At 41.5% G+C, this 72,089-nt stretch overlaps 1 long non-coding RNA gene and 1 other non-coding gene across 2 annotated transcripts; both read left to right on the forward strand.

Annotated features, from left to right (window-relative positions):
* Positions 1-10,382: 10,382 nt before the first annotated feature.
* Positions 10,383-45,486, forward strand: LOC120524014. The gene is made up of 3 exons (XR_005632733.1): positions 10,383-10,844; positions 38,107-38,246; positions 44,735-45,486. It is a non-coding gene; the product is annotated as an uncharacterized LOC120524014 (long non-coding RNA).
* Positions 32,166-32,237, forward strand: trnam-cau. Its single transcript has one exon. It is a non-coding gene; the product is annotated as a tRNA-Met (tRNA).
* Positions 45,487-72,089: the final 26,603 nt, after the last annotated feature.

Below are 72,089 nucleotides of genomic sequence, written 5' to 3' on the forward strand. Positions count from 1 at the left end.
GTTAGAATCCGTGTCATCCTTAGAGTACTCCCAGACAATACTTACCCACCTACAACCAATTCTTTTCTTTAGTCCAGTGCTTAAAACATGTTCTTTTAATTTTTATTTCAATTTATTTCTTTAATTTTGTTGTAATACAGAGGCTCAGGCATGTAGAATGGGGGTGTGAAACTTCAGAAGGTGCTACAAAGCAGGCCCTGGGCCTTCACTGAGGTGCCAGTGATGTGACAAGCACAACAATTGTGGTCACACTGTAATTTACATCTTTGAAATAATAAGTAGGGAAAAATAAACATAAGTTCCAAACAATAAAATCTACTGAAATTAAAGTATGCTATGCTTTCTGGTCATTTCCAAAGAGCAGCATGCACCAATGGGTTTTCTTTCCAATAGGCTTTGGAAGAAGTTTTGAAAAATACTGCTTTCCTTGGTGCAAGAATTAAATGACCTCCATTTAACAATTACTTGTGTGGTTTACTTTTCTTCAACAAGCATTACATTCATTTTATTTATTTATTTATTTATCTTGTTATGTCAGCGTAATGTAAAGTGGCACATTTAATTTTTTTATACAATGAACCAGAAGATGAGATGAGGTGGCTGGGGTGGCGACCCGGCCGGGACGCCCAGGAGGACCGGAGGAGGGCACCTTCCCCAGACCATCTGGGGGTGACCACCCTGGTTCCTTTGGGGGCCACGGGTACAGAGCTTTGAATTTCCACCCTGTAGGGGCCTGTGGTCACCACCAGGGGGCGCCCCCATGCCTTTGGAGCCCTGGACCTCGGCACTTCCGCCACATCAGGAAGTGCTGGTGGGAAGAGGAGTGTTTCCGGGGATACAGCCGGCACTTCTGCCACACTGGGGCACGTCGGCGGGAGATTGCCGGGAAACACCTGGAGCACATCCGGGTGTGAATAAAAGGGGCCGCCTCCCGTCATTCAAGGCTGGAGTCGGGTGAGGAGTGGACAAAGCAGGAGAAAGGAGAGTGGAGGTGGCCTGAAGAAGAGGCAAAGTGTGTGTGAGGCCTGGACTTGGGGGTAAAGTGGGTTGTTTGTGCACTTAAGACTTGTAAATAGTAGTGTTAAATAAACATGTGGTGGTGTTAACAACATGTCTACCTGTCTGTGTCCGAGGCTTAGTCCACAACAAGCAAAGACTATAACTAGGGAATCAAAATGAATTGTCGTCAAGCCCAAATACAAATCTCTAAATCAAAGTTTACAGTCATAAAGTAAAGTTCACTTAAAGCAAAGGTTTGCCTCCATAATCTTGGATAATATGAAAATGCTACAACCAGTCTTATACCTGCTGCCCCCCTGATGTCAAAGGCCACACCTGGATTCATTTTTGGTGGGAGATTCTAAATGGATTTCTACAGTATGTACATCATTTTAGGACTCAAGTTTTATTATTAGAAAATTTTTTTAATCTCAGTGCAGATTCAACTTCAGCATTTTTACCATTATGCAGTGACACCATCTTGGTTTTCTAAGGGCACTGTCTTTTCAGGACATTGCTCGTTATCAGGGTTATTCTCCCAGAATCCCCTGGCAAGTGCAACTCTTGTGATGTCATTGATGTTTAAAGGAATCCATGGACATTCCCAGAGTATCCAGATTTGTGGACAGACCTTGTGTTTGGACTTCTAGGAAGAATCTTTTGTTTGTGACTTCCTGCTTCTTGAATCTTTTCTGCCTCCTGATTTCTGCTTAAAATTCTCACTTTCTGAAAAGACAGGATGGACTTATGGCTCTGACCCTAGATTACTTCTTGATTACATGTATCACCCGTTTATTTTCATGTCACTCTCAAAGTCAGTATAGCACAATTTCAAAAAATTGATAACAATGTCCTAACCAATACATATTTAAATTCAACTCTTTGAAACATACCTCAGGCACAAAAATAAGAGAAGCAAGAATTTAACATATTCCAAAACTTTAAATAACTGTAGAAAATACCCAAGAAGCACAGCAGAAATTTCAGAAAAAACTAACAGCAATACCAAAACTTGACAGTTGATTTAACTCAACACACAAGTCCTCTGTGCTCGTTTAGGAGTTGATTGGTAATGCAGGCACTCGCACCTGGCCACGTAAAACCTGGACAGAGAAGCCATTCTTTATGGCTTCAACTATAAGGCCTTTGTCTCTGGCTTACTCGTTTCCTGTAGTTATTTTGGCCTTTCAGAATTTTCATAACAAGTGATGTTTTCTTTAATTAGATTTCTAGTCTCCAGTTTCATCACAGCAACCACAGTGCCTCCAGACAAATGTGCCAGCAGAGCCATACCACCTACACAGTGAATCTGAGCCCCTCTGACGATGAGACTAACATGTGCCCTAACTGATAATATTTTTTCTTTGGACCCTATGGCTGGATTTTACTCTACAGGGAGGAACAGCAAGAATCAGAAGTGACTTGAGACACAGTTGATTCATCTTTGATAGGTGAGCCATTTCAAAGATAATCCTGCCTGTATAAGCTTCAGTCTCTATGACCTTGAACTAAATTAATGAACAAGTGCGGTATTTTTCCAAGTCCAAGTTATTTCTTCACAATTGTTGTATATACGAGGGGGGACACAAAAATAACCGGAAATATTTTTAAAACGTCTTTAATTTAATTTTCTGTACAAACTACAATTAGTCTCCTTCGAAGTACTCTCCATTGGCGGAAATATACTTATCTTACCGTTTGTTCCATTGTTCGAAACATTTTTTAAATTCGTCTGAATTAATGCCCATTAATGCTCTGGTCGTTTCTTGTTTTACCTCTTCGACGTCAGCAAAACGCCTTCCTTTCAAGTCTTTTTTCATCCGAGGGAACAAAAAGAAATCACATGGAGCTAAATCCGGTGAGTAGGGTGGGTGGTTCAGGGTTGTCATACCGTTTCAATAACAATAGTTTCTGCGACACTTTTTTCAAGAAGAAAACAAAATTTCACTGCCGCGCATTGCTCACGATAATCGGCCATTGTAAAAAAATGATGCTTGCGCAAAACTACTTTTACAAAATTCACTGAACACAAGCACAACCTTCCAGACTGATGGCACTTGGCAGACTGACTTGTGAGGAGTGTAACTAGATCGCCCTAGCGGCCCAACCACAGACTACAAGTACCAACCTGACAACAACAAAAGTATGGTTATTTTTGGGTCCCCCCTCGTATTATGTATATGTTCCTGGGTGTCCAGATCTCTACCTGCCTTTTATCCTCGGTCAGCACCACCTGCATAGTCAAAATGGCTCAGCAAAAGCATTTTGTTTTCTATGGAAGCTTAAGAGCAACTTTTGTGAACTACTACAACTGCACTATTGAAAGTATCCTGACCAGATGCATCACAGTATGGTTTGGAAATCCAGAGGAATATCCGCCCAGCTTCTCAAATCATTGGTGCTGACCTTCCACTGCTTCTACTGAACCAGATGTCTGAGGAGAGCTGGATAAATCATCTATTATGACAGTCATCCAGCTCACCCCTGTTTTCACTTCTGTCTTCCTGGATGCCATACCAGAGCCTCACCACTATCTGACTCCCCTAAGCACATTGAGGCACAGCTGGGTGGAGTGCATGAGTAGGCAAAAGGATTAAGCAGGTGGGAACATGTGTTGTCACTGTACTGTTGGTGGCATGGTGGAAGCAGCCACTGAAGAAACCTTAAAGTCTACTTCACCAGCAGTTGACATAAGGTGGTTAATCCCATTTGCAACCCCCTTGGGGCAAGGCAGGCAAAACCATTAAGGCAAATTAGGCATTCGCCTAGGGTGCAAATCATGAGTGGGGAAAAACCAGCCACACGGGACAGCTACTGAACAGTCAGTGGGCGCACTAGTAAGACTGGCCTAGGGTGCAAAATAACCAAGCACTGACACTGCTCCCAGGTCACTGAAATATTCTCCTTCACTGAAGCACACGCTGTGATGGGTCGCTTTTGGTAGCCTTTTGAACCTGACACTGTTGATAATCATGACTGGGATGAGTGTGGCAGATGAGGACAAAACACACAAGCAAGGGGATGGTGAAGAGTGCAAGTACTTTCATTATAAAAAATCCACAAAACATGTGTCCTAAAGTTCAATGCTCATAAAAGATCAGTAAGTAATCCATAAAAAAAAGTGTTTATGTGGAGGTTAAAATCAATAAATAGAAAAAGCTGTTAAAAACAGGGTTAAAACAATGCAGTGCAGGAAACTCATTTTAAAAGACACCAACAAGCCCCGGTGTCTTCCTCTAACGCTGACACCTCTCCAGTTTATCCTATTTGGACCTTGCAGCCTAGAGAGACACCGACAAGCAGGTGCAGACTCCCATCTCAACCGGTCTGTGTCCCCCTCTGCCAATCCCATGCAGTCCACGAGTAACCCCTGAGCCCTGCCCTCCTCAAACCGCTGCCAATCCAGGCTCCACCTAGCATGGGTGCTCTGTACTTCCACCGCTGCCATCTCAAAGGCGAGAACACCTCCAGATCATAATAATAATACATTTTATTTATTTGTCGGCACCATTCTAAACACTCAAGGACACCAAACAATAGATAAAACACAAGATTATAAACAAAACTAAAATAAAAAAAATTGAAATCAGAAAGAGCAAATTGAAATCAAAGAGAAAAAGCAGTCTTAAACAAATGAGTTTTAAGTTTAGATCTGAAAAGTGAAAATGATTCAATATTTCTAAGCTCAGATGGTAGTGAATTCCAAAGCCAGGTAAGACAGATGAAGGGGACAGTCAAGTGGGTGGAGGAAGAGGATCTAAGGGTACGGGAGGGAATGGCAACATGGAGGAGGTCAGACAGATATGGAGGGGCAAGGTTGTGGAGAGCCTTAAGAGTTAACAGAAGAATTTTGAATTGAATGTGGAACTTAACTGGAAGCCAGTGAAGCTGCTGCAAGTTGGGAGTGATATGGTGAATAGAGGGGGTTCTAGTGATGATGCAGGCAGCTTAATTCTGGACCAGTTGAGCTTATAAAGAGATTTGCAAGAAAGACCAAAGAAAAGGGAATTGGAAAAATCCAGATGAGAAGTGATAAGGCTATGAACAAGGATAGCAGTGGTGTGGGGAGTGAGGGACGGGGGGCGAATACGATTAATGTTACGCAAGTGGAAATATGCAGACCGGGAGATGTTACTGATGTGGGACTGAAAAGATAAAGTACTGTCAAGGATGACACCCAGACTCTTCACCTGTGAGGAAGGGGAGACAGAGGAATTATCAATAACAAATGAAAAATGATCAGTTTGTGATAATATTGATTTTGTACCAATGAGGAGAACTTCAGTTTTGTCACTATTTAATTTAAGAACATTTGAAGAAAACCAGGATTTGATTTCTGCTATGCAATCAATAAGTGAGGAGGGTGGGAAGGAAGCAGTAGGTTTGCTAGTGAGGTAGAGCTGAGTGTCATCAGCATAACAGTGGAAACTAATGTTATATTTACAAAAGATATTACCAAGGGGAAGGAGGTAAATAATGAAAAGGAGTGGTCCCAGGACAGAGCCCACCTGAAGTTACAGCGAACAAACTGAGTGCGGCCTGAGAGGTAGGATCTGAACCAATCTAGTGGAAGTGTGGGTAATGCCAATCGAAGATAATCTATTGAGAAAAGTAGTGTGACAAAGATGTCAAAGACTGCACTCAGATCAAGGAGGACGAGAATAGGAATTAAACCAGAATCAGCTGCCATAAGGAGGTCATTAGTAATTTTTATAAGTGCCGTTTCTGTACTGTGGAGGGGATGAAAACCAGACTGGAACTGTTCATACAGATTATTTTGAGATAAATGAGAATGGAGTTGAATAATCACTATTTTTTCAAGGATTTTGAATAATGAAGGGTAGATTAAAAATAGGACGGACATTACTGAAATTAGTTGGATCGGCACCAGGTTTTTTCAGTATTGGGGTTATTGCCGCAGTTTTAAAAGATGAAGGAACAGTACCAGTAGTGAGAGAAGAGTAGATTATAGCAGAGATAAGGGGGACCAGAGACAGGAGGCAGGCTTTGACCAGAACTGTAGGGAGGGGGTCCAGTTGACAGGCGGATGGCTTAGACTTACAGACAAGATCTGAGATTTTTGAGAAAGTAGGAAGCTGAAAAGAGGAAAATGAGTGAGTTGGTGGGTGAAATTCAAATGAAGTACTAGAGGAATCCGTACAGAGAGACTGATGAATCTTCTGGATTTTTTCTTTAAAAAAGGACAAAAGGGAATTGCAAAAATCAGATGAGTAAAGGGGAGAAGGTAAAGAATCCGGGGTTGTGTGATATTATTAAACAGTGAAAACAATGACTTGGTGTTGCCTTCATTGGAAGAAATAATGTGAGTATAATAGTTAGATTTAGTTTGGGCAATACAGTCCTTGTAATAAAGTATATGGTTTTTGTACATCAATTTGTGAACAAAGAGTCCAGATTTTTTACACAACAGTTCAAGTTGCCGGCCTTTGGCTTTCAAAAACCAAAGTTCAGGTGTGAACCAGGGAGCAGAAAAGGAGAAAGAAACAAAGTTTTTAATAGTTTTTAATGGAGTGAGAGAGTTAAGAATACCATTAAGTCCAGTGTTATAGTATGAGACCAGTTCTTCAGGAGTGGATAAATTATGAATATCTATATGGGAATCAATACTAAAGGAAAGAGAGTCTAAGTTAATGTTTTAATATTTACGGAAAGACATGAGACGGGAAAGTTTTAGTGTTGGAAAGTGCAAATTTAACATTGAATGAAATAAAGTGATCAGTTTTGGGGAGTTCATCCGCAGTACAATCAAGTGTCTAACTCCAGAACAGCAAATCAAGTCCAAGATATGTCCTTTGAAATGTGGAGTGGGAAGATCAGTATGCTGTTGGAATCCAAAACTCTCAAGGCAAGATGTAAAGTCTCTAGTAAAAGGGACATTGATATTATCCATATGTTGCTCCTGCTGCCAAAGACACTCAACAGAAGCGACCCACGGCCTCCTCCTGAGCGATGGCTACTCCCAACTCCACCAGCTTCCATTCTTTCCACTGGCTTGTTCTCTCTCTCTCTTGTCCCTCTCCTGCCTGCTACTTCTCCCGTCCTTTAACCTCTGCTCTCATTTCTTTTCTTTCCTCCTTTTCTTAATGTGTGCTCCCCTTTTATATACTGGGGTGCTGTTGCAGGTGCAATTGCCTGATTGCTGCCCCGGGCTGATAATAAGACTGCAATGAACAGACAGCTGACCGCCTCGCACCAACCCGGAGACAGGCCATCTTCACCGCTGATCACTCGCACCTGCTCCCACTCCCCAGCGCAAGCGCATTCATTATTTATTTATTATAACAGCCAGTTTTTCGGAGCTGCAGATCCGCTATACCACGCATGCATACATTATCTTTCCAGTGGCAGCAGGGAGTATCTTTGCAAGTAATGAAATAACTTTCTGTATAGTGAAAGAATATAAGTGATCATAAGTGTGACTTTTTTACAGCAGTTCACATCTCAGTGATTAACACTCCATGTCGATAACTTTCCAAGACGAATCCACGGCCCGGCCCTGAAAGATGCCATGGAGGAAGATGAGTGGCAGAGTAAAGTACACAAACAGCTGAATGTCACAACAATGTTTTGCTTTATGCCTTTTTTCCTTCTTAAAATGACTGAATATACTGTTGCAGAAAGACTAAATGAGAGTGTTGGAGCACCTGTGGACAAACCATCTATAATTTAAATAAGCTTTGATCAAAATAAAGCATGTGACAATGCAAAAATGGAGTCTTGTCAGACTGGAGTCATATTCAGGTTGTCCAAGATGGTGTCCAGATGGGCAGACGCCGGAAGTGATATTGCTGGAGGAGAGCTGTCAGTCTTCCGGTCTGCAGAGGGAGTAAAAGAGAGAGTGTTATCGCACAGCGCCTCCTCCTGGATTGGTGGAGAATTACCATCACTTGAACCCTTAAACTGTCTCCCATGCACATAAATGCGATAGCTGTTTTGCAATATGTGTGCAATCTCTAGACATGTATCAATTCTCAGTAATATTTTTCTCATAAAAATTTGATGTAGTGGGTATTTGATGTATTAAGGCTTTTCTTAATAATAAGACACTGATATCCATAAAGCTCCATTATAAAAGGCATGCGAGGGCTAGTTATTTTTTAAAATTTGTAAAATATGCTTCATTTTAGAATGAAATTCCATGTGGAATATTGATATAAAGAAATATTTTGAATTTGAAAAAGCATGAATTTATCCTTTAAGTGGTCTGAAAATAAACAGACAGAGAAAAAGCAATCCATTAGTATAAACAAATGAAAAACATTTGCTACTACTGGCCTCAACAACATGTCCACATCTAGCCAAACTCCAGTGCTGTAACTAGCCTAACAGCATTCTAAAAATAAATGAACGAATAAATACATAAATTAAAAACTAAAGCAATATTTATCAAAAACTTAAAAGAATACTTCAGCAGAATCAAGAATGCTAGTTCCACCACGTCATTACCCAGTAGAGTGTAGGACAAAGTGGAGATTACTCATTCAGCTAGGCTTCTTAGAGGCAGACAAGGTCTGTTAATTAAGGCAGATGATTTAACAGGAGGCAGACGTCCAGCTTCACCTTTCCCAGCCTACATTCTAGAAAGTAGTTGAAACCTTCATACCATGACCAGACTTAAGTTCATCTGATAACAAAGGTGTAAACCAGAGTTGAACTGACATCTTTGCAGAGGCCCCTTTCATTCTAGAAGGTGCCAAATGGATGCTTGAGTCCATACAAAGAGTTACAATTCAACGAATGACAACTGCAATGGACCATAATAGCGCATCAATGCTGTAGCCCATCTGCTTGAAGGTTTGGTGTGTTGTGCATTCAGAGATTCTCTTCTGCATACCTCAGTCGTAACGAGTGCTTATTTGAGTTACTGTTGCCTTTCTATCAGCTCGAACCAGTCTGGCCAATCTCCTCTGACCTTTGGTATCAATAAGACATTTTTGCCCAGAGAACTGCCACTCCCCTTTTTCGACCATTCTCTTCAAATCCTAGCTTGGAATATGATGGTTGTGTGTGACACTAACAACCATACCATATTCAAAGTGACTTAAATCACCTTTTTTCCCCATTCTTATACTCAGTTTGAACTTCATCAGGTCATCTTGACAATGTCTAGAGGCCTCAATTGCTGCCATGTGATTGGCTGATTAGATATTTACATTAACAAGCAGTTGAACAGGCGTATCTAATAAAGTAGCCAGTGAGGTATCATATTTCTATAATCCTTGTGTTTATCAATAAACTGTGTTATTCTGTTTCTTCAAATGAGTGCTTCAGTTATCAAAATGGCCGAGACCCACCTCCTATAACAGAGAAAATAAGGTAAATAAAGTAGGAGTCCTACCAAATCATTAAATTAAGACAAATCTGATAATTAATTAACCAAGTTAAATTCTCTTCATCTTTTTCCTACAAGAGGATGCAGTCCTCACCCTGGGATTGTATTTTCTATGGCTACGGCCCACAGGAGCCTACAGGTTTTAGATCTAAGATTACAGCGCAGAAGTGTATGACATTATTATTAGATTATGTTGTGCTTTTTCTGGCAACAGGAGAATTGGATTATGTGAGAGAAACTGCCTTATGAAACATTATATACAGTATATATTTATTTCTGTGCTTTGTTTGTATTTGTGTTATACACTTATAAACGCCATTGTAATTTTCACTTCAAAATTGTTTCTTTTGGGAACAGGCAGCATTACAGCTAGATGCAAATGATCTTTTATTTTCCTCATCCTTCCAGCTTTCTCACTTCTTTGAAAAGACTGGCAAGCACTCACAATGTTCCGCGGAGAAAAGAATCACTTTGCAGTTTTTGTAAACCCTTTCTTATGCAGCCATTGTCCAGTGGCTTTGAGATAAGAATTCAAGTGAAGCAACTTGCGACTCTTTCCAGCTCGATTGTTTGTGCTGATTTTATGTAACCCTACTAAGCAAACAAATGTGTTGTTAAACATTGTAACTGTTCAAGTCAAGGTCGCTCATGTGTGAATTACATGTTTGCCACCATGACGTGTAGCTGAGGAGCTCTCAGGTGACAGGACTGCATTGTGTTATCTTCCATTAAGAAGATTGGTGACACACTCAGGTCCTCCACAGAAAGAAGTCTGATGTGGCAAGTGGCTTCACTTTACAAACATGTCTAGCTTCATTTGTTATTCTACATGTACTAAATAAAGTGCATTATATCTACTATATCTGGAACACGTACAGGCACTGTGCTTATTTGACCTTTCTGGGCTACCATACTTAGATAGGTCTTTACTGTTCATGAGCAAGTCGTGTGGGTTGGTTGTATACTTGATACTTTGGGTGCTGTGAGTAATAAAAGCTTGTTTATTACATAACACACTGCGGTGGTCATTTCTATATTAAGTCAGAAGTGAACATGATATCGTCTTGACTTAGGCAGAAGAAAAAAGAGAGAAAGAAAAACACACAGCAGTGTTTCACAAGCAATCACAGCATCACGGCAGAAGGCTTTCACAAACCAGACCCTGTTGTCTTTAGCGAAGACATTACAGAAAACTTGCAAATCTTCAAGGAAGAATTCAACATTTTTACTGCAGCAACACACACAGACAAACCTCTGTGAACACAAGCAATCATCCTCCTTAACTTGGCAGGACCCGAAGCCACTGAGTGAGAGCAATCATTTGTATATGCAAACGACATGCGAGAGCTGGGTGAAAGAAGACGCATTATTGTAGAAGCCGAATCACAGGAGGATCCAGACTGTTTAAAGAGAAACCTTCATGAAACATACAGTCCACAAACAAACCTAATGATGGAAAAGCACAAGTTCAACACAAGGAACCAAATGCAAGGTGAGACAATCAAATCTTCCGTGACTGATATGAGGATCAAAGCAAAATGCTGTAACGTTGGAGTTTTAACTGATAAGGGATAGACTTGTATGTGGTATAAATAATGATAAATTAAGAAAAAGTTTGCTGTGCAACATTGAACTCACCCTAGCAAAGGCTATATCTACATGCCAAAATCACGGCCTGAGAGAACAACACACCTAAACTTTAACTGCATCATAACAACCATATGCAAATGTTAACATTACACTAACATTTATTTATATAGCACATTTTCATACAGATAATGTAGCTCAAAGTGCTTTACATGATGAAGAATAGAGAAATAAAACACAAAGTACCAAAGGCCAGGGACGACAGAAAAAACAAAAAAAAAACTCCAGACGGCTGGAGAGAAAAAATGAAATCTGCAGGGGTTCCATACCACGAGACCGCCCAGTCCCCTCTGGGCATTCTACCTAACATAAATGAAACAGTCCTCTTTGTATTGATGGTTCTCTTGGAAGGACTTGATGATGATGGTCATGTAGACTTCTGGCTTTTAATCCATCAATGTAGGACATCACGGTGCTTTGATTAGGTGATGATGGCGCAGGTCGCCACCACAGAAAACCGGGAAAAGAAACAGAAGAGAGAGTAGGGGTCAGTACAGATTTTAGATCCACCATGAATAGTTATTACTAGGCTGACCCGCCTTTTAAGGCAACCGACTTTTAAGTTGACCACTTCTTAAGACAATTCAATATGTAGATCAATTTGATATTTTATACAAACTCATTAATTTGGTTATATTGCATTTGAGCGGTATTACTTTAATACTCGTAGTTTCTGTTATTTCTGTGATGAAGTTTAAACTTTTTTTCTATATTGAGGTCGCCCTTTTGAACCCCCCTGATATTTACTACGCGCTGAGGCATTTGTACTCCATCAACATTAATTATTTCCAGAGATATAATTTTGTCTATTTTTCCAGTGCATCGCACACAAAAGCAAGGGAACGATGGGAGCACCAGAACTCTGCTCACATCATGTCGCTTCGTACCGCAAGCTGCAAGTAGTAAGTCTGTGATAAGCGGAATACCGCTACGCTTTCCACTCATGGGACGGAAGGACAATCCCGACCGCTTTTATATAGTAAGAAAGAAGAAGAAGATATCGCACAGTCTGGAGTAGAAAATCATCTTTTACCTGGAAAAACAAAACTACAAATCCCATCGTGCATTGCAAAATGGACCGGCGTGTGTGAAACTCCGCGCCTGTGTAGCACTCACGGGACGGAAGGACAATCCCGACCGTTTTTATATAAAAGGATAATGAATTGAACATATATAGTATCAGGATTAAATTAAAGTTATGAGAAGGCCATGTTAAAGTAATGTGTTTTCAGCACTTTTTTTAAAGTGCTCCACCATATCAGCCTGGCGAATTCCTACTGGCAGGCTATTCCAGATTATAGGTGCATAACAGCAGAAGGCCGCCTCACCACTTCTTTTAAGTTTAGCTTTTGGAATTCTAAACAGACACTCATTTGAGGATCTAAGGTTACGATTTGGAATATAAGGTGTCAGACATTCTGATATATAAGATGGGGCGAGATTATTTAAGACTTTATAAACTACAAGCAGTATTTTAAAGTCAATTCTGAATGACACAGGTAACCAGTGTGGCGACATTAAAACTGGAGAAATGTGTTCGGATTTTCTTTTCCTAGTTAGGATTCTAGCAGCTGCATTCTGCACTCATTGCAAGCAATTTATGTCTTTTTTGGGTAGTCCTGAGAGGAGTGCTCAGCATCTTTCAATGATATAAGAGGTCTAACTTTTGCTATGTTTCTTATGTGTAAAAATGCTGTCCTAGTGGTTAATATGCAATTTACAATTCAGGTTACAGTCAATAGTTACCCCAAAGTTCTTTACCTCCATCTTGACTTTTAATCCTAATGCATCAAGTTTATTTCTAATAATCTCATTGTCTCCATTATTGCCAATCACTAAGATTTCTGTTTTCTCTTTATTTAGCTTGAGAAAATTACTATTCATCCAATTAGAAACACAAGTAAGACATTGTGTTAGTGAATTAACAGCGTCAGGGTCATCAGGTGCTATTGATAAATACAGCTGTGCATCATCAGCATAGCTGTGGTAACTCACGTTGTAACCTGAGATAATCTGACCTAACGGAAGCATGTAGATTGAGAAAAGCAGTGGACCCAGGATAGAGCCTTGTGGAACACCATATAGGATATCATGTGTCTTTGAGTTGTAATTACCACAACTAACAAAGAATTTTCTACCTGCCTGGTAGGATTCAAACCATGTTGGGACCCTGCCAGAGAGGCCCACCCATTGACTAAGGCGATTTCTAAGAATATTGCGATCAATGGTGTCAAATTCGGCACTCAGATCTAGGAGGATGAGAACAGATAAATGGCCTCTGTCTGCATTTACCCGCAAGTCATTTACTACTTTACTGAGTGCAGTTTCAGTGCTGTGATTTGTTCTGAAACCCGACTGAAACTTATCAAGAACAGCATGTTTATTGAGGTGGTTATTTAACTGCATAATGACTGCCTTCTCTAAAATTTTACTTAAGAAAAATGGGTATAAAATTTTCAAAAGCAGAGGGGTCAAGATTATTTTTCTTGAGTAGGGGTTTAACTACAGCAGTCTTAAGACAGGCTGGGAAGACCCCCGTATCTAATGACGAGTTACAATATCAAGAATATTATCAATTAGCACGCCTGATACTTCTTTGAAAAAACTCTGATAAAACATACAGTCCACAAGCAAACATAATGATGACAGTATAAAGCATAAATTCGAAGGACCACAAATAAACAAATCCAACCAGAGACTTAAATTAGACAAAAATTATTTTCAACAGATTACCAGTTGTCGTAATTGATGTAGCAACCATGCACCCAAGAGAGACAGTTGCCCTGCATTTGGACAGCAATGTTGTGGATGTAAACAATGGAACCACTTTAAAAAAATGTTGCAGATTCCTAGAACAAAACCTAAACAGAAACAAACAAAGAAAATCAGTGAATCATCTAGAACCAGATTAAACATCAAGTGACAATGAAGAATCATTTAATGCTGATTAGATGATATTGGATGAAATGATAAACTCGGTGTTGTGGGCTACAAAATCTGAAACATTTGGACTATATTTTCATTATATTTTGTTCAAGACAAAACAACAGATGAACTTAGTACTTACATGTGCAGTTAAGATGAAAGACAATCTGATTTCCTAAATCACAGTTCCATTTCCAATTCAGGAGATTCTTCAGGCTATTGATTACTTTAAAACCTGAGATTTGGGACAACAAGTTGCTAAATGGGTTTACAGCCTGGGAAAGGAATACATGGTAGTAGGTACTAAGCAACATCAAAAGGTTTCATCGTTTGGGAAACGGGCAAGTAAATTCATTCATCATATTGACAAACAGCCAGCCAATCAGAATATCTAACAATCATATCTTGTGAAACCCCCCATTAGAATTTTATAATAAATATGCCTTGGCTGAAGAACGACATCAGAAGAAGAGACGAAGATGTCAGGAGAAGGAAACAGAGCAACGTCAGAAGAAGGCGCTGGCAACGTGTGGCCATTTCCATCAAAATCTTCAGAAAAGCAACTGTTGAACAACAGTGAGTGCTAGAACACAAGCCGCCTCATGTTTAACTTTTTGTAAGCTTTTTCCAAAGACTATATATATCTAGACTTTACTGTTCGTTCTATTTTCTATTATTCTTTGTTCTACTATTATTATTATTTCTGTAATAAATACCACTGATGCTTTTAACTTTCTATGCTTTGTCTTAATGTCTAGATAGAAGGCAAATTTCTTTGAGCACCTGGTTCAGCCAGAGGTTTGCCATTACCGCTGTGCTGCGAGGTTTATTTAGGCTGTGGGTGAGAGCTCCACCCAAAAGTAGGGAACAGTACATAAAGTAAGGCATTCTTGGCTGATAGTCAAGGATGCTGAGCCTTTGTACTTTGGATGTTTGAATGCATTCTTGGAGACCAAAAGTAATATTTAGGATTGAGATATCTCTAAAACATCGTATGTTGCTTGTGCCAATAATAAGTAAGTCTCTTGAAGTGCTGAGAGAGTGACAGGCTGTGTTATTCCTAAGGCACTTGTGTGGTTTAACGTGCTAGAGGTTAACCAGCTGTGTGTGTGTCATTCATGGGGCACTGTCGTCGTTAGGGTCTGTGTGTATTGTGACAGATAGGGGGCGCTATCGCTCCCTTGAACCCCAGTCCAATACGCCAGACACCAGATAAAAGTCAAAATGTTGACTTTATTAACACAGCACAGTGCACAAAGCACCCTCTCCTCCACAATACTCATTAATATACTCAAAACAATCACAATAAACAATCCACCACTCCCAGACTCATTGCCCTCCTACCACCCAGCTCAGCTCGCCGTCTGGGAGCTGCCACAGTCCTTTTATAGTCCGTGTGTATAGTCGGAAATGCTTCTGAACCCTCAGTCCATGTGACTTCTTAGCACTTCCAGGTCAGATCAAAACTATTTTACTTCTTTACCCCGGAAGCACGTCATTCCCCTTGTCCATGTGACTCAGACGTACTTCCGGGGCGTAGGGCAAATAATATGCTTTGCTCCTCCCTGCAGCTCCATCTAGGGGCCCCTGGGGTATCTTGGGATTCACTGCTGGTCTTCAGGGCACCTCTATTCCTGCAGGGAGGGCTCCATCTGGCGGCCTGTGGGTATTGGCCGGGATGACAAGCCGGCCATAGACCACTGTATGTAAGTCTCATGAAGTCCTAGGACAGTGACAGGCTGTGTTATTCCTAAGGCACTTGTGTGGTTTAACGTGCTAGAGGTTAACCAGCTGTGTGTGTGTCATTCATGGGGCACTGTTGAGTTTCAGTGTGTATGCGTATATCTATGTGTGCATGTCATAATCTTAAGGTGCAACAGTAGACCAACCTGGTAATTAATCTGATGAGTGCACTTACCCCTAAGTAAAGGGCAAATACAATGACAAGCAAAAAAAAGAGATATTTACTACTGTTCACATAAATGGCAAGCATGTTGAAATAAAAGTCAACACTGGTGCAAAATGTAATGTCTTATCATATGATCTTTTCAAAAATGTGGAACATGGATAATGCCTGAACTACACAAGAAATGAGTACATGGGCAATCCTAGCACCAAGAAACGATGATGTCAAACAAATTAATGTCACAAATGTTGATCGGTTACATGACAAATTGATTAAATGCGTATCAATAGACGTTGCTGAAACAGTTGGTGGTGACTCTGGACATAGTAAATTCGTCACTAGATACTGGGGTCTTCCCAGACTGTCTTAAGACTGCTGTAGCTAAACCCCTACTTAAGAAACATAATCTCGACCCCTCAGCTCTTGAAAATTTTAGACCCATCTCCAACCTGCCTTTCTTAAGTAAAGTTCTGGAGAAGCCAGTCATTATGCAGTTAAATGACCACCTAAATAAACATGCTATTCTTGATAAATTTCAGTCGGGTTTCAGAACAAATCACAGCACTGAAACTGCACTCAGTAAAGTAGTAAATGACTTGCAGGTAAATGCAGACAGAGGCAATTTATCTGTTCTCATCCTCCTAGATCTGAGTGCCGAATTTGACACCATTGATCGCAATATTCTTAGAAATCGCCTTAGTCAATGAGTGGGTCTCTCTGGCACTGTCCTAAATTGGTTTGAATCCTACCTGGCAGGGAGAAAATTCTTTGTTAGTTGTGGTAATTACAACTAATGCTTCCATTAGGTCAGATTATCTCAGGGCACAACGTGAGCTACCACAGCTATGCTGATGACACACAGCTGTACTTATCAATAGCTCTTGATGACCCTGATTCTATTGATTAACTAACAGAATGTCTGACTAGTATCTCAGAATGGATGAATAGTAACTTTCTCATGTTAAATAAAGAGAAAACTGAAATCTTAGTGATTAGCAATAATGGATACAATGAGGCTATTAGAAATAAACTGGATACATTAGGATTAAAAGTCAAGACGGAGGTAAAAAGCTTAGGGGTGATTGTTGACTGTAATCTGAATTTTAAATCACATATTAATCAGATCATTAGGACAGCATTTTTTCACTTAAGAAATATAAGTAAAGTTAGACCTCTTATATCACTGAAAGATGCTGAGAAATTAGTTCACGCGTTTGTTTTCAGTCGACTAGATTACTGTAATGCACTCCTCTCTGGACTACCCAAAAAAGATATAAATCGTTTGCAACTAGTGCAGAATGCAGCTGCTAGAATCCTAACTAGGAAAAGAAAATCCGAACACATTTCTCCAGTTTTAATGTCACTACACTGGTTACCTGTGTCATTCAGAATTGACTTTAAAATTCTGCTTATGGTTTATAAAGCCTTAAATAATCTCGCCCCATCGTATATATCGGAATGTCTGACACCTTATATTCCAAATCGTAACCTCAGATCCTCAAATGAGTGTCTCCTTAGAATTCCAAGAACAAAACTTAAAAGAAGTGGTGAGGCGACCTTCTGCTGCTATGCACCTAAAATCTGGAATAGCCTGCCAATAGGAATTCGCCAGGCTGATACAGTAGAGCACTTTAAAACACTGCTGAAAACACATTACTTTAACATGGCCTTTTTATAACTTCATTTTAATCGTAATTTAACTTAATCCTAATATTCTATATGTTCAATCTCCTCAAAATAACTATTCATGGTGGCTCTAAAATCGGTACTGACCCCTACTCTCTTTTCTGTTTCTTTTTCCGGTTTCTTTGTGGTGGTGGCCTGCGCCACCTCCACCTACTCAAAGCTTCATGATGCTCCAACAACGATGGATGGATTTAAAGGCAGAAGTCTACGTGACCATCATCTTCATCAAGCCCTTCCGTGAGAACCCTAAATCCAAAGAGGACTGTTTCATTTATGTTAGGTAGAATGCCCAGAGGGGACTGGGCGGTCTCATGGTCTGGAATCCCTACAGATTTTATTTTTCTCCAGCTGTCTGGAGTTTTTTTGTTTTTTCTGTCCCCCCTGGCCATTGAACCTTACTCTTATTCGATGTTAATTAATGTTGACTTATTTTGTTTTCTAATCGTGTCTTTTATTTTTCTATTCTTTATTATGTAAAGCACTTTGAGCTACTGTTTGTATGAAAATGTGCTATATAAATAAATGTTGTTGTTGTTGTTGTTGACTGTGCGAAAGATGAAAACATCAACTTACAATATCCCGAAGAATACCTACAACCGTTAACACTGTCGTCTTCCACCGCACAAATTATTGTAGAAAGAAGGATGTATCCAAGAAAGGTAATGTAGTACATCTTCAGCGGATAACGTTAGACAACAAAGGAGATCTTGATATGCCATTCGTAATAAAACATTTACAGGTTCTGTTAGAATAGCTTTTGCTAAATAATCAAAAAAGCCATTTTATTTAATTGAGAGAAAGAAACAAAATTCAATCACGGGCAGTTACACGTTGCGTTGTCACGATAAAAGTCTAAACACAGAATCAAAATTCAATGCGATATTGTCAAAAATGTAATTTAAAAAGTTGTTTTTAATGAAGTTTTACTGTAAAAGTTTAAAAGGTTATTTGCATGTTAATTTCAAAGCCAAACAGAACGAAATTGTATTATGCAATGAATAACTCTACTTTCAAATTATTATATTTTATTCTTTTTTTAATATGGTTAATTACTTTCTGTAATGTAAAATAGTTCTATTATGCATACATAACAATTCCCATGAAAATAAAAATCTATTGAAATTGTACAACCACATCCCCATACATGAGCGACAGAACCGCAAAGAGGCCAAGTGCATAGCGCAGGCAGGGGAGTTAGTGAGCATGGGGCAAAGATCCCTAGTTTAGCCTAAAAAAAAAACTGTAACGTTTTGCAGTTTTGCAAATGCTTATTTGCTGGTAGTTTATTAAACAACAAGAAGTCGCAGGTCTAAAACCTTAGGATTATTTAGATGCCTAATTGAACGCTATTGTGCCATTCTGTCTCTTGTTCATATGGGCTAGCTAGAGAACACGTATAGGCTCTCAGGTGACAGAAAGGAGGGCAAGGAGTCTTTCTCCCCAATATAAGTGCATATTCTAAATTGTTAGTGATTAGGTCCTGCCAGGTTTTAAAAAAGTTTTGAACAGACAGTCTAAGTGAGAATTTGATTTTTTTCCAATTTCAGATAGTATACATTAACAAATAGTAACATTAGTTACTTACTGACTTAAAAGAGGTGCTAGGATTCTTCCAGTTCAATATGATAAGTCTACGTGCTAATAGTGAAGTAAAGACAATTACAGTTTGTTTGCCCTTCTTTTTTTCTGTTCAATGCATGCAGAGTGCAAAACCAGCTGGAGTACTTTGTTTGTGTGTGTATACGTTTTAAATTATTCACATGTGCATGAAGCTGATCAGGCAGCACCAGAAAGGGTGAAGTGGACTGTGCTTACTGCATGCATGTGTGGCCCTAATTGGGCAGGTAGTGTAGATCGGGTAGTGACATACACATCCAACTTGGCTGTCACAGCTCTGTGATGTCATGCTGGCCCCACAAAGAATCATGTGGCGCTAGGCAAAAGAAAAATTTGACAAACAGGGTCACTGGTGAACCCAGCACATTCAGTGCAAAAAATGGTTTGGGAAAATTTAATCAATCAACTGTCGCAGTAGGGGGCAGTAGTGCTCCCTTGAACCCTCAGGTACCACGTCAAACACCTGGTAAAAGTGCCACAGTAATTCTTTTTATTATAATAATTACGTGCACTAAGCACCCTCCACACCACACTACTCATAAATAACCAATAATACACAATAAACAATCAATAATCCAATCCTTCAGCTCCCAGACGCGTTGCCCTCCTACCACCCAGCTCAGCTCATTGTCTGGGAGTTCCCATGGTCCTTTTATACTCCCTGACCCGGAGGTGTTTCTGCCCAACAGTCCACAAGTCCTTATTCCTTCCGGGTCAGGGTAAATAGTCCTTTTTTTTAACCCGGGAGCACGTCGTTTCTTCCTGCCACGTGACCGTGACGCACTCCCGGGTCATAGGGCACATAAGAGCCTATGAGCCCCCCTACAGCGACGCCTGGTGGCCCCCAAGGTAACCAGCAGGGCTGTGTACAAACACTACATAGTCCATGATGCCCTGCTGGAACTCGGGGCATGTTCATGCTGTTGGGAGAGCTCATCCTGTCGGCCTGGGGGTGAGTAAAATGCCGGCAATCCACCACACAACACTACACTTCAATATACAAACTTATTCTAATGAAAGGTGTCTGTTTGATCCTTCCAGCTTCATTTCTTCCAGTTTAGTTTCAGAAAACTGTAAAATGTCTCCAGAACTCTATGAATGAAGAAGGCTAGAAAACTCCACAATCACTGGCCAATATGACAGGCTCATTCTGTCACATCAATGTGAATATGTATGAGATTCCAACTGACCAGCACCTCAACTAGGTTTGGGTCCAGCCTTGTCCCATTGCTGCTAGAATAGGCCCCTAGCTCCCCTTGACCTTGAGTTTGCACGTTAAAAAGTGGATTGATGGGCATCTGTGTTTAGATAGTATGAAGGATAGGGGGCATCACTGAGCCCCAAACTCTGGACACAACTGACATAGACAGAACCACAGATACAAATGTAATAATTGTATTCTATCTATTACCACTACAGGCCTTTCTAGAATCTTTCTAGAATCCATACAACACAGCATGTCCTACTCCTCCTTCACCAAACAAGTGCTGTGCTATCCGTCCCAACTCTAGCTCAACTGGGTGAGGCTAAGCGGCTTCTTTAGTCTTAGCATGAGCTGTGGTTGTCCTTATGAGAATCTTAACCCTGGGATGTTGCATCTACCGAAAAGAGGGATAAGGGATCCAAACATTATGATAGATAGATAGATAGATAGATAGATAGATAGATAGATAGATAGATAGATAGATAGATAGATAGATAGATAGATAGATAGATACATCGCGATTTGAACGTGGAAAAGTTCTTACGCAACATTTCTGAGCGTACGCACCGTTTATACATGAGGCCCCTGCTCCTGAAAACTTGAAACAGAGGATTAGACCCACAAGAGAATGGCAGAGACCAGAAGAATGATCAGAATCTTTAGTATATAAGCTGTGTACATAAATAACGAATGAATCAGTAAATTTGACTGCATTGGTAACAAGTAGGATACAGGTGTGCTGTACAAGAGCTGGGACAGAATTAGGCAGATCTTTAGGGAGAGAGTTATACAGTGGGCTCAGGACGAGTGACTGTTGTGGACTACTTTTATATAAATGTTATGAAGTCACTTTGCAAAAGGTTCAGTTTATACCTATTTTAGTTATTTTACTTCAGCAGATCTATTGGAGGGCAGCAAGTGAACTCTTCATTTACTTTCATCAGTCTAATGAGACAAAGAGATTCCTAAGCTTAGATAAACATATATAAGAAAGACAGCTAACAAGCAGTAAATCATCCAGCCGACTCTGGAGAAGAAAGTTAGAAAACTAAAGTACACAACTTATCACATGATTCAAGCTGTGTCATGAGGCTAAAAGAAATACTTCATTCTTTTAGTGCACAATCTATGAGTAATGGACTGGCGTCATGTCCAAGGATTGTTCCTGCCCTTTTGGGATAGAATCCAACTCCATCTGGCCCTGCTCAGGATTAAGTGGGCTAAGAGTATAGTATGGTATGAGTATACAGGTAGATCGATAGATAGATAGATAGATCGATAGGAAAGGCACAATATGATAGATAGATAGATAGATAGATAGATAGATAGATAGATAGATAGATAGATAGATAGATAGATAGATAGATAGATATGAAAGGCTCTATATAATAGATAGATAGATAGATAGATAGATAGATAGATAGATAGATAGATAGATAGATAGATAGATAGATAGATAGATAGATAGATAGATAGATAGATATTAGTCTGAGGGAACTGTGGTGCTTTTTGTCAGAGTGAGGCATCATGAAGGCAACTTGCCATTAGTAGAATAAAGCCCCAGAAGTTCTTCTTGGCAATCTTCTGCTTAGCAGTGTTGTCTAAAAGTCCTGATTGCCTGAGTATCAGAGAGAGGATTAGCAGCATTGTTCATAGTGGCCATCAGTTTTGTCTCTATTTATTTTACATAGGAAGGATGATATATGAATTAATTGTATTTAACCAGCTTCTCTTAACCATCCCCTTCTCTTACGTGTGTGGTGCTTGGGTGCCATCAAGGCAAAGTCTTAAGCCAAATCAGGAAAAATAAGCAATTCTGAATCCCAATATCTTCTTTAAACTGTTAAAGCCGCTTGTTCAATAAAAAGAGTGTCACTCAAAAAAACTTGTATTGCAAGTTGAAATCCAGCAGCCACACGCCTGGAATGGAGCAAAGGAAATATGTGAATTGTTATCTGACACTTTTCTGCTCATGTGGGTATTTGATCTAAATGTGCCTGAAATTGTTCAGCATGAGTGCCAATAGCAGCAGCTTGTTTCATTTAGTGTGATCTGCCGAATTAACAAGTCTGTTTTGAACTTTTTGCCTTCAAATGCACATATTAAGCAGGTATCACACATGTTTTCTTTGGAACGCTGCCTTAAGTTTATTATGTGGACATTACAACAGACAGTTTGGCCTTCGCGCACAAAGCCTCCTACATTTTTATTATGCATCTAACCATTTTGATTAAACTGATGGAGCTAACAATGACATAAAGACCTCGTCATTAAGTGAATTCATAATTAAAGGAGTGAAACTCACCATCCCTCCACCAAGAAGTGATAATAATCTTCTTATGCCTTACAGAGTAACTTCTGTAATGTTTCTGTTTAGTAATCATAAAGTCACGGGGTTGGAGTCCTGTAGGGGAAAAACCTGCCACAGATGTGCTGCGAATCTGCTGCTGTACTGTGTAATTGTAATGTAGGCAGCCCTACACGATGCTGAACATCTCTGAAGTGGGATACCATTTGGATGGGTCATTAGCCCTACATGTACAGGGAGATTTTGATGAGCAGGGCCCCAAGTTTTGATGTGTTACTCATGTAATAATGAAGGAGAGAAACAAAATAAATACAGTGCATACATTCAGCGTTGGAAATGGTCGCCTTCTTCTTGCAAACACAGATCGACACGGCACTCCATATTGGCAAAGGTATCTGCAAGCATTGTGGGGGTGTTGGCAGCAATGTTCTGTTCAATGTTTCACTGTAATTGTTCCAGTGTATGAGGCTGGTTCTTGTACAATTTTCCTTTCAGCACTCCCCAAAGGAAGAAATCGGTGGGTGACAGGTCCAGGGAACGAGGTGGCCATAGCCCCTTTGAAATGACCTGTTTTGCCAAAAAAAATTATTCAATTTGTGCCATGCTGCGAGCTGACATGTGACATCTTGCTGGAAATAAACTTCTCTGATCTCACGGTCATCCAGTTCATTCACAAATAAGTCAAAAATGTTCGGGTACACGTCACGGGTGAAAAAAACGGGGCCTATTATGTGCAACTGAGATATTGCACCCCACACACCAACCTTTTCATCATGGAGTGGCTGCTTGTGAATTGCAAATGGATTGCTGCTTCACGAATTCACTTTGCTGTTAGCAGGCCTCATCTGTGAACCACGTTCTGTCCAATATTCCCTCATTCTCCTTCACAAACTCTTGGAACCGTTGACAGTATGCCGCCGTTTTCTCCTTATTGGTTAGCTTCAGTTCCTGAACAACAGTGGAATGATATGCATGCAGTTTTGTTTTCTTTGTAGCCTTCTAAAATGTCGAATATGACCTTCCCGTCTCTTGGGCAAGACATCAAAAAGATTTCATTGGCAATCGCTGGAGATGACAGCGGACGTCATCCACAACTTGTTGTGACATTTTCGGTTGCCCTCTAGTATACACAGGCAGCACTGATCCTGTGGCTTCCAATCTCCATGCCAGGTTCTGATAAGATGTTTTAATGGTGTTTCCCTAACACTGTACTTCTACCTGAATGCTATCTGAGACTGCTTAATGGAACCGATACACCAATACGTCCTAGCAAGAAAATAATTGTTCCCTGTACTGAATTTAGAGGGAATCTGCCAATGCATTAAGTTTGTGTACACAGGTGCCAGGCCAGCAGACAGACGCCGCCATTCTTGACGTGAGTTGGAGTTTCATTCCTGATTTAATTTAGATATGTTTCATGCAGATTTGATTATTTTTATTATCAGTTAATCATATTATTAATAGGGCTGTGACATCTTTTTTCTTTTGCTGTCATTGCTTCTTCTTCAGCTTAGGTGAGGCCATGCAGTACCAGAGCTCATTGTCAAGAATTTGATTGTCATTTGTGTACCTTTAATATCACAACACATGCATCTATCCATTATCCAACCCACTATATCCTAACAACAGGGTCACAGGGGTCTGCTGGAGCCAATCCCAGCCAACACAGGGCGCAAGGCAGGAAACAAACCCCAGGCAGGGCACCAGTGCACACACACACACATACACTCACACACTAGGGACAATTTAGAATCGCCAATGCACCTTCTGCATGCCTTTGGACTGACGGAGGAAACTGGAGTACCCGGAGGAAACCCACGCAGAGATGGGGAGAACATGCAAACTCCCAACTGCGAGGCAGCAGTGCTACCCACTGCGCCACCATGCCGCCTCTATCACAACACACACATTAAAAAATTGGCAGCATTCAGGCTACCATGTGCAAGCTTTGGATTCCCATTTTTCAAAAACTGTTTTCATTAGTGTTGGTGGGAAGGCTTTAGCATTAGGACTTCTTGTCTTGTTTCCTCTATATGCTGTTTGAAGGGCATTGGTGATCACTTTTCTGAAATTTTTGACCCCCGCCTGTTTCTTAATTAAGGTTAACTCTGCACTGTTTATATATGAGGGGGAGTCAAGCTAAAGTTAGAAAATTGGAATTATCAGAGAATGGAACGAACCTGAACAAAACTGATCAGGTCATTTCTCAATGTAGTCTCCTCCCTTCTCAATGCACTTGAGCCACCTGCCTGGAAGTTTCAACAGTCTTCTCCTCACAACCACTCGTGTAATCGAGTTATTGTCGAATACTACATGCCGAGGGGTACTGCTGTCACTAGTACAAGTTATTGTGACTTGCTGGAGACCAATGTGAAGCCTGGTATTCAATCCAAGCGGTGGGGACTGCTGTCTCAAGGAGTCCTTTTGCTATAAAACAATGTCTGCCCACCCGCCCACACACTGCTAAGAACACCAAGGCTTGTCTGGAGAAACTGAAGTTTGAGGCATTGCCACATTCTCCTTATTCGGCAGATTTGGCACGGTATTATTGCCACTTTTTTGGACCTCTAAAAAACATCTGGGTGGTTGTCGAATTTTGAAAGTCCCTAAGGTCTTACTGTCTACCACACTACTTGGTAACTTATTCCAAGTGTCTATCGTTCTTTGGGTAAAGAAAAACTTCCTAATGTTTGTGAGAAATTTACCCTTAACAAGTTTCCAACTGTGTCCCCGTGTTCTTGATGAACTCATTTTAAAGTAACAGTCTTGATCCACCGTACTAATTCCCTTCATAATTTTAAACACTTCAATCATGTCACCTCTTAATCGTCTTTATCTCAAACTGTAAAGGCTCAGCTCTTTTAATTTTTCCTCATAATTCAACCCCTGTAGCCCTGGAATCAGCCTAGTCGCTCTTCTCTGGACCTTTTCTAGTGCTGCTATGTCCTTTTTGTAGTCTGGAGACCAAAACTGCACAAAGTACTCAAGATGAGGCCTCACCAGTGTGTTATAAAGTTTGAGCAGAACCTCCTGTGACTTGTACTCCACAGATTGTGCTATATAACCTAACATTCTGTTAGCCTTCTTAATGGCTTCTGAACACTGTTGGGAAGTTGATAGCTTGGAGTCCACTATGACTCCTAAATCCTTTCTCATAAGGTGTACTCTCGATTTTCAGACCTCCCATTGTGTATTCAAACCTAATATTTTTACTTCCTATGTGTAATACTTTACATTTACTGACATTAAATTTCATCTGCCACAAATCTGCCCAAGCCTGTATGCTATCCAAGTCCTTCTGTAACGATATAACGATTTCCAAATTATCTGCTAATCCATCTATCTTGGTATCATCTGTAAACTTAACCAGTTTGTTACTTATATTCCTATCTAAATCATTTATATATATTAAAAATAGCAGTGGCCCTAACACTGACCCCTGCTGGACACCACTCTTAACAGCGGCCAGTTCTGATGAGGTTCTTCACACCATCACCCTGTGCTTCCTGTGTCTGAGCCAATTCTGCACCCATCTAAAAACATCACCCTGAACTCCCACTTCTTTTAGTTTGATGCCCAACCTCTCATGTGGCACCTTATCAAATGCTTTCTGGAAGTCCAGATAAATAATATCATCAGCTCCACTTTGATCGTATCCTTTTGTTGTCTCCTCATAGAATTCCAGCATGTTAGTAAAACACGACCTCCCTCTTCTGACCCCATGCTGTCTTTTCAGTAAACTCCTGTCCTTGCTAGGTGCTGCTCAATCTTATCCTTAATAATTCCTTCCATTAATTTTCCTGTGATGTATGTTAAGCTTACTGGCCTATAGATGCTTGGATCTGCCCTGTCACCCTTTTTATATAATGGGATGATATTTGCCATTTTCCTGTCCTTCGGAGTCTCTCCAGTGCGCTTTCTAAAGAGAAAATGGTGGATGAGTGGTTGCAAGGACAAGACAAAACCTTTCATTCTGCTGGAATCCAAGCACTTCCAGGCAGGTGGCACAAGTGCATTGAGAAGGATGGAGAATACATTGAGAAGTGACATCATCGGTTTCGTTAAGGTTCATTCCATTTTCTGATAAGTCCCATTTTCTAACTTTAGCACGACTCCCCCTCGTATAAATACTGTAGTTTGCCTTGTGATCCACAATACTTTTTGTAGTCATAGCAAAGCTCAGATGAAATTCTTCTTCATATGAAATAAAAGTATTGCATGATGATATGAGATGTAGTGGATCTATACTAGAAGACAAGCACCTGGAGAAGGGAGACATAGTCGTACAAGTGAGAGTGGGCTCATAAATCATGTAAAAACTACTGCGGATGATACAGACACTTTTTATCTGACCTAGATTGTAAATGAAAGCATGGATTCTGAAGTCAATAAAAACAAGGGCTGTATTTCAAAAATAATAATACACAGTAGGGTACAAAGGCTTGAACTGCACACGGTACTCCAGATTAGGTCTCACCAGTGTGTTATAAAGTTTGAAGACTATAGTCTATAGATATTGGGACAACTTATATATTATCTAAACAGATGAGCTTATGAACTGAATGGATTCCTCTTGCTTGCTAATTTTTTTTAGAACATTAGACAAATTTAGACGAGAACAGGCCATTCAGTCCAACAAAGCTCAAGTTCTGAAATTCCCTAAAGTCCTACTGTCTGCCACACTACTTGGTAGATTATTCCAAGAGTCAGTGGATCCTTGTATAAAGAAAAACTTCCTAATGTTTGCCACCACTTTGCACTCTTCAATCTCCTTCAGATTGACTGTTCTGCATTGGATATAATCTGCTTGTCTGCATCTTCCTTCACTCTCATCCATCACGCACCCAATGTGCAGGACATATGCACTAACAACATTCATAATTACACCTTCAATTTCCATAATGATCTCTCTGTCTGACACTCCTTTCACGTCCAAAACACTCTTGACATACTGTTCCTTCAGAATAACCCCTACCCCATTTCTCCTCCCATCCATACCATGATAGAACAATATGAATCCACCTCCGATCCACCTGGCCTTACTCCCCTTCCATTTAGTCTCTTACACACACAGTATACCAACCTTCCTCCTCTCCATTACATCAACTAACTCTCTTTCCTTATCAGTCATACTGCCAACATTCAAAGTTCCTACCCTCAGGTCCACTCTCTTTACCTGCCTCCTCTTTCCACCAGCACCCCGTTGGTATTGTTAATCCGGGCCTCGACCGATCCAGTATGGAAATCTGTATTGTTATCTGCATATTGATCTGGCAAAATTTTATACAGGATGCCCTCCCTGACATAACCCTTCCCATTTATCTGGGCTTGGGACCGGCACAAAGAAACATACTGGCTTGTGCATCCCCTGTGGGTGGGATTTTACTTCCTACATGTAATAATTTACATTTACTTACATTAACTTTCATCTGCCACAAAACAATCTGGATTTTGAACCTTTGTTTTTCGACTTCCTCTCTGATTTTGTGTTTTTGGGACGTGTCTGCTTCTGGATCTCCTGATTCAGGCAACTCCTTCTCTGCCTTTTGCACTCCTTGGAGCTTCTGTCAATAAGGAAACTGCAACAAATATATATTTTTTTATTTTAAATGCTCCTTGTCGGGCATTTGGGTACTGATTTGAGGACTCTGTGTTATGATTTTCTCCAAGTTCATGACAGCTAAAGCTAATGAGTTGTGCTCAAATTTTCTTTTTCTGGTTAAGATTCTGCTGCATTCTGATCTAATGGCAACCGACTGATGTCTTTCTTAGGTAGTTCTTTCAAAGTGCGTTACATTCATCTAGTCAAATAAACACAAAAGCGTGAATTCATTTCATAGCATCTTGCTGTGTTTTAAGAGGTCTGTTTTGTAATTTTCCTTAAATGACCTATTAAATTAGAGACTGTGAATTAATGTAAAGGTCAATGAGTCCGCACGTTCATCCTTTGCACGAGTGGATTTTCCTCCCATATCTGTCCAAGACTGATTTCTGCCAGGGCTACCCAAATAATCTAAAGCCCCCTGCCAATCCTGAATTGGATAAAGTGGACTTGGATGTGCTATGTTATGTTAGCTTGTGCACAAAAATAAAATTTGTGATATATTTTTAAAAAACTGTCCTAAAAAGCATCATTTGGGGGAGTCAACATTGAAACCGAATTTTGCATTTATTACCTTTCAGATGTAAACCTGGAGATGCCTTTCCTTTATTAGCACGTAAACTCTGGTACACAGTATGAGGCTTCCATTTAGTTATAAAGTTAATGTTACTCACAACAGCTTATATTCAGAAAATGAACAAGTTCCCATAAAGATAAGGATAATTTCTCTGCTTTGAGACAAAAAGGTAAGAGGGTCACTGCTCATCAGATCTTCTCATTACAGCTTGTGGTTCAGTTGGACCATCTGGCAATGGCTTTGGAGGCATGTGGTTTGTTAGTGGAGAAGAGCAAACCATTAGTGACAGGTACGGGCTTGGATCTCCAGGACCTGGCACCAGGAGATGGCCTACCTGCCAGAAAGTGCCATCTGTTAATAGCATTACATCATTCGTGTCAGCATTAGCCACGCATGGCGGTTCTTCCTGCGGAAAAGCCCGTGGATGGTCGTGCTGAATAAGGGGCAAGGCTGGCAGGTAACCATTAAGCAATTCGCATTGGGGAAGCCATACTGGGCGTTGAGTTGAGCGAGGAAAGACATATGGCGGTGAGCGAAGAGGTCGTGGTTGGTCCTATTTTTGTCTGTCTGTGGGTAGATGGTCTTGAGTCACCGATTCTCTGATCAGGAAGCCCAGAGGGTGTCCCATCACAAACAGTGCAGATCTCACAGTCTATGGTGGTGTGAATGCAGGCCCTGTTTCTCTCTCTCTCTCTCACTGTCTTTCTCACACACACACACACTCATAGAGGGAATTTGCCGCTCATCTGCACACTGCCGGAGATTCTTTTTGTCGGTTTCGCTCCACACTATCACAGCACTGGCAACGGGAGACGGGAAAGGCTGCTGGACCATTCGCTCTCATCCCGAACAGCACTTCATTAAAAATGAGCGGCCATCCTGGCAGGTGCCGTTTATTTTTATATCTGAGATGTAAGCTGCCAGCAGAGCAAAGCAGACGTGCTTTCAGATGCTAAATATAATGAGAGTGCTCAGCGGTCCCCTGCTTTTGGACTACAAGCTCCTCTTCTTCTCTCAGTCTTCCCCCACGAGGCACGTGATCACATAGGGTTAGTGCGCGAGTCGGTCACCTCTACATGTCCCTCAAGACTTACATTAGCACATGTAATTTAATATAGACAGTCGGCTTCAATTATCCTGATAGAAGCCGCTGTCCTGTCACAAGTCTCCATGAGAAGGACTTGAAAGCATCAAAGCAGGTGTTGGTGGGCTGAGGCAAGTAGAAGAAGATCTGGAACCGTCCCTGATCAATCATTCAATGTCTACGTGTCCTTAGTTGACAGTCAGGCAGGCAAGGACTCAGGGCCATCTTAACAGCATCATAGGAACCTGGGCAAAGTAGTATGCTGGGGCCCCTGTTTTGATAGCAAAACAGAAACATACATAGGCATCAGAAACACTGTGAGCTCCTGTGGTCCTGGGGCACCATTGTGCCCATATGTTAAGACGGCCCTGGGAAGGATAGTCTGATTTGGGAAGGTTAAAAGTGCCCAAAGGATTTGAAAAACTGTCCTGGAGATCACGGCTTTGGCATCAGTTCAGTGGGAAAACATATACAGGCAATTTGTATACAAAGGTCAGGTCAGGTCAGGTTGGGGAGCATGCATTGGTACAGAGTGATGCCACACCCACCACATGATGAAACAGCTTGAGATCCTGGTTGGCAACCTCCCAGGCAAACACGCAGTCCAGTCCCACCCTGCTGAAATGACCTTCTTTTTGCGGCAGCCAGGTGTTACATGGGCAACCCCTTGGCCTGGTCCAGCCACTCGGGTCCTCAACAATGAGGATACTGCGAGCTGGATCACCCTCGGGGAAACGCGCCACATGGCAGTAATGCCGTAACTGACATTCCCTCACAATGCAGGTAATGTGCCTCATTTGGGACTTCATGAGCAATACAAAGTCAAACCAGCGATACCCAGGGATTCTCCAAAGAGACACAGTACCAAAGGAGACCAGTCTTCATCTCAGGTCACTGGATAGTGTCCATGTCTCACAACCATATAGCAAGACAGGAAGCACCAGGACTCTAAAGACGTGGACCGTCTGAATGTTAAAAGTGCCCAAAGAATTTGAAAACCTGACCTGGAAAACACGGCTTTAGCATCGGTTCAGTGGGAAAACAAGATCTCCGTAACACCCATCCCCAGCTTCTTTTTTGTCGGCCCACTTTTCTGGCTTAATATTTTAATACACAGTCCTTTATTTGCAAAAACTTTTTTCAATGCAGTGTACATATGCTGAAACTCCAGGTGAGCCCTTTGGTGAAGACACATCCTCTAACATAGATAGATATCGATTGACAATAATTAGTTATAATTTAAGTGGTTAATAGTTTACATTTTTTTTCTTCCTTTAGAAAAAAGAAAATAAATAAAACCTGCTAACAGTTTTCTGACAGGTCCCCTCTCAAGCGTGTATTTTTCTGAGAGTTTTGCTGTAAGTATTCCAACATCCCCTTTGACATTCTCAAATCTTAAACTCGCTATTTGCCCCTCCAGTCCTGACTCCATTCTCATGTCTCTAGGTTTCTATGGACAGGTCTGGCAGTGCTGCTGAGTCATTTACAGTTTCGCCCTTACAGTCGCTGCATCCTGACAATTGTGTCACTACCAGTTCGCGGAATGGGGCGTGGCGCCTGTGGATTATGGGCGGGGTTACACGCTTAACTCAGCGAGAGGTGCTTTGCTGAGTTTGTTTGTGTAGCTCCCCTGTCATATAGCAGCCTGAGTTTTGTTAAGTGTTGTCTGGGGAGTTTGTGTATTCTTCGATGTCTGTGTGGGGCTTTCTTCTGGGTACCCTTGCTTTCTTCTCGCGCCCCAAAGACATATAAATTCGGTTAAATGGTGACAGTAAACCGGCGAAGTGTATGAGTAGACAGTCACACTGTGTTGTCTCCCCGCGATATCATAGTCGGATTAAGTAAACCTTAAAATGTTATTTTAAAGCGCACGTCTTTCGATTGGAAGCGAGGCCAGTGGACTTCAAAACTCTAACGTACAGTAGCTCTGTTTTTCTTCCAGTGCTACCCTATGCTTATGCCATCGCAAACTGATTATTTTTGTCCCAATTTATAATCTCAAAATTCCCTGCTTTAGCAAACCAATTTGACAGCTAACGACGTGGTTGCGGCAGATGAATGTTTTTATCATCGCCAGACTAATTTACATTTTAATTTCATTGTACATGAAATATGCTAATTACGTTTTAGCCAATTAAAAACTGGAACATTGTCAAAACAGCACAACTGTAAAAAATACCTACTTTATATATAAATGGCTACATGCACGTGACCGCCACTCGTTTATCTAAAGCTGCTCGAACTAATTCACATGTACAGCAGAGTGGCGCAGCGGAAGCGTGCTGGGCCCATAACCCAGAGGTCGATGGATCGAAACCATCCTCTGCTAATTTTTTCTTTTTATAGGTATACTAAATTCAATTTTGTTATAATATTTTTAGATTATCTAAACAAGTTTTTATTTTATCGTATTAATAAAGATAAATTCTGTTTTGAGTTAACATTATCATAACACAGAAGCTCAAAACGCGGCGCGTTGTCTGTGACTTTTATTGCACATCTATAGCATCGGCTAATCGGAGCGGCTCACGTCCACAACTCTGCTCGTAATTCATAATTCGTTAACACTGTCAGAGCTTCGGAGTAGAAGACAGGACTGAATGTAAGATGTAAGAGGCGTGTGTCGTTGTCTTTATGGCCAAACGAGCTTTATTAGCATCGCAGGCTTTGTAATAAAAGGCACGATCGCCTATTGTAGATAGATAGTTAGATAGAAACTTTATTAATCTCGAAGGAAATTGGCTGCAGTAGAAAACAAAAAAGGCACAAATAACATATAACAAGAGCTACCATAATATTATGTTTACTAACTAAGTTATACATACATATACAGGTATACCACAAATTATTTTACCAAAGTGCAGGTATTTACTAAGTGTAAAGTGATTTATCAGTCATTGGCACCGTATATTTTACACATTGCATCACCGTCTATTAAGTTATTATGTTTGCTAGACCCGCTCAGTACTAATCAGCACACAGGGAACAAGACCTCCTCAGATGAGGGGTGACTCATTATAGAGCCAGATGGCTGAGGGTAGAAGCAACCTCACATGGCGCTCCTTGGAACAACGCAGTTGTCTCAGTCTGTTACTAAATGTGCTCCTCTGTTTACCAAAACCTCATACAGGGGGCGAGAGTCATTGGCCAGGATAGTAAGCAGCTTCCTGAGTGACCAAGACCCGGGTCACCGAGACCAGAGTGGATTCTAAATAAACAGGATTGTGAGAAATTAATTCATGCATTTATCTCTAGTAGGATTGACTACTGCAATACGGTGTTCCTGGCTGTTCAAACTGTTCTCTATACAGCCTCCAGTTAATCCAAAATGAGGCTGCAAGAATTATTACAAGAACAAGAAAATATGAACACATAACTCCAGTTCTTAAATCTTTACACTGGCTCCCGGTTAAGTTTAGGGCAGATTTCAAAATCCTCCTTTTAACATATAAAGCCTTAAATGGCCAAGGTCCGGCTTACTTGTCTGAACTTATCATGACTTACAAACCAGAGCGCACATTAAGATCTCAAGATGCCGGTCTGCTTAGGATTCCAAGGATTAATAAAATAACAGTGGGAGGTCGAGCTTTTAGTTACAGGGCCCCTAAACTGTGGAATGGTCTGCCTGCTACTATAAGAGATGCCCCTTCGGTCTCAGCTTTTAAATCCCGGCTGAAGACTCACTACTTCAGTTTAGCATATCCTGACTAGAGCTGCTGATTAACTGTATATACTGCATCTCTGTTGTTAGTCATTAGCACTATAACATAAGTAACATGATAATTATATTTGAATACTAACCCTCACCTATTCTGTTTCTGTTCTCGGTACCCAAATGTGGCAATTGGTGCCACGGCCCACCTGCCAAGTTGTTTGCCTGCCTATGGTAAAGTCATCCCTGATGGAGGATCACAGGAATCATGGGAAAGAGGGGTCCTTTCATCGGAGCAATGTTTCAGCCGTGGCATGGCCAAATGGGGAGGCAGCTAGATGGATGAGGTCTCCAGGACTCTAAAAATATCCAAATCTAATTATGTCATATCATCTACTGTTAAACCGTAATTCTAAAATTTTTATTATTATGCTGTCTTAAGGAATTGTTCTGTTGTGTGTATTGTGTTGTATTGACCCCCTACTTTTGACACCCACTGCACGCCCAACCTACCTGGAAAGGGGTCTCTCTTTGAACTGCCTTTCCCGAGGTTTCTTCCATTTTTCCCTACAAGGTTTTTATTGGGAGTTTTTCCTTGTCTTCTCAGAGAGTCAAGGCTGGGGGGCTGTCAAAAGGCAGGGCCTGTTAAAGCCCATTGTGGCACTTCCTGTGTGATTTTGGGCTATACAAAAATAAACTGTATTGTATTGTATTGTATTATTGTGATTGAGCCGATGCATGCATCTTGACAGGATGGTTCATTAAAGAGGAGAAGCCAGGTAAAGATAAAGTCCTACAGATTTCATCTTATAGCACTGTATTCCATTTCCTGGATTCTATCCTGGCAGGCCTGGGTGCCAGACAGGAGCCAACCCTAGAGAGAGGGTGCCAGTCCATCATAGTACCAATGCACATGCACACCCAACTTTCAGATCTTTGGGATGTGAGAGGAAAATCAGGGACAAAAAAATCACATAAACATGGGGAGAATGTGCAAACTTCTTTCTTAAATAAAAATGGGGTACATGTGTTTTAATCATTTTCTGCTTCTAAAACACACCCAGATCAAATTCTGAGTTAACTGACAAGTAGCTAGGGTGAAGTTGGGCACAATGAGAGGAGGCATTAAATTGATAGCTGGTAGCAAAAAAGAACTTGAGTAGCCCCTCAGAAATGAGTGGCTGACTAAGGTACTCCTGGACGACACATCCGAATGGCTTCCAGTTTTCACCTCATCCTCTGTTCTGACACTGCTGCCATTGAGTTCCACTCTGACAATGCAGAGAAAAATGTGGAAAAAAAGGAGAAAGTAGGAGACAAGAACCTAAAGTGTAATTTCTGTTCTATTTATTACCAAAAGATGTCTGTAAATAGCCCACCCCTTTTTCCCAGACAGTCAGTTGCTGCATATGAAAAATGCTGACCATGTTGTGAAAACAGTCTGCATGGCTCCTGTTAACTTCTTCACTGTGGAAATCGCAGACAGTGTAAAATTAGAACTGATACATCCCAGAATTGACGGCACGAACATAATGAAGGGTCCTGGGGCTGAGCTTCTGACAACAAAGCTGAGACTTTTCCAATATACAGAAAGGAGTGTAGCCAGAACTCAATAAACATGCAATTCCAATGGATGGCACAATTAGTAGAAGTGTTTAGAGATGGCCCATCTTCTTTGGGCAAATTTCTTTCTTTATTTTTTTAGAAAAATTGTCATGTTTTTGTCACATAATTTATGGCGGGAGAATCCAAAGAGCGTGTTGAACAATGCTTTAATACCGACTTCTTTCCAAATGCACATTGATAGCCATAATAGAGTATGTATAATAATAATAATACCAATAATCATAATGGTAATAATAGTAATAAAAGAACCATACAGGTTGCTGTGAGTCATTTTAGAAAACTCAGAATGTCTAAAAATGTCATCAGTACCGTAGAATTTGTAATCAGAGCTAAACAATCACTCTGGTCATTTTCCTGGATTTCAAAAGGAAGTTTGTTTGTGAATTATGCAAATTTTGTTCTGTTTATCTGCTATGTAGTATCTATACTTTTATCGACTATGCTCACAGAACTGATTTGTCGTTTGCTTTTTTCATTATGTTTTCTTTAATGATTTAGTTTCTTTCTACGTCTTATTTTCCTAAGTTGCTTGTGTTTTGGAGGATGAACCCTATGAGGCGGGGCCACCATGACAAGGCTTTTCTGAAGCTGGGAGGAGGATCTTCGGTGGTTCATTGTGGTTGTTTTTCGAGAAGTGCACTATTTCTGTGGGTTCCTTAAAAAACAGACTTCCAAAATATACTCAAAATGCCCACTAGAGGGGGTAGAACTGTCAAACCCTGGATAACAAGGAAAAGGGCATATGTAGAATCTTTATAAATGAAAAGATTCACAGCAAAATAATCAGTGGTACAAAATCAGCTCAGAGGAGCACAAAAGGCCAAAGGAGTTGCCTCAAACAATAAAGGTAATCCAAAGCAAACAATAAAATATAAATCCAAAGACCGGTCAAAACATGAAGCACAAAGATCGAGAAATCAACAACACAGGAGGACTCACCAGCCACCAAGCCTTTTCAATGAACCTCAAGGGCCTGTGGGTTTTTCTTCAGCCTTTGTAGGGCTGATGGCGGTCTATTGCTGTGAATGGCAGGTGGCCCCTTCAACTTGGGGAAGAACCCACAAGATAACATGGAACATAGCAATAGATACTTAGACATAAAGACACTAAATGATCAAACATATTTACATACTCAATGGACACAACAGTGATAAAACAGACAGCTGACCTCACCAGCCCTCCGGACGACTCAATTTCGTGAGTATTGTCTTTTTCTAACTTTTGAATTTTTACTACTGTCTTGAATTTACGATTATTGGATTTTTGACAATGATTTGTTTGTTTGTTGTGGTTTGCCTTTTTTTTTCTTTTGTCATATTATGATCGATTTCAAATAAATCCACTTTTTATAAAGATTCCTTGTGGGCAGGGTTCTCAAGCCAAAGGTTTTGACACCACAAAGGTGACAGCGAACACTGTAATAAACAAACAACAACATTTATTTATATAGCACATTTTCATACAAAAAATGTAGCTCAAAGTGCTTTACAAAATGAAGAATAGAAAAATAAAAGACACAGTAAAAAATAAAAATAAGTCAACATTAATTAACATAGAATAAGTAAGGTCCGATGGCCAGGGTGGACAGAAAAAACAAAAAAAACTCCAGACGGCTGGAGAAAAAAATAAAATCTGTAGGGATTCCAGAACATGAGACCGCCCAGTCCCCTCTGGGCAATCTACCTAACATAAATGAAACAGTTCTCTTTGGATTTAGTGTTCTCATGGAAGGACTTGAAGATGATGACTTGATGATGACTTTCAGTCCATCAATGTTGGAGCATCATGATGCTTTGAGTAGGTGGTGGTGGCGCAGGCCGCCACCACAAAGAAACTGGAAAAAGAAACAGAAGAGAGAGTTGGGGTCAGTACGGATTTTAGAGCCACTATGAATAACAAAGGACGAGAAGAAGAGAAATAAACCGGAAAAAGGACCAAAGACTCTTAACCAAGAAGGCAGTTAAACACTACCATTGAGCCAAAATAAGAAATTCAAAATCTTATTCAAAAATACGTAGATTAGAAGTCTTTAACCAGCAGCTCTAACTAAATAAACCCACATTATTCTTCACTTATTTTTCTGCAGATAGTCAAATAGGAAGGAACTGCTTGGGGAGAACTTCAGATCTTTGACCCCTAAAGTGAAGCCCAAACACTTCTGGGTCAGTTGCCCACCAACACCATAATGACACTCTACAAAATGGTTAGGTAACTGATATATTTCAGCCAGGGTTCCTCCCCTTGCTGAGGTTCAAATGTCATATTGTTGCTTATTTTTTATCATTGTTAATTATTTAGGTTTTATATGTCAAAGGGTATTCTGCCATGTTCTTTATATTTTGTGTGTGGTGCCTCAAGAGGCGGGGCCACCTGCCCATCAAGGCAAGTGACCTCCCACAGTCCTATTAAGGAAAGGAAACCCCACAATCCTTTGCCAATTCATTGAGAATGTGCTCACTGTGTGGTAAGCCTCTCTTCTGTTGTTTTCTGTGCTTTGGTAATTTTTTTGGATGTTTTTGAACCTGTGCTCTATTTTTCCACTACCCTTTGGATCTGAGATTGGGATTTGTTTGCCTTGAAACAATAAAGCTCCATGAAGCACAAGAGGCAAATGGAGTTGCCTGAAAAGACAAACCAAGGCAAATAATATTCTAATAACAAATCCAAAGTGTAATCGATAATAAATCACAAATAAACAAAGAGTACAGAAAACTGCAGTAGACCTCACCACACCATGAGTGCGCTCAATGAACCGAAAGGGACTGTGGGTTGCCCCCACCTCTATAATGATATTTCAACTGGGGTTCCTCCCCTGGTTGGGGTTCAGATTCTTGTTTTACATCTTTTTTTGCACACCTTTGAGTCTTTGATTTATGCTAATATTACTTTTATTTATTATTTTCTGTATTTGCTATGCCAGGGTTATGTTCCAGGTGTTTTGTGGGTGGTCCTCCAAGAGGAGCAGCCACCTTCCAATCATTGTAAGGGACTGGACTCAGCCCTATAAAGGCAGAGGAAACCCACCGTTCCTTGTGGTTCATTCAAATGCTCTTGGCAGTGGTGAGTTTCTTGATTACCATTTCTAGATTTTTTGACCTTTACTCTGTTTTTCTACTTTGTTTGAAGGAATTGCATTTGGGGCTTGTTTGTCTTTGATTGCCCTGCCTTTTCAGGCATTCCCTGATGTGTTTCTTGTATTCTTTTAACAGAACCATTTTTGAAATAAGTATTTTATTTAAAAAAGATTTGTTGCCCTCTGTGATACTTCCCAGGGTTTTTGATGGGATTCCCCCTCTAGTGGGCATTTTTGGATCTCTTTGTGACTTACCTGCTTCATACTCTATACCTTCATTGCATAAAGGTTGGGGGGCCAGTTCCTTGTGGTGATGGGAAGGTGGCCACGCTTCTTGAGAAACCACCCACAAAACACAGAGTACATAGGACAAGCTACACACATACACAGAAATTAAATGACTGGCAACTGTAACATAAACAAGGGACACAAAAATGTAACATAAACAAAGGAAGTAAAAATCAATAAAAAAATACATAAAAACACCATTTGAACCATTGCCAAGGGAATAAATCTGCCTAAAACCTAACATTATGTGACTAGCTGGAGTTTGATGGTTTCACCCCCCTCTAGTGGGCAGGTTGAGAATTTTTGAGACTCTCTCTCTTCAGTTAATTGTAACAAAATTCAAAATGGTGATGTAAATGACTTAAAACAATTAAACATATTCTAGAATAACCATAAAGAATGGTAGTAGCCACAGAATTGAATTCTGAAACTTCTAAAACTAATTTTCACTTAAATAGGAAAGCAAAAATGGGTCTCAAATGTGCACATAAAATAAAAAAATAATACCAATTATAAACCAAAGTATTTAAGTTTCTCTTTTCTCTTGAGAGACATTTTGATATATTTTGGGACAAGGATTTTGAACCTTAAAAGGCTGCTTTACAATTTTTAGGCCTGGATAGGATGAAGCCTGCTGGTAAAAAGTGTATAAACTCTTTGGAATAGCCAGGTTTTTCATAAAATGTGACCTAATCTTCACCACAAGTCTTCGCCACAAGTCACAAGTGTGCTTCTTAAACATTTTATGAAGAGGTGGAAGGCGCCACTGGCATATCAGGTATGAACGGTGGAGCAGCAGCCCACTGTGACTCACGGCACGACCCACCATGACCCATTTCATAACCCACTGCAACCCACTACCGATATAAACGACAGCAATTCACAACCAACAGGCGGGATTCCACAATGATCACTGCTGGAGGATACCGTGATTAGCTCTCCAGGCCCTAAGGCTGCAACGCAGACCCGAATCATGATGCTCCTCCACCATACTTCACCAGTAAGATGATATTTTCATGCTTGTACGTCTATCCCTTTTTACCCATTGTGATGTAAACTGGGCCATCAGCGAGCCCCAAACCCCCACCACGAACATACGAAGAGTCCAGGGGTTCAAATAAAGGTGAGTTTATTCAACGCAAGACACAATACCTCCACAAAGTAACAAAAGTCACAGGTTTCTCTCTCCACACTCCAATTCTTTTCTCAATATTCTCTTCACCACCGCACTGCCCTCCTCCAGGTGAGTGTTGCCCTATGCTCTCCCAGCTCCAACTCGCCTGGAAAAGGGAGAGCAGTCTCTTTTATTGTGGGCCAGGGAGTACTTCTGGTGCCAGGGGAATTGCCTGATGGAAGCACTTCTGGGTCATGTGAAAGTCCTTTATAACAGGGAGCTTGTCTCCCTGCAGCACTATCTGGAAGCACCCAGTGACTCCAGCAGGGCTGCTCTGCCAGACTACATCTCCCAGCATGCCGTGCTGGCCTTCCACTGGGCACTGATATCCAGGGCCACTGTCATCTAGTGTGCTGGGGGAGTAAAAATTCCCCAGCGATAATTTCTTTTCAGTGGGCTGTCCGTCCATTCCTTTTTGTCCTTCCTTCCAGGTCCCATATGGCATCTGCACCATGCATACTGCTGCATATTCCTCCTGAACAATTCAACCTGGGCAGCACAGTGGCGCAGTGGTAGCGATGCTGCCTTGTAGTAAGAAGACCTGGGTTCGCTTCCCAGGTTCTCCCTGCGTGGAGTTTGCATGTTCTCCCCGTGTCTGTTTCCTCCCACAGTCCAAAGACATGCAGGTTAGGTGCATTGACAGTCCTAAATTGTCCATAGTGTGTGCTTGGTGTGTGTGTCCTGCGGTAGGCTGGCACCCTGCCCGGGATATGTTCCTGCCTTACGCCCTGTGTTGGCTGGGATTGGCTCCAGCAGACCCCTGTGGTAGGATATAGTGGGTTGGAAAAAGACTGACTGACAATTCACCCTTAGCTTCATCAGTTCACAAAATATTTTCCCAATAACATCGTAAAGTGTCAAAGTGGTCTTTAGCAAACGTCAGGCATGGAGTGATATTCTTTTTGGAAAGCAGTGTCTTTCCTCCTTGATGTCCTTCCCTGGACAGTATACCCGTTCAGTGTTTTGTGCATGATGGACTTATGAACAAAGATATTAAGCTGTTCCAATGATTCCTTCAAGCCTTTAGTTGCTACACCTCATTGAGCATTCTGCATTGTGCCTAGTGAGTCATCCTAGCTGGCACCCACTTCTAGTGAGAGTAGCTGCGGTATTAAAACATCTCCATTTATACATCCATCCATTATCCAACCCGCTATATCCTAACTACAGGGTCTGCTGGAGCCAATCCCAGCCAACACAAGGCGCAAGGCAGGAAACAAACCACAGCCATTTATGCATAGTTTGTCTAACTGTGGACTGATGAATATCTAAATTTTTCTTTTGCTACCTTCTCCAGCTTCATGCAATTCTTCATCGTAGACCTGCTTTGATCTCTTTGTTGTGTGGCAAGCTTCACCTTCTTGCGAATAGCAAACTCAAAATGTTTGAGTCTTTTGATTGGTCAGAGTATCTCTAAACCACACCCCCAATTTCATTTCATTGGCTGGACTCCAGGTTTCCTAACTCCTGACTCCAGTTATCAGCCCAGGGGTTCTCATACTTTTTCCAGCCTACACTGTGAATGTTTGAATCATGAATTCAATATCTACAAGAACAGTACAATATTTATTGTGTTATTAGTTAAAGCAGATTGCTCATTACTGTAAAGCAGATGAAGATCAGACCATATTTTATCAGATCATATTTTAAGACACTTCATTCATACTGTAAATATGATTATTTCCAAAGCCTTGGTAAAGGATGGTATAGATTCGGGCCTTCAATCTGCCCCCATGTCTTGCTCCTTGTGTGAATGCAGCATTATTCACCTCCATATACTGAGGATTTTATTGACTTAAAGTGCATTTCTATCGCTAAGTAATAGTCAAGGAAACTAAGTTTGCTTAGTTTTTCCTTTTGTATTTCCAGGCATTACAGCCAATTCCTGGATAAGATAGAGCTGTAAAAACTAAATAAATACACATAGATAGAGCAAACTGATTTTTTTTTTTGTGAAAGTAAATGGAATTTATGAGCATCTGAAAGTGCTGGCTTTTCTCAGTATTAGTGTAAAACGTTCCTGTTGAGGAATATGGCACAGCCTAAGAAACAAGTCATTTGATGATAATGTAAGGGTCTTGGAGCCACATTTCCCACCCAAAACAAGTACTGGTAGGTGAGCTAGAAAAAGGGGGAGTCCAGCCCTCAGTATGTAGCAGTGCTCAAGAATCTCACAGAACGCTAATTTGGATGATGCCATATGTGGATTATGAAGTGGTGGTAAACCGAAGAGAACCTCACATTACAGAAAGCTACTGAGAAATTAGAAGAGCTACAGTTGAGAGCAGCTGCTAGAGTATGGCGTACACAAACAAAAGGGGCACTAAACGGTGTTTCAGGTGTGGAAAGATGATGGATGATCATCCCTTAGAGTGCTAGGCAAAAATCTGCACATACCATAGCTGTTAAAAAAAAAAGTCCATGTGGAATGAACTTGTAAAGAGAGGAAAAAGCAAAGACCGGGTAAGTGTGAAACAGGGCAAAATAAAATAGCAAGCTGGCATCACAGAAAGAAAACATTGCATGTTCTATAGGAAGAAAATTCAACTGACAATAAAAACAATTCAAGGGCTGATCAGCCTGTTAAAACACCAAATAATGAAGGAGTTTAAAATGCGTTTACCGGGGTGGGCAACGTCGGGCTTGGAGGGCTGCAGTGGCTGCCGGTTTTCATTCCAACCTAATTGGGTAATTAGTAACCAATCCTTGCCAGTCTCAGACCTTTCTTAATTGAATGGCTTGTTAGTGTGCAATGTTAGGTTCTTCTATCGTAGATTTTTTTCCTTTCCAAGGTTTTCATCCAAATAATTTGAAGCCAAACAAAGATCATTTTTAGTCTGTCACGTTTTTCTCTTAAGTGTCTTATTAAATCAAATAGCGCACGATGCATCCATGCAGGTGTAAATGGAAACAAGTTACAACAACAACAACAACATTTATTTATATAGCACATTTTCATACAAACAGAAGCTCAAAGTGCTTTACATAATAAAGAATAGAAAAATAAAAGACACTATAAGAAAACAAAATGAATCAACATTAATTAACATCGAATAAGAGTAAGGTTCAATGGCCAGGGGGCACAGAAAAAACAAAAAAAAAACTCCAGACGGCTGGAGAAAAAATAAATTCGACGGAAAGCTGCTGGCTCCTTTGTTATTTACATCGTATTGCTACCTAGCTGTCTCCCCTAGATTTACAAAAATGTAATAATTTGTACTGAGAAGAATTTATATTGATAGCTTTTGTATCCGAGGGCCTCTTGATATACAATATTTTTTGTTTTGCTATCGGAGCGAGTCTGTAGCTGTGATCTCTTTGCCAAAAATGTAAAAAGTTGGCAAGGTATCTCTGGCAAAGCGGAAGGTAGGTCTCAAATATCAAACGTTGCCACTGCATCTGATTGTGTCCAGGTCTGATGGGAGAGTGTCCCCCACATGGGGATAAGAGCATGTGGCTGTGATATCTATGCCAATGAGAGGGTACCCTCTAAAACACACATAGCTGTAACCTCTCTCTCAAAAATATCAAACATTACTCTTTAACAATCTCGAGATGATAATGTCTGCTGAACAAACAGGTATCGCTAGCTAAGCGGAGGCAAGGTACGATCCAACACGTGGCGAGAGGTAGAGCGACTCGAACGGAGGTTGGCACATGAGTGAGGATGGCCCCGCCCAGCTCCCTACTCCTGTGGTCCCACCTCCCCTTCCCCTCAGCCCGCAGCCTGTCTCTCAGATTTGCGCAAATAAATTGGTGCCACAACTGACGCATGATTCTGAGTGCAATGAGAGAAGTCACAACATCAACCAGAATGTTCAAGCAACTTATAGAAAAAAAAACGATCTAAGTCCAGCGCCGTTGTATCCATGACAGGTGTCTGCTGGAGCCAATCCCATCCAACACAGGGCGCAAGGGAGGAAACAAACCCCGGGCAGGGCGCACACACACACGCACCCTAGGGACAATTTAGGATCACCAATGCACCTAATCTGCATGTCTTTGGACTGTGGGAGGAAACCGGAGCACCCGGAGGAAACCCACGCAGACATGGGGAGAACATGCAAACTCCAAGCAGGAAGGACCCGGGAAGCATACCCGGGTCTCCTAACTGCAAGGCAGCAGCGCTACCCACTGCGCCACCTGACATTAATCGTACTTTGTGGAATAAAGAAATTCTACACTAACCTATTAAATCAATGATTTATTTAGATAGACCACTGACCACCCACATCTGTTCATTGCTCACTTATAAGCAGACTTTAGAGCTGGGCATTAGTCCTTGAGGCTCAGAAGAACGAGATAAAATCCAGGTGGTCTAAGCCACATAAACATTCAGGGGGCCTGTGCAACAACAACTTATAGTGGATAATAAAGATTTTCTACTTCCAGATGGTGGAAAGTACACCTGTGACCAAGCACCAGACCAAGCAGCAAATCTAAGGTGATCCAACACTAGCATTGTCAGAGAAACAGAGGTTAGCACTTTTTATGCAATGTTTGATGTTCAGACTTCTCTTTCCTGAGGAAAAGGAGCTATCAAGTGACAGCAGACCCCTAAGCGATTGTAATTGTAACAATGAGTGAGAAGACCCATTCTGGATGGTTTATAACCCAGACACTGAAAAAGCAGGCCCAAAGTTATTTCTCTGGCTGGGCATTGACCATAATATTGAGAAAATGACCAATTCACATTCACCCTGCCAAACCCAAAGACATATCCAAAGTCCAGCACCGTTGTATCCATGACAGTGGCCTGCAAGTCTCTAGCAGAATGTCCAGGGTAAAGCTATTGGCTGTTTTGGACCATGATGGAGAGCAGGTCTAGAGCTTTACTCATAAATGATTGTGTTTGAGAAATATTGAGTCATTGCAATGTGTAGCTGTGAGATTGTTTTTAGTGTTGTCGCTCACATGCAATTAGGAGATAACTCCAGGAATCATTTAATGGTAAATCCACCCCGAGTCAATGGTTGGGGCTTTCACCTAATGCTTCTCCTTTCATTTCTCCAGCAGACCTGACGGTTGGTGATGGGACAACAAACGACGTCGCCTTCGGCTTCTACTACCTTCTACTAGTCTGCCTCTTCTGGCTCACCTGCCTTTTCATCGGCTCTACCACCATCTTGTGTCAGTCGATGTTTAGATTCAAATTTGGAGAGATGTTGTCGGGTTCTTTTTTGTGAAAACTGCTTTATTGTTTTCAATTCAATTATGTATTTTTTTTCTTTCTTTGTTACAGTGTTATCTTAAATATTTAGTACAGTATTTATTCACTCTGTGCTTTCAGCGCGACATTTACATAATTTCATTGTTTGCTTTTTTATTTTTTTTTGCGTTGCACCCTCCCCTACGATAATCCATCGTCTATGAGGAAGGAGTGAAAGCTTTAGATTCATCACAAAATTTTGATCTATGGTTTTCGATGGATTTTTACAATTTAGGGCCCCCTGATACCGAAAACATCGATTATCTCAATGATTGGTGTGTGTCTGTCTCTTTGTGTGTGTGTGTGTGTGTCTGTGTGTCATAGTTTCTTGAGGAGGGTCTACAGCTAAAACAGCAGGATAGAAAAATACCAAACTCGAAACTTAAACCTGTTAAGCATTTAAAAGAAAGAGGCACTCTAGAGCAGGCATGTCAAACTCACTACCATTGGTGGGCCACTGCAACTGCTATACGTGCGTCAGTGGGCCGCATTGTAACAAATACTATTATACTATTATACAAAGTTACTGTAGCTTTCTTTCCAATACTGAAAACTTTAAAAAATTTAACACTTAAAGTTTAAAGTTTAAAGAAAAGCAATTTATTTCCATACAGTCTCCGTACAACAGCCTAAAATTAGTCTTAGCCTCTTAGCTAGGTCCTTATATTATTATATTACTAGCCAACCCGCGGCGTACCATACGCCGCATAATCAGGCCGATTTTTGTAATGTAATAATAATGTAATAAATCAGCAAGAAAAGCAACATTGTAACAATGCACGGAACGAACCAACACACAATCGTCCGTGACTGAAAACTGGCGGACCGCCATCGTGCCTTGTCCTGCCAGACAGAGGGATGCGAGTGCACTGCGCTCAGGCACGTGTGGAACAGCAGGAGAGGAGAAGGACGTCCACTCGGCTCCCTCCGTCATGCTAGTCTGCTGATATGTCATTCAGTATGCACTGCCCGCTCATGTGCCCACCTCCAACTCGTCACTTGAGTTGTTGTCGTCTTTACACAGTCCAGATGCACATGTGACTCACGTAGACGTTTCATTGCTCTGTGCGGTTTTGGCTGCTTTTCTATTTATAATCCGCCAAGACACCCGACCACGGTAGTATCGAGGTGGGAGGTGGGTGTGCACAAAGGGTAGGGACGCAACCAGTAGGAGCGTATGAGTCGCACTTAGTGGGAATTCCATGGTTTGCAGTCCGAATGGGGTTCAACAGCTTACCCACGCCTCTGTGTGCCGGGTAGACACACGCTCCATCTCAAGCATAATTATTTATTGAATGTTAAACACTTCTGGAAAGACACAGTTGTCTAAAACGGGTTGGTGTGAGAATACAACAGTAAGTGAATGAAAAGATGGAACTCTGGAGAGAGCAACATACAACACAATAGTGAAGCCGCGGCATAACAAACACTGCATAATTATTTTTTGATGGTTGAACACTTCTGGAAAGGCACAGTTGTCTAAAAAGGGAGGGTTTGAGGATATAACAGAAAGTGAATGAAAAGATGGAACTCTGGAGAGAGCAACATATAATTGTGAGTGAAGAAGATGCATGTTTGCCACAGATGCGAATTGCTGTATGTAGGGTGAAAAACAGTTTGCTATGGTGCACGCGGTCGTGTGTTGTAACCAAAAACTCGGTTTTTAAAGACTGCTTACTTCATTGTGTTTTAACCTCAGTTGTAAAGGATTGTTTTAAGGATCCCATTGGATACCCCTCACGAACCGTTTTACACGCTGCATATGGCGACTCACCTCCGCGAGAAACATGCCTCTATGAACAGTCAACAAGGCTCGGAGGTGCCAGGAGTTGGTGGGCGTGGCTCCTTCCTGCATGCGCCATAGGTGTCTCGGTTTTCGGCGGCTTAATGAATCCACGCCCCTTCCAGCGTGCTTTCCATGGTTGTCTTGCCTTAGTGAATTATATATATAGATATTCATTGCTTATATAGGAATCTTACAGTGTGAGATTTATTTATTTTGTCCCGACACTTGGCATCTCTTGTTATTAACCAGTTCATCAATATCAGGCTTGAAATCTTGTGCAGCTGCAACTTTTATGAGGGATGAAGGTTGCTCGACAGTAAGTCTTGAGCGATGTGGGGTTTTGGTAGCTTTCATTAACGAAAACAATTTCTCGCAAAGGTAAGTGCTTCCAAACATAGACAGTACTCTCGATGCCAATTTACGGATCTGCACATACGAGGGTGACATGTAAGTGTACAAGCCTGGCACACCAACTTCGTTGTATTTTGCCTTCAGAATAGAATCTGACTGCAGTTCAGTCAATTCCATTTGGATATTCTCAGGCACATTCTCGACATTGTAAGAGAACGGCGCAAAGTCCTGTTCGTGTGAACTGAAATCACGAAAACGCTCACTGAATTCATTGCTCAGTAATTCAAGTTGGAAACAAATCCTCTAAAAATCTAATTTTACTTTACTAAGTTTACTTCAAAGTTTATATTGTAAAATAAGCCGATATGCAAAAAGCCACCTGACCTACACTAACTTTACAAACTCAAAATTACAAAATATGTTAACAAACAACTCACCAACTTCTCACGTCCACTTCAGATCTTCAGCTGTAGTCTGCACTAACTGTTCGTTACAATACTAGCACAAAATGACATAAAACTAGAGCAAAAAAACGTGAAAATATGCAAGCTATTACTACTCGTGATGGTCAGTTCTGCCCAGTGGCCAGTCTCAGCAGCCCAGCCAGTAGTGTAGCCTGCGCAGGGTCGGCCCTGGGCAGAGAAAGAATCGGTGGCCCCTTCGCACGCCAATGTCAATATGGTATCTTATGCACGGCGGGTGTTCACGTCCATTGCGGACACTGTATAGCCGCCTCGTGCTCATGACATGCTTCTATATGCGCGTGTCTGTAACTTGAACACCAAGTGGTGGCCCATGATATTCACATTACGGCAGAATGTTATAATACTACATATAGCTTACTGCTCCGACTCGAGCGACATTAGTAAATACAGCATACTAATTAACAAGAAACACAATGTTTTTCGGCCACATTGCCGTCAGCTGTGTCGTTATTTTCTCTCTGTTTTATATTCAATATTGTAGCGACCCGTGGTTAAGTCTTAAAGTTTTCAGAGCCGTACTCAGCCATGCACTTCCCCCAAGCTGGTCGGCCAGCGGAATGCCAGCGACATGCACGCAGCTGTACCTAGCTCAATAAGCCAGCGAGCACTCGTGTCCCATACACCGCACGACTCCGACTGTCTCGGCAATCATTGCATAGATGAAATCTTAGCAATACACAGCTCTGTCCTGTTGTATCTCTTTATTAAGCAGATAGTCAGAAAACAAAGCTCAATCTCATTGCAAAGCCATTGCCAAGGTCATTAACGAAGCCACCTTTCTCATTGATGTGATGGTAACTATTTACAATTTAGTAACCCCGGATGGCAATAACCCAAATCCACCCTACCAGTTGAACACAAACACATACATTTTCAACAGGAACAATAATTCGATTGCCTTGCTAATTTAACACAACAGTAACTTTTACATAAATTACCCACAATGCATCATGCTGCCAGCACTGGCTGCCGGGTCACTACACAGCCCCAAAAAGAGGGTTAGTGTCCCCACAACCCTAATCTTCAAAAAAAAATCCCACAATTGTCCTGGCCGACGATGGACACGCTTCGACTCTCCTGACGTTATAGCACCCATTGCTATGGCTCAGTCCTGAGTCCCGTCCATCTCGGCACTGAGGGTGGATGATGAAGATCTACTGTAATTATTCGTGGAGGACCTCGGCGACGTGGGTAGCGTCTGTAGCGGTTACTGTCGGCTGTATATTTGCTTCCTTGGGCTGGGGGTTGATGTTGGTTGAACGCGACTGACCCCCACTTCCTCAAGCTGGTCCCCTTCCATCCCTCGTTCAACTGCTCTCGTCAGCTGGTGCAGGCGTGGCGATCGACCAGTCGCTGACCCGGCCTGTAGCACCTCCGCAGCCTGCTCAGCTTCCCGTAGTGCCTCACTCAGATCTCGGGGTGACAACAGATGGACATGCTGGCGGAGACGCTCCGGTGTAAGGCCCCGCAGGAAAGCATGGAGGCTGCGCTCCTCCCTCGCTGCTGCCGGGAAAGTAGGGTAGCCTGTCCGTGCATCGACCCTGATGTCAGCCACGAATGCTCCCACGCTTTCACCTTCACGCCGGCGTCGGTTAGTCAGCTCCTCTCTGCTGTGCTCTTGGACGGCACGCTCTAATTCTTCAAGACTCTGTTCCATAACGGCGTCTTCTAAACAGCCTGGGATCCCACTACTGACACCAATGTAGCGACCCATGGTTGAGTCTTAAAGTTTTCAGAGCCGTGCTCAGCCATGCACTTCCCCCAAGCTGGTCGGCCAGCGGAATGCAAGCACCATGCACGCAGCTGTACCCAGCTCAATAAGCCAGCGAGCACTCGTGTCCCATACACCGCACAACTCCGAGTGTCTCGGCAATCATTGCTTAGATGAAATCTTAGCAATACACAGCTCTGTCCTGTTGTATCTCTTTATTAAGCAGATAGTCAGAAAACAAAGCTCAATCTCATTGCAAAGCCATTGCCAAGGTCATTAACGAAGCCACCTTTCTCATTGATGGTAACTATTTACAATTTAGTAACCCCGGACGGCAATAACTCAAACCCACCCTACCAGTTGAACACAAACGCATACAACAATTTCAACAGGAACAATAATTCGATTGCCTTGCTAATTTAACACAACAGTAACTTTTACATAAATTACCCACAATGCATCATGCCGCCAGCACTGGCTGCCGGGTCACTACAATATATATTGGCATGGCGGCCCCTGGGATTTGGTGGAACCTGTGCAGGTGCACAGTTTGCACATGCCTAAGGCTAACCCTGCTGCCCGCTGCTGCAACCTAGCACTTCAGTTGTGATGTTGCGGCTCATTAACTTTGGTCATGGCTCGTGGCTATTCTAGCAGATGACGTTTCCGGTACCGTAATGGCATGGGAAAATGTGCTTTTGTCAGAAGGCAGAAGTAAGAAAAGTCAATAAGTAACGGTGAAGATGCAGAATGATTCAATCACAAACAATAGTAATCATTTTGTACAAGTTCAGTGCTAACTAGGATCTGTCATGCGGGCTGCACAGATTTCTGTTTCGGGCCGCGGGGCTGCGTGTTTGACATGCCTGCTCTAGAGGAACCCTCAAATACCCTAATTTTGCAATTAATAATGAATTCTTCTTCTCAATTGCTATCGTAATGACCTATTTTATGATCAGAAAGATCAGCATCAGAGCAGTAAACTATTACTAAAATGTTATAGAATCGTTCAGGTCACTTGGTTCCTAGGGTACAAAGTCTACTGACGCTCACATCCCAATTTGTTTTTTACTTTTATGGTTAAATTACCTCAAGCAGCAGCAATATACTTGAGCTGGGGTAGCAGAAGCTCACACACACACACACTTCCCATTCATTTAACTAATTTATATTGGAGGCCTGTTTTGCCAACCGGAGCAGCAAAGTAAATTAGGAATATATACAAAATATGCAAACTGAAGTGACCTTCGTCAAGGAGTATTTGAAACTGTAAACTAATCTGTAGTTGAAGTCACACACAATGATTCTGTTTTAAGTTAGATGACTTACTCACAATGCTTTTCAAAGGGCAATTTGTAAATTTTCAAAAATTTGTGTAGCATGCTATGATATTCATAATATCACAAAGAAAATTGAGCTTTCTGGACAAAATTCTTTGAAGTACAAGTGTGCCAAATTTCAACAAAATTGGTTGTTCCGTGCACACAGATCAACATGTCGACCACAGTAAATGCTCATCGTATTATATGTAAGCACATGTATAAAATGGACAACGAAAAATGAATCTGTAAAAAGAATAAAAACAAAAAAAATGCATCTGAGAATGTAAAAGTAAGCTTCATCATGGTATCCAATTGAATTAAAAAGCCTTTGAAATCATGGAAACAGTGCCAAAGGAGTGCAAAGGTATTAAAAATTAACATTGTCACTTCAAGACATGGCAGTGGATAAATAAAACCTATTTTGAAAGGGCGTAACTCCGTTAGTGACTCCACAGAAACCTAGTGATGCTCATCAGTCTGACCACACCAGTATTAAAATCATAGGACATATGCCAAGATAAATGTAAAAGAGAAATGAATCAAACAATAAAAAGAAATGGAAGTATAAATCAGCATCACTACTGAGCCCAATGACAATATCAGTGACCACACACTCAATGAGGAAATAATTAGGAACTCCTGTCAGCTGCTGATCTATGTGATTATCTAATTGGCCAATCAGGTGTCAGCAGCACAATGCATAAAATCACAGAGTTAAGGATCAGCAGCTGCAGTTAATGTTCACATCAAACAGCAGAATGTGATCTCAGTGATTTCGACCCTTGGCATTGTTGATTCTTGGTGCCAGATGGACTGGTTCAAGCATTGCTGGCTGCTGGTCTCCTAGGAATTTCAAACAAAACAGTCTCTAGAATTTACTCAAAATGGTGCAAAAAACGTCTAATGAATGACAGTTCTGCTGATAGAAACACCATGTTGATGAGAGAAGTCAAAGTTCTGAGCTGACTGAAAGGCTACAGTGACTGAGGTCACCACTCTGTGTATTTGTGGTGAACAGAAATTAATCTCAGAATGCACCAGCACATTGAAACTTGAGGCTAATAGTCTATAAGAGCAGAAGACCACGTCAAGTTCCACTTCTGCTGGCCAAGAATAAAAGCTGAGAATAGAAAGCTGAGGCTACAGCAGGCACTGACGCACCAAACCTGGATAGCTGAAGACCAGAGAAATGTAACCTGGATTAATGAATCTTGATTTCTTCTGAGGTACACTGAGGGTAGGGTCATAAACAGCATGAATCCATGCAGCCAACCTGCCTTGTGTCAACAGTCTAGGCTGCTGGTGGTGGCAATGGTGTAATGATGTGGAGAATGCTTTCTTGGCACACTTTGGAAACATTAATGCCAATCAGTTATGAATGCCACAGCCTATTTGAGTATTCTTGCTGACCATGTGCATCCCTTCATGGCCACAATTTGCCCATCTTCTCATGGCTACTTCCAGAATGGTAATGTACCATGTCACAAAGCAAAAGTCTTTTTAAAAATGGTTTCAGGAACATGAAAATGAATTCAGAGTTTTTCAGTGGCCTTCCTGGTCACTGGATTTGAATTTAAGAGAACACTATTGGTATGGGGTAGAACAGACGATTCACAGCATGAATGTGCAGCTGACAAATCTGCAGAAACTGTGTGATGTCATCATGTCAATATGGACCAGGATCTCAAAGGAATATGTCCAACATCTCATGGAATGCATGCCATGAAGAACTAAGGCTGTTTAGAGAACAAAACAAGGCCCTACCCAGTGTTAGTATAGTGGTCCTAAGAATTTGCCCAGTGATTGCATTTTATTAGGATCCATTTATAATAATCATTTTGGACTTTATGTTTAAATCAATTTGTATCTTTATGTGTATATATTTTATATTTAATATTTTATCTTCTCCTTCTTTCAGCTACTCCCATTACGGGTTGCCAAAGCAGATCATCTTTTTCCCTCTCTTCCTGTCCTGTACATCTTGCTCTATTACACCCATCACCTGCATGTCCTCTCTCACCACATCCATAAACCTTCTCTTAGACCTTCCTATTTTCCTCTTGCCTGGCAGCTCTATCCTTAGCATCCTTTTCCCAATATACCTCGCATCTCACTTCTGCACATGTCCAAAGGAACACAATCTCGTCTCTCTGACTTTGTCTCTAAACCGTCCAACCTGATCCAAACCTCTAATGTACTCATTTCTAATCTTGTCCATCCTGGTCTCACTCAATGCAACTCTTAGCATCCTTAACTCTTCCACCTCCAGCTCTGTCTCCTGCTTTCTGGTCAATGCCATCGTCTCAAACCCATATAACGTAGCTGGTCTCACTACCGTCCTGTAGACCTTCCCTTTCACTCTGTCACAAATCACTCCTGACGTTCTTCTCCACCCATTCCACCCTGCCTACACTCTCTTTTTCACCTCTCTTCCAAAATCCCCATTACTCTGTACTGTTGATCCCAAGTATTTAAATTTATCCATCTTCTCCAACTCTTTTCACCATTCCACTGACCTCCCTCTCATTCACACACATGTATTCTGTCTTGTTCCTACTGACCTTCATTCCTCTACTCTCTAGAGCATATCTCCACCTCACCAGGGTCTCCTCAACCTGCTCTCTACTATCCCTACAGATCACAATATCATCAGCAAACATCATAGTTCACGGGGACTGCTGTCTAATCTCATCTGACAACCTATACATCACCATTTCAAATAATAAAGGGCTCAGAGCCGACCCCTGATGTAATCCCACCTCCATGTTGAATTCATCCGTCGCTCCTACCGCAGACCTCTCCACTGTCACACTTCCCTCATACAGATCCTGTACAACTGTTACATACTTCTCTGATACTCTAGACTTCCTCATATAATGCTACAATTCCTCTCGAGGCACCCTGTCATATGCTTTCTCCAGGTCCACAAAGACGCAATGCAACTCCTTCTGGCCTTCTCTATACTTCTCCATCAACACCCTCAGAGCAAACATCGCATCTGTGGAGCTCTTTCTTGGCATAAAACCATACTGCTGCTCAATAATCATCACGTCCCTTCTTAACCCAGCTTCCAATACTCTTTTCCATAATTTCATGCTGTGGCTCAGAACTCCAGAAATCTTCTGTCACATCCATCGCACACCCAACTCTCCTCTGACCTTCTTCATTCCTCTCTCTGACACCATACCTACCCATCAGATCCTTGTCTCCACTGTTCCCTTCACCAACATGTCCACTGAAATCCACTTCAATGACCACTTTCTGTCTCTTGGGTAAACTGCCCATCACTTCATTAAACTCACTCCAGAAATCTTCTTTCTCATCCATCACACACCCAACTTGTGGTGCATATGCACTAACAACATTTATCATCACACCTCCAATTTCCAGCTTCATAATGATCTCTATGTCTGACACTCCTTTCACCTCCAAAACACTCTTAATATACTGTTCTTTAGAATAACCCCTACCCCATTTCTCCTCCCATCCACACCATGATAAAACAAGCTGAATCCACCTCTGATCCTCCTGGCCTTACTCTTCTTCCATCTGGTCTCTTTTACACAAAATATATCAACCTTCCTTCTCTGCAGCACATCAGCTAACTCTCTCCCCTTACTATTCTGACAACATTCAAAGTTCCTACCCAAAGTTCCACTCTCTTTACTCCTCCTCTCCTCCTGTCTTCTTCTTTGGCCAACAGTAGCCCAATTTCCCCCAGCACCCTGTTGGCTAACAGTGCTGGTAACGGCCGATGTTAACCCGGGCCTCGACCGGTCAGGTATGGAAATCTGTATTATTGTCCTCATCATTGATCTGGCAAAATTTTATATTGGATGCCCTTCCTGGCGTAACCTTCCCCATTTATCCACACTTGGGAGCAGCACAAAGAAACACACTGGTTTGTATAGTTAATATTTTATAAGGTTTGTAAACGAACCTGCATTCAGTAAAGAGCATTACAGAAAACAAAAGTGAATTTAATTGAACCATTGAAAGCTCGGCACGTGGCCTTGCTTCTCTTATTTTTGGATCTGGGTGGTCTGTGAGTTTCCTGATCCAAATTATGTCAATAGTAAGCTCCTGTAACACCACAGTAGATTCCCCACCCTGTTACCATGGACTGCCCTTGAATTTCTGCATTTTAAGTGAGTCACTAAGCCTTAGTGTCCAGATCTGAAGGCTGGCCAGCTCTGGCTTTGAGTTCAGCTAGACTTAATCATTGCTAAAGTCTTTTTTTTTTTTTTTTTGCTTTAATGCTTATAAAACAAGTGATCTTCATGTTTCATGTACACCAAACATGAAAAGAGAAACAGAAACTGATTCCAGGCATCTATTGTACTGTTCTGCCAGGTTATCTGCTCCCAAAGTAAAGCTACAGATGCTTGGCTCATTCTTTATTTCTGAGTTGCCTGGATACTTTTGAACTATCTTTCAATACATTAAGCAAAGGTCACGGCAAACTGTGTTTGCGCCACAGTGAAAGAGAAGATGCTTTGTGTTAATGAAAAATGGAGGTGTCCTTGACAGCTTTTCATGTGCAAAGAAGCAGACTAAAACAAAGCCTAATGGAGAAAGCTTACCTGATCAGGAATTTCTGAATAGAGTGATAAAAATTCACCCGCCAAAGTGAACTCTTATGATGGATTCATTTTCTTTTTATTAATGAATACTTTTTCGAAATGGGGATGTCTAGTGAAAATATCACTACTGTAATATTGCATGCTGTGATTCAATCAGATTCTGCAAAGAAAGGCATTAGGGGCTGGCTAGTAACAATGGGGACATCAGCTTTTGTGCAACATAATTCCTATTTCCAGCACCTTCCTAAAGTTCAGGTTTAACAGTTCACCCTGAAATGGCCATCTCTTCTTCATTTAGTGTGATGAAATGATACAGAGGAACTCTGACTTCTGTATGCTAGTGGCATGTATGCCTTGTGTTTATGTTGTTCTCCTTCTACAGTGTGAAGATGTGCAGTTACAACACGACCTTTGAACGTCTCTCCCATTGGGCCTCTGGCACACAGGGAATGATACATGATTGGATGTTTCATCCATGTCACCTCCATGGGAGCGTAAGGGGAGATATTACAATGGGGACTGAGAACCCTGAGCCTGCTCTGCTCTCTTTTTTATTGGGACCCAGAAGAGACATTAAAATGTTGGAACAATCACGACGAGAACAGGCCATTCAGCCCAACAAAGCTCACCAGTCCTATCCACTTAATTCTTCGAAAAAAACATCAAGTCGAGTTTTGAAAGTTCCTAAAGTCCTACTGTCTACCATGCTACTTGGTCACTTATTCCATGTGTCTATGGTTCTCTATGTAAAGAAAAACCTCCTGATTTTTCAAATGCCCCAGTAGGACAGCCAGGGAACCTGACCAATCCAGGCAAGCCGACTGCTCCTTCTGGTCACATGTCCCCAAATGGGCATACTGTATAAGAAACCAGAAGCAGAGGAGTGCAAGTTCAGCATCTTTTCCTGTGACATCTCCACATTAAAGGCAGGTAGTGAGCTTCCTCCTCTCCCTCAGAAGATGATACTGTTGTGCAGAAATTAAATAAGTAATAAGCTCACCTCAGTAACAATGGGCAGCAAAGATTTTGCTATATGAACACTATTGGGTATAGGTAATGGATTTTGGCTTGTTGGTCACAAATCACCTTTACATTTTGCTATTATAAATTGTTTTATTGTCATTTTCTTTTATATTTTAAGTATACATGTAGTAGGTACCACAAAGTGGTATAGTTGGGATACATGAAGGATTTATAGCTGGCCAGGAGGCCCCAATGGAAGAAGCAGGCATACGAGGCCACCGGGAATATTTCTTTCCCCCATACAACAAGTGGTAGTGCACCTCTGGGATGGATCACTTTAGGACACTTGCAGGGTGGCTTGGGAATTGGAGTATAGAGATGCAGCCCTATTGTCACCAGAGGGCGCTGTCAGGGGAGGACTGCCCTGTTTTGTGTACGACCCAAAAACGCTCCAGAGGACTGAAACGGAAAGCCAAAAGCAGTGTCCGGGTCAACCTTAAAAGAGAGCCTGCTGCTGCACTTGGATGAGCCCTAGTCGGGAGGCAGCGGGCAACACTCAACTCAGAGGATTGAAGAATTTGTTTTTTATTGTGGTTAATTCATCGATCCTTACAAGGGTGATTGTTTAAAGGTGTCTTGGGAAAAGTAAACATCTTTTATGTTATCCCAAGATTGTGTCAGGAACAGGACCGTCTTAACAGCATCATAGGCCCCCGGGCAATGTAGTGCACTGGGACCCTTGTTTTGATAGTACTATAATACAGAAACATATACAGCCATCAGAAATATTGTGGGCCCCTATGCTCCTGGGACCCCCGGCCAGTGCCCATTACTGTGTCTGTGGTTTGTAGCTCAGTGGCACCCCTGGAGGTTACCATGTATAGTACAACAACTTCAAATGAAACATCTCCAGTGATCTAAAAGTAGTGGCACTGCTACTAGAAATGCACCTAGGATGTGTGAAGTGCTGTATTGGGACAGCCATGGTAAAGAGTCTCATTACATCAAAAAGAATTGGTCACTTCAGGGCAGAAATATGCGTCACATAAACCACTTTTTGGCCCAACAGAGATATAATTGCCTCCTCTTCATAAAAATATTCATGAAAGCAATGAGCAAGGAAGGTGAAGAGTTTTAATACCTGAAACAGAAGTTTAAGGAAGGCATTCTTGTTGGTCTATAAATCAGATGCGTTACCAATGACTAGTGGGGCCGGTGGAAATCACATGGAGGGCATTCAAGGATGTTGTTAAGAGTTTTCCCGGCAGGTACAAAGCAGCAAATTGCATCCAGCTAGCTGACAACAAACCTCCAGTATGTAAAACCAAGAAGTGCAACATGTCACTAAATATTCATTTTCTATATTCACACTTGGACTCCGTCCCTGCTAATCTTGGTGCAGTCAGCGACAAACATGGTGAAAGGTTTCACAAGTACGTCACAATGATAGAAAAGTGGTGTCAGGGCAAGTGGAATCCATCAATGCTGGCCGACTATCATTGGACAAGAAAATGCTGAGTACAAAACAGAATTTATCAAAAGAACAATTAAATAATGCATTGTGTGTCAGCATCGTTAAGCAAATTAATACGCTAAATTCAATAAAAGTCCATTTCTTAGTTCTCAAAATCCCTACAGACTCGATTTGAAATGATATTTGTGTTCAGCTTGAAGCTGTCTTTCATAATCAAGGAAACATTTTCAGAAAGGAAAACGGAAAAACAATTGTTGTAAAGTGTATTTTAATTGTTTTAATGTTTATGATAAACTCAACTTTGTTCTCATAATCAAATTTTGCCAGTTTTCCATGTAAAGCTCAATACAACTTCTTGCCTAAAAACGTTTCTTTTTGGAGAATGTGCAGATTTCTTTATGCCTGGCAGTGCTAGCCAGTTTCCAGTTTGCCGGGGCTGACCCTTTGGCGCTGCAGTGTTCACTTCACACCTTTACTCAGGTGGGCTCGTGTGAAGCCTTCACTTAACAGGTCTGCTTTGGGGCATAAAGGACAGAGCCCTTTGAAGTGACCTCTTTATTGATTTTTTGTAAAGTATGTACTTGCACATCTTGGCGTTTTGGATTGGTTGTCATCGTTATCATTAATCATGTTGATTACATTTGTACAGCATGATTTAGCATTTTGACCACTGAAGAAAAATTGTGATCCTGATTTTGGTGTTGGGCAATTGATGTTGATGTTGAGATATTTTTTAGTACTGCCCTTTAGTGGTTGAACTGCTTGATAAAGTAATCTGTTGATCGATCTTTGGCTGATATATTAATTACTACTGGTGCCAGTAGCCTATCACATTCTGAAACGCAGTGTATCTCCCTCACTCCTTCACGCTAGGCATACAGGGCGTCTTCTCCTTCCTCAGCCATTTTCTAATGTTGCTGCCACCATCTTGATATTCCACACTAGTCTTTCATCTGCTGCATTCCCTGCCTGTCTCATCCCCAGCCTTTTCACTTGAGGTCCCAGGCAACACCATCTACACTCACTTTACTCAGCACCATGAGTTACTTCAAGCCAAGACTCTCTGGTGGCCACATGCCGAGAATTGAATTTATGAAGAGAAGCAGGTCTTGTAGATGCACCATTTGAAGTATTTGTTCATCTGTCTCTTTCTTTCTATCTCTCTATCTTTAACAAACACCCACACAGAGAAACACACATCTTCTGCACAGACTCCTTTTATGGCTCTTCTCAGGATGGCTTCACCCTGTGACAGTCTATGGACATCTTTGCAGTGTTTCTCTCTCTCTGCAAGGCCTGTGTGACCCTAACAGAACTTTTATGCCAAAAAATGCCACTGATCTCTCCACTGAAGAAGAAAGGACTCTCCCTGAGAAGCTGCTGTCAAAAAGAAATTAAAGATGGCTACAATTAAAACTTATTAAAACTTTATTTATACATATTATTTGTCAAGTGTATTCTAGTAGTTGCCTACAGTGGAGGAAATAATTATTTGATCCCCTGTTGAATTTGTAAGATCTTGCATGAAGGTCATTTCTGCGCCACCACCACCTACTCAAAGCATCATGATGCACCAACATTGATGAACTGAAAGCCAGAAGTCTACGTGACCATCATCATCAGGTCCTTCCATGAAAACCCTAAATACAAAGAGGACTGTTTGACTTATGTTAGGTAGATTGCCCAGAGGGGACTGGGCGGTCTCTTGGTCTGGAACACCTACAGATTTTATTTTTTTTCTCCAGCCTTTGGAGTTTTTTTTTGTTTTTTCTGTCCACCCTGGCCATCAGACCTTACTTATTCTATGTTAATTAATGTTGACTTATGTTTATTTTTTATTGTGTCTTCTATTTTTCTGTTCTTCATTTTGTAAAGCACTTTGAGCTACATTTTTTTGTATGAATATGTGCTATATAAATAAATGTTGATTGATTGATTGATTTAATATTGTCCCATCTCACTGAGCTTCTTGTTGATGGTCTTGTAGCCCATTCCAGTCTTGTCCCTGATGTCCTTTGACAGCTCTTTGGTGGTGGTGGTGGACAGGTTGGAATGGAAGAAATTGATTCTGTGGACTGGTGTGCTTTATACATATAACTAGTTGAGATCAGGAATAATTGATTGATCGATCGATCGATTGATTGATTGATTGTAATAGCCCATCTGTGGGACCTTAGAATTTTGGCTGGATTGTAGGGGATCAAATATTTGTTTCTCTCAATGACATGGTATTATTGGAAAGTGGGAGCATTTAGGAACAACAGCAACTCAGCCACGAAGTGAAAAACCACATGAAGCCACAGAGCGAGGTCAATGACTTGCTAAGGTGCATGGTGCGTAAAAGTGTCCAACGCTCTGCTGATTCCATAGCTGAAAAGTTCCAAACTTCCACTGACGTTAAAGTAAGCACTTGAAAGGAAAACCTGCATGAAAGCCTCTCATCACCAACTCCAATGCCAAGTATCAGATGCAGTGTTGTAAAGCACACTGCCACTGGACTGTGGAGCAGTGGAAACATGTTCTGTGAAGTGAAGAGTCAGATGGGCAAATCTGGGGGATGGCAAGAGAGTGTTACCTGCCTGACTGCATTGTGCCGACTGTGAAGTTTGGTGAAGGAGGAATAATGGTATGGGACTGTTTTTCAGGGTTTGGTCCAGGCCCCTTACTTCCAGTGAAGAGCAATCTTGATGCTTCAGCATACCAAGATATTTTGGACAATGCTATATTTTCAGCTTTGTGGAAACAGTTTGGGAAAGGTCCATTTCTATTCCAGCATGACTCTGCCCCAGTTCACAAAGCAAAGTCCATAAAGACATGGTTGGAAGACTTTGGTGTGGAAGAACTTGAGTGGCCCGTGCAGAGCCCTGACCTCAACCCCATCAAACACCTTTGAGATGAACTGAAACGGAGATTGCAAGCCAGGCCTTCTCATCCAACTTAAGTGCCTGACCTCATAAATGCTCTAAAGAATGAATTGGACTTCCAAGAAGAGTGGGAGATGTTATACAGTAGCTGCAAGGGGGGACCAACTCCATATTAATGTATATATATTTTAATGCAATGTTATTAAAATCCCTGTTTTTGTAATGGTCAGGAATCCCGATACTTTTGTCCATATAATGATTAGATAGATAGATAGATAGATAGATAGATAGATAGATAGATAGATAGATAGATAGATAGATAGATAGATAGATAGATAGATAGATAGATAGATAGATAGATAGATAGATAGATAGATAGATAGATAGATAGATAGATAGATAGATAGATAGATAGATAGATAATAATAAGTTAATCCTGCAACTAGACTTAAGAAAAATATCGGAAGCCTAAAATATTTGCTAATAAACTAGCAGCTATGTGGTAAAAGAAACGCTAGGCAGTGCCGAAGTATTTAATGAAAATCTTTATTTTCAAAAGACGACTAAACATGAGTACATTGGGTGCAATTCAAATAGACAAATAGATATCATCTGCGGTGGGTTGGCTAGTGCCCTGCCCGGGGTTTGTTTCCTGCCTTGCGCCCTGTGTTGGCTGTGATTTGCTCCAGCAGACCCCTGTGACCCTGTAGTTAGGATATACCGGGTTGGATAATGGATGTAAATAGAGATCATTCCACAGCTTGGAGGTGTATTGTTCAGTCTTGGCACATCTGGCAAGAGGAGGGATGATTAACAGACAGGCTGAGGCAAAATGAAGACTTCTTGACGAGGCAAAACCATTCAGAGAACTGTAGGTCAAGATTAGAGTTTTGCACGTGATTCTAACAGTAATAGGAAGCCAGCGAAGAGACCAGAAAAGAGCAGTAGTCAGAGATAAATTAGGAACAGATAACACCAATTGAGCAGATGCATTCTGGAGGAGCTGGAGAGGTCAGATAGCAGCTGAAGGAAGCCCCGCCCCGAAAGAGTTGTAGTAGTCGAGAGAGAGAGATCCAGTGCTGAACAAGTAGCTGTGTGACATAATTAGTGAGGTAAGGTAAGATCCTCTGAATATTATGAACAAAGAAATGATGTGATTGGGGCATTGAAGAAATATAGTCAATGAATTAAAGTGAGGAGTCCAGAGTCATGTCAGGATTCCTGACCGTGGCAGATAGTGAAAGGGTGACAACATCTTCAAGAGCAATGCTTAGAGACCAATCTGAGGAAGGAGAATCAGAAGGCAAGTACAGGATATCTGACTTTGAAAGGTTAAGTTTAAGGTTATGATTAGTAATTCATGATGAGATGGCAGAGATACACATCTGGAGATCTGAGCTGAAACCTGTGGGATGTAAGAGGGAAATGAGAGGAAGATCTGTGCATCATCAGCATAGCAGTGTTAGGAGAAGACTTGAGAAGAAACACCATTGCTTAAAAAGTGAAAAGAGAGAGCAAAGAGAAGTGGACCCAACACTGATCCTTCATGGACACAAGTGGAGAGTTCATGTGCAGAGGACAAGGAAGTAAAACTTAAGACACAAAAGGACCAGACCAAATACAGTATTGTAGATATTAATATTGTAGAATAGTTAAATTCTATTACTAAACACACACTCTCACACCCAGGCAGGGCAGCTTTACAGTCGGCTTAACCTGAAAATCGTTCAATTGAGGATGAAATGCAGAATTACAGAGAAAATCCACAAGGAGATCATAGAAACTCACAAGCAGGCGCACTAACCAACGTGCCGTAGTGTTGCCTCCAGATGGTAGAAATGTGTGTCAGGGTAAATTAAAATGGTTCTGGTTTATTCATTTAAATGTTATTCGTGCATTAATTCTCTAGGTTCCTATAAGCAATTCTTAACACTTTAATAGAAATATCTGAGCTGGAAATGCACCAGGATCTGCAAATTGAAAAGGAAGTTTCATAAGCTGAGGTGTCAGCCACTAACACTAAGCTTTGCCAGACACGTAATAAATCACCTCTGACAAAGGGAAGAGCAGACTTGGCATCTCACTTTTTTATTTTTTTAGCTTTTAAAGGTTGCTGTTAATTCTTGAGCAGGATGGAAATGTGAAATGGCTGCTATGGGTAAGTTCTCTCCAGCTAAAAAACAGGACTTGTGGTGGAGCAGCTCCAGGGTAGGACATCCATAGTCATAGGTCTAAAGATGGTGGAGTATTTTATTGGCCCTCATCAACCTTTTTTCTTAGCTAGACATTTTAGATGCCAAATGAATTTCAAATTTTCAATTTTTTTTTAATGTGTACTATAATGGTAACCTCACCACCACTTTGTGAGTCTTTTTGCCATTTACGTCACTATTAGCAGCCATGGTGATTATTGGTTATTAATCCATGTCAGGGATGCCAGGGGCGACGACCCAGCCAGGACGCCTTGAGGGACCGGAAGAGGGCGTGCGTCCACCTTGAATCACGTGGGGGCCGCCACCCTGGTTGATTTGGGGGTCAAGGGTTGAGGGCATGGAAGCCCAACCCTGTAGGGGCCCGTGGTCACCGCCAGGGGGTGCCCCAATGCCTTGGGAACCCTGGACCTCAGCACTTCCGCCACACCAGGAAGTGCTGGGGGGAAGAGAAGCAGGGACACCCGGAGTGCTTCCGGGAGTACAGCCGGCACTTCCGCCACACAGGGGTTATCCGGGTGAAGATAAAAGGGGCCGCCTCTCTTCATTCAAGGCTGGAGTCGGGAGTGAAGGAAGGATTGAGCTTGTGGAGGAGGCAAGGAGGCGGCCTGAAGAGTGCAAGGCGTTGTGTGGCCAGGACTTTGGGGGTTTGTGTGTGCACTTTTGAACATTGTAAATAGTTGTGTAAATAAACGTGTGGTGGTGAAAAACAGCATGTCTGCCTGTCTGTGCCCGGGTTCCGTTCACAGCCAATTGTTGTAATGTAATTGTCATGGTTGCAAGACTTGTGATGCCATGTCAGGAAGCAGGTTGGCTCCCCACTCCCAAAAAACATTTTTGAAAGCCTCTTGAACCTGAACCATTGATAATGTAAGCAAGTGATGAGCCATAGCAAGTGAGGACACACACTGTCAGCAATGGAAGGGTGTAAAGTGCAGGTGCTTTTATTAAAACAAATTCAAAACATACAGTTTAACGCTCTGTCTCCATTAATAATAAAATAAATAAACAATCCAATAAATACAGTATTAATAATCCAGTGCCCATGGCAAAGGTAAAAAATAATGAAGTACATAGTTTAAAACCAAACAAAGTCAGGATTCCTTTGTAAAACCCACCAGTCATGAATCATCCGTGTTGCACCCGCCATTTGTTTCTCTGCCACAGCTTCCGTTCTCCTGCCCATTGCAGTCCTGCCTCTCGTGCCATTTCACCTCCATTCTGTCTCTCCTTCAGCCCGGCACATATTCCATCATTGTTTCCCTGACTCACCCTTCTCAGATCTGCCATAAGTGGTGATGTCAGCAGCTGCAGCCCCTTCCGCCTACAACTTTATCCACAACTGCCTCCTTTAACACCCCAAGCCACCTCTCCTGTCTTCCTCATACACAAAAAGCTGCCATCTTCTGGATCCCTAGGGAGACTTCTATTGGTCTCTGCTACCACCTCAGCTGTTCCAATCCACCCCTCAAACATTGATCGTTCGTTTCCCCACAGAGCTCTGACCACTTGCCTTCACTCCTACATACTAGCAGACCACATGCTGCCTTCACCTTCTGTTTGGTGTAACACATGTGTGTATGGGAGGCAGTTGAAGGGCTCACAAAGGTATAATTCTGTGCCAGACCAGGGGATGGCAGAGTGCACTAATCCTTCCTCTTTTTCATCTCCAGACCAACTACGGGAAATTTCACCTGGACTCAAGAATGTCACTTTCGGTTCCGGAGGCCCGATGACATAATTTCCCGCTCCTGCCCAGCTGACATCACTTCTCCTGCCCAGCTTTAAAACTGCCAGTTGTTGTCGTTCTATTGTTGGATTGAAGTCTATTGAGACATGTCATTTGGAATCAATCTTTCATTTTGGCAGCCTGATTTAAGTATATGGGCGGCTGCCCCCAAACCTCTTTCTGTGCCTGTTCAACCATTTCATATCAGTTTCTCTCTTTATTCGCCTTCTCTTTCTTTTCGACTCCCCCTCTCACTTGTCCGATGTCCCCTTATATGACCCTGTAGGTGCAGCACCTCTAATGCATGAAACCAATGAAGCAATCAAGACAGACCTCACTGTCCCATGCATGGGCACCCCATCTCAACCACTAATAATAATAAAATTGTATTTATATAGTGCTTTTTCTTTATCACTCCACCAACTCCATGCAGCCTTGTGAGCCCGCACACCCATGGAGGTCAAGCCCGCTATGTATTTATTTATTTCAAAACTGACCACTAGTTGCTGAGCCACGGATCCTCAATACCACATATCATTGCTTGTTTGCATTCATTAAAGTTGGCAGATCGGCAGGCTTGTTATTCTAGCTTTGGGACTGAAAAAAACAAACCTTAATTGCATGACCTTGTGAGGTTCATTTGTGGTTAGGGAGTTTCTGCTTCACTGTTTGCTTTTTGATTTCTGCTCTGACCCTGGTATGATTCCTTCTTGCACCTCTAAAAAAATGTGCTCTTTTGCTTTGGCTTCTAGGTTTCTGACTATGATTTAGCCATTGTTTCATCTCCTGATCTGCTCCACTCAAAACAATTAACAGTTCTCGGATTTATTTTCAATGGATGACTGTCCGTTTACATGCAATTTAATAACCGGTTACTTACAGAAAGTCCGTTTCTGAAACACCAAGTAACCCCTTATTCTGGTTAGAGAAACAGGGATATTAGTCTCTGAGAAAGCAGGTTAACATTTTTCTCTGTGAGTGACCCAAGTATGTGGCCATGTAGACCCCTAACTGGGTTACAGTCAAGGATTTCGTCGTCTGCATGTGTCCGTTGCACTCTATTCCCCTGCGCATGTGTTAGCTTCGCAGAGGCTTTCAATAGCCACAGATAGAAGATGGTGGAAGCATCCATAAGATATATTTCCTGTGGAAAATGCTCTCCCAATGGCTTTATTCCTCCTTTTGTGTGAAATAATCTGTCTCGATATTTCACAAATTGTTACATTTATGTGGATGAGCTGAAAGTGAACAATGCCCCTCCAAGCTGTGAAATTATCTCTATTTGTCTATTTGAATTGCACCCAATGTACTCATGCTTAGTCGTCTTTTGAAAATAAAGATTTTCATTAAATACTTTGGCACTGCCTAGCGTTTCATTTACCACATAGCTGCTAGTTGTCAGGGATGCCAGGGGCCATGACCCGGCCGGGACCCCATGAGGGACCGGATGTGGGTCTGCGCCCACCCTGGATCACGTCGGGGTCGCCTTCCTGGTTGCTCTGGGGGCCACGGGTACAGGGCATGGAAGCTCCACCCTGTAGGGGCCCGTGGTCACCTCCAGGAGGCGCCCCAATGCCTTGGGGACCTGTTACCCCAGCACTTCCGCCACACCAGGAAGTGCTGGGGGGAAGACTTTGGAGGATACAAGGACAGCTGCCGGGAGAACAGCCGACACTTCCGTCATGCTGGGGCGTGGCCAATGGGGGAGTGTCAGAAGCACCTGGAGCTCATCTGGGTCATGTATAAAAGGGGCCATCTCCCTTCATTCGAGGCTGGAGTCGGGAGGAGGAAGGACGAAGCTCAGGAGAACTGTGGAGGCGGCCCGAAGACAAGGCATTGTGTGGCCAGGACTAATTTGGGGTTTTGTGCACGTGACTGGGTCTGAGTGACCATTGACTGGGGTCTGTGTGACCCATTATACTTGTAAATATTTGTAAATAAACGTGTGGTGGTCTGAAGAACAACATGTCCGCCTGTCTGTGTCTGGGCCGGGTTCACATAGTTTATTAACAAAGAGTTTAGGCTTCCGATATTTGTCTTAAGTCTAGTTGCAGGATTTACATAGTAGTGATATTCACTCTTGCTCAGTTCTTTAATTTGTTTTCTGCTGCTGTTTTTGTGACTCTTCCAGTCTGCAAGAGCAAGAAAAAGAGAAGGCGTTATCTCAGAGCGCCAAACCCTGGATGGGCATAGAATTGCCATCACCAGAGCCCTTAAACTGTCCCCTATGTGCAAGTGTGTAACACTGCGTTGTTGTTGTCCCACCAGCACTGTCTGTAGGCCCAAAAGCACATGTACAGTTCCAGGACGCCACTCCTTTGGAGGGCTCACTTACACAAGCGGGTGCAGTTTGCAATCCGGTCACAGAAACTTACAAAGAAAGCGTCGATTCAGATTTTAATCCAGCTGTCATGTTGAAATAGTGTGATCGAGTGACACAGGGGCCAGTGTTCATACATCAAATATTTGAGGGTTCAGGTCAGGCATGGGAAAAGGGGATGAATGGTTTTTACTTCACAGCTCAAGAAGGACTAAAAGTATTTTTAAAATATAAGACAACTGTCACATGTGCCATGCTTGTTTTCATTTTCATGACAGTCGATGGGGACATTTCACTCTTTTCTGTGCAGTTTAATGAAATCGGAGCATTTTGCCAAAGGAGAATTCCATAGGTGAACTTGCAAATGTAACTGGATGTTTTTAAAACAACAGATTTCTGTCGTAACTGGGTTACTCGGGAGGAGGAGGACAACGCTTACATGAGGAGTGGAGGAGATGGAGAGAAAAGAAAGAAGACAAAGTCCAAAGCGTTGCTGTGTGCTGTATTGTATTGTGGTTGTGGCATGGGAAACTCTTACAGAGAAGTGTTTACCACAATTAAAACCCTTAGTTTACTGAACCTTTGTCATTGCCTGTGTGTGTCAGGTGTTTGGGGAGCTGGAGCTCCTCCTGGTGGCCACAGCTTACTGTATATTATGGAAATCCCAGTTGATATTTGTTATTTTGGTGCATTTCAACCTCCATTTTGAAATTGCTGTCTTCATTTATTCCTGTCATTAGGGTAATACTTTGTGTTGTCATAAGGAATGTACTTTATAAACGTCCTTCAGCCACAACATTAGGGTGACCCTGCTTCTTTGTGTTCCACCCACAAAATAGGAATGTAGGAGAACATCTCATTACACATAGATAATGAATAATAAACAAACAAGACAATATCAACAAAGTACATAATTACAATAAACATGTGAAAAATTATACTGTAGAATAAACACAGAAGACACAGAAAAGGAAAATAACCCGAGACCAGGGAACACATCCTGGCTAAAATTACACTTTTATTCATCTTTGTCTGGTTATTTTGATCTCACCGTTTTGACCCTTACTTGCCCTGACCTTGTCTTTGCCAATGTACTTCATCTCATGCTCTTTTTGTCTTTCACAATAATCTTTACACACTTCTTATGTCTTGTAAAAATACTTTGTTTTTGTTTTTTTACTATTTTTTCATTACCTTATTTTTCAGAATTAAAGAACCATTGTTGTTTTGGACCAGGTCTCCTCAAAGTCTCTCTCCTTCTTTTCTGAACTTTCTTTTGATTATAACAGTTTGTTGTTTAGAGCCCATACAGGCCAGAAAGCCTGCCTATTGATTTATGGCTCAGGCTGAGGCCTGGATTAAGGAGGTTAAGCTTCATTTTGAGATTAAAGGAGCCTTATCAGGTGTGAAGCCAACATTTTGAGTTTTGTGGAGCCTGGTTCATCATACGCCCATATGGGCACAAAATGTGTCCTGTATTGGTTAAAGTATAGGTGGCTCATATGGGACCCATTAAAATGTACAGCAAAGGATCCTATGAGGTCCGTATGGATTCATACACTGTTACTGATTGTCTGGTATAGTCGTGCTGGTAACAAGCAAAAAACAGGACAGTCTGGGAACCTGTGCTCTAAATAATGTGCACCTGGGAACTGGCAAAATAAAAAGACTGAATATAAAGTAATAGAATAACTGAAAAACAGAAAAACAATTAACAAAACTGATTACATTTAAAAGGGCGGCATGGTGACACAGTGGGTAGCGCTGCTGCCTCGCAGTAAGGAGACCTGGGTTCGCTTCCCGGGTCCTCCCTGCGTGGAGTTTGCATGTTCTCCCTGTGTCTGCGTGGGTTTCCTCCCACAGTCCAAAGACATGCAGGTTAGGTGCATTGGCGATCCTAAATTGTCCCTAGTGTGTGCTTGGTGTGTACTGGGTGTGTGTGTGTCTGCATGTACAATGGTGCTTGAAAGTTTGTGAACCCTTTAGAATTTTCTATATTTCTGCATAAATATGACCTAAAACATCATCAGATTAATCACTCAAGTTCTAAAAGTAGATAAAGAGAAACCAGTTAAACAAATGAGACAAAAATTATTATACTTGGTCATTTATTTATTGTGGAAAATGATCGAATATTACATATTTGTGAGTGGCAAAAGTATGTGAACCTTTGCTTTCAGTGCCTGGTGTATCAGCCATAACTGCAACAAAACGTTTCCGGTAACTTTTGATCGTTCCTGCACACCGACTTGGAGGAATTTTAGCCCATTCCTCCGTACTGAACAGCTTCAACTCTGGGATGTTGGTAGGTTTCCTCACATTAACTGCTCACTTCAGGTCCTTCCACAACATTTCAATTAGATTAAGGTCAGGACTTTGACTTGGCCATTCCAAAACATTAACTTTATTCTTCTTTAACCATTCTTTGGTAGAACGACTTGTGTGCTTGTCTTGCTGCATGACCCACCTTCTCTTGAGATTCAGTTCATGGACAGATGTCCTGACAGTTTCCTTTAGAATTCTCTGATATAATTCAGAATTCATTTTTCCGTCAATGAAGGCAAACCGTCCTGGCTCAGATGCAGCAAAACAGGCCCAAACCATAATACTACCACCACCATGTTTCACAGATGGGATAAGGTTCTTATGCTGGAATGCAGTGTTCTCCTTTCTCCAAACATAACGCTTTTCATTTAAACCAAAAAGTTCTATTTTGGTCTCATCCGTCCACAAAACATTCTTCCAATAGCCTTCTGGTTTGTCCACGTGATCTTTAGCAAACTGCAGACGAGCAGCAATGATTTTTTTAGAGAGCAGTGACTTTCTCCTTGCAACCCTGCCATGCACACCATTGTTGTTCAGTGTACTCCTGATGGTGGACTCATGAACATGAACATTAGCCAATGTGAGAGAGACCTTCAGTTGCTTAGAAGTTACCCTGGGGTCCTTTGTGACCTCACTGACTATTACACGCCTTGCTCTTGGAGTGATCTTTGTTGGTCGACCACTCCTGGGAGGGTAACAATGGTCTTGAATTTCCTCCATTTGTACACAATCTGTCTGACTGTGAATTGGTGGAGTCCAAACTCTTTAGAGATGGTTTTGTAACCTTTTCCAGCCTGATGAGCATCAACAACTCTTTTTTTGAGGTCCTCAGAAATCTCCTTTGTTTGTGCCATGATACACTTCCACAAACATGTGTTGTGAAGAGCAGACTTTGATAGATCCCTGTTCTTTGAATAACACAGGGTGCCCACTCACACCTGAGTGTCATCCCATTGATTGAAAACACCTGACTTGAATTTCACCTTCAAACTAACTGATCATCCGTGAGGTTCACATACCGTTTAGTTGCGTGAAGTTTTCACGGTGGCTGGAGTGCCAATCTTGCTGCCAAACCCCAATATCTCCTTGCAAGTTGGAGGATTGCGTGCAGGGCTAGATGCAGGTTAATTTGTGCAATAAAGTATCTATCTATCTATCTATCTATCTATCTATCTATCTATCTATCATATAGTACCTTTCCTATCTATCTATCTATCTATCTATCTATCTATCTTATCTATCTATCTATCTATCTATCTATCTATCTATCTATCTATCATATAGTACCTTTCTATCTATCTATCTATCTATCTATCTATCTATCTATCTATCTATCTATCATACCCAGGATGAGAAAGAGTTTAAAATCATTTTGTGTGCTGTGCTCTGAAAACAAATCACAAAGACATTTAACAGTACTTTAAAATGATAAAATACAATCGATTTGAACCTGTGACTGTAGCTGTTTCAAGGATTTGGGGTACCGCTACACCCCCTTGTGGTCAAATTTGTAATTATGTTGACATTTGGTCAAACACCAACGGATTGGTAGCAAAGTTTCATTTTGTCTTGATTTGAAGGGTCACAGATATTTTCTTGCTTTCTTAGTAATTACTCATTCATCACGACTTTAAAAAGCAACATCAAGCCATTCAATCCTCGTGTGGTCTGCCTTAAATAGAACAAAAAGATAAAGCTTTTATGTAAGAAAGGGTAAGGAAGCAATTCACATATTTGCACTTTGAAGTAATCACAATGATTATAATTAACAGCCATGAAAATGAATGAACATTTAGTTAAATACCACAGACTTTACCTTCCACAATAAAATTTAAGGGAATGAAAAGATTTGTAATAAGAAAAAAGAAAAAAGAGATCAGGTAATATTATACTGAGGTGAAAAAAAAGAAAAAGGAAAAAAAACAACAACAGAGAGCCGTCTTCTTCCTGGGCTTTATAACCCAATTCAATAAAGAACACAATATAAAATTCAGTCAAGATCAATTTGGTTTACGGCGAGGGACATTCAAAGTTAATAAGTCAACAGGGTTTCAGCTCAGCTCAAATCAAACTTGTGGTTTATGCCAAACAAAGTGCATTACATGGCTTAAGTGTATATTGTCCTCTGTACGGGTCACTAATTCTGTCGCATATTTGATCAAACAGAATGTGATTACTGCTCTGTTCCCAGTTCACTTCGTTTATATACAGAACACACCAGAAAGCCTTGTACTCCTTGCTCTGTGTCATTTTCACTCACTTTCTACTCGCTTCTCCAGCTCAGGTTACTGGTGTTAATGGGCTGAATTGGCCAGTCCAGACTTTTCTAACCCTAAAAACAGTTCTTAGGTCCTCCAGGCCAGATGACATATATGATCTCTCTAGTGGGCCAAGCTTTGTACACCTCCTATAGAAGTCTCCCAGTTATCTAAACCATCTGATCCATGGTTGGATGTACCATCTGGGCAACTTGGGTGCACACCGTGGGGCCTGCTCGCAACAACGCAAAAAATAAACAAAGTGTTATAATGGGAATTAAATAGGAAAAAGTCTGGTAAGTCCCCAGATACTGCGGTGGGTTGGCACCCTGCCCAGGATTGTTTCCTGCCTTGTGCCCTGTGTTGGCTGGGATTGGCTCCAGCAGACCCCCATGACCCTATTCGGATTCAGCGGGTTAGACAATGGATGGATGGATGGAAGTCCACAGATAAGCGAATGTATTTGAAAAGTGTTTAACTCGAATAACAGAGATGTCTGTGTGATGGTATGCTTCTATATAATTAAGAATTGAAAACAGTTCACTCTATCGCTAGGGATTACGTAGGTGAGCTTCTTTCCAAGAGATCCTAAAAATCCTGAAGCGCTACGTCTAAGGCCAGGTTTATACTTCTTGTGATGTGACGTGTGCTCTAGCGGACACTACTGCTGTACAAGTGTTGTACTGTTTGTACCTGTGTGCGTACTTCATGTAAATCTGGAAGATTCCACCAGGTGGCAGTGTGAGATATCATCACGGTGAGAAAACATTCAGCTTCG

Source organism: Polypterus senegalus, chromosome 1 (assembly GCF_016835505.1).
Source record: "Polypterus senegalus isolate Bchr_013 chromosome 1, ASM1683550v1, whole genome shotgun sequence".
NCBI classification, from domain to species: Eukaryota; Metazoa; Chordata; class Cladistia; order Polypteriformes; family Polypteridae; genus Polypterus; species Polypterus senegalus.